The sequence below is a fragment of the Ovis aries genome, chromosome 1, assembly GCF_016772045.2.
Source record: "Ovis aries strain OAR_USU_Benz2616 breed Rambouillet chromosome 1, ARS-UI_Ramb_v3.0, whole genome shotgun sequence".
In the NCBI taxonomy this organism is placed as follows: domain Eukaryota; kingdom Metazoa; phylum Chordata; class Mammalia; order Artiodactyla; family Bovidae; genus Ovis; species Ovis aries.
In genome coordinates, this window is record NC_056054.1 from 140,038,836 (window position 1) to 140,110,924 (window position 72,089).

At 39.1% G+C, this 72,089-nt stretch overlaps 1 protein-coding gene across 6 annotated transcripts; it reads left to right on the top strand.

Moving 5' to 3' along the window:
- Positions 1 to 11,465: 11,465 nt before the first annotated feature.
- C1H21orf91 (chromosome 1 C21orf91 homolog) lies at positions 11,466 to 43,409 on the top strand. 6 transcript variants are annotated; one of them, XM_042230049.1, is made up of 5 exons: positions 11,466 to 12,110; positions 12,463 to 12,596; positions 35,603 to 36,139; positions 37,325 to 37,387; positions 38,804 to 43,409. In XM_042230049.1, exons 2-5 carry the CDS (start codon positions 12,470 to 12,472, stop codon positions 38,968 to 38,970), a joined length of 894 nt encoding a protein of 297 aa, XP_042085983.1. In that variant the 5' UTR covers positions 11,466 to 12,110; positions 12,463 to 12,469; the 3' UTR covers positions 38,971 to 43,409. The 6 variants fall into 6 exon arrangements, with proteins under 6 accessions (XP_042085983.1, XP_042085972.1, XP_004002866.1 ...); XM_042230038.1 differs by having other exon boundaries at positions 11,466 to 12,056; XM_004002817.5 differs by having other exon boundaries at positions 11,466 to 11,524.
- Positions 43,410 to 72,089: the final 28,680 nt, after the last annotated feature.

Here is a 72,089-nt window from a genome sequence, read left to right on the forward strand (position 1 = left end):
TGTCACAGGAAGAACAAGAAAGCAAAAACTGAAGTACTGTGTAGAATATATCCAGAAAACAACTGGGGTTGTGCTTACAGACATATTGAAAGCAAGCAAACTGCAGGCTTACTAAGACTGAGGAAACTGTTGGTAAAGAATTGATGAGCCTGAGAACCAAAGAGCTGTGTGTCTCTCTGAGTCTTAAACAACCTATAGGTCTACAAACAGCTGCAAAATACATACAGCCCCTCAGGGGAACATTTTCCCACAACCCACTTCAGATGTGGCCAAGAAGATTAATAGATGAGGAAGATTCTTCCAGAGAGTGGAGCAGGAGACCACAGAAAGCAATGAGTAACAATTCCCTCCCAAAGAGCAGAAACAAGGTCCAATCGAGGAACCTCCTCCACTGCCAGAGCAGAGGGCTTTGAGACCCCGGCCCAGCTGGTCTCCATCAGTGCTGTGGACCAATGACTGCTGTGTCTCTCATTCTTCTCTTATTTGAACAGGGGTTTTAATTTCCTGGCCCACTCTGATCTACCTAAGTTATATTTGGACCTGAGTGGAATGACTGAATGTCACTCAGAAATCTTTGGATTTAAGCTGGGTATAGTAACTGGATGGAACTTTGGGTCATCTGCCTTGGGACAGAGGTGAGTGCACTCTATGTTTCTTGCATGGAAAAAGGATAAATGTGAGAAGGATACATGCAAAAACTGGGCAGTCAGAGTTGCAGGCTATGAGAGAGAGAGCTGCCCACCAATATTCATCCACTCCTTACTCCTGCCACATAATTAGGGGACATTCTCAGTTTCCCTTGCAGACTGATGTAACCACGTGACTAAAATCTCAGCTATGATACGTGTTACTGTTGAGTCACTAAGTCATGTCTGACTCTTTTGTGACCCCATGGACTATAGCCCACTAGGCTCCTCTATCCATGGGTTTTCCCAGGCAACAATACTGGAGTGGATTCCCTTCTCCAGCGAATCTTCCTGACCAGGATTGAACCTGAGTCTCCTGCACTGGCAAGTGGGTACCGCTGAGCTGCCAGGGAAGCCCTACGATACATGAGCAGCTGTGGTATGTGCCTGACTCTTCGAACCTCCAGCCTTTAAGAGCCGTGTGCCTTGTCCACATGTTGCTCTCTCCATTGGTTGAAACCTCAACAAGCCTTGACCTGATGACAAGGTTCTAGAGGATAAAAGCATCACAAGATGACAAGATGGGAGAATCTGGATCCCTGAATTGCCATGTGGAACAGAGTTACTACCAGCCAGGTGTGTGTTAGTCACTCAGTCATGTCCAACTCTTTTTCAAGTCCATGGACTGCAGCGCTCCAGGCTCCTCTGTCCATGGTATTTTCCACGCAAGAACACTGGAATGGGTTGCCATTTCCTTCTCTAAGGGATCTTCCTGAATAAGGGATCAAACCTGGATCTCTAGCATTGCAGGCACATTCTTTGCCATCTGAGCCACCAGGAAAGCCCAACCTGGTATACCCTCAGTTATTCTGTTAAGAAGAAATAACCGTCTTGTTCACGAAGTCACTGATTTTCTAAGTCTATTTTCACAGCAACTCAGTCTAACACAGAAACATAACTCCCTAGCTAGTGTAGCAATTATCTTTTATCTATATCTATATCTATATCTATCTATACATATATATATATATCTTCTACATAGCCAAAAAGCACATAATACATTTTAGAAAACTTTTGTCTTAATCTGTTTGGCTATTACAGAATGCCTTAGACTAAGGGGCTTATAAACAGCATAAATTTATTTCTCATAGTTATGGAGGCTGGAAGTCCAGCTGGCAGATTCAGTGTCCAGGTGAGATGCTACTTCCTGGTTCATAGAGAGCCACCTTGTCACTGAGTTCTCATGATGCAGGAGAGGAAGGGAGTCCTCTTTTATTTATAAGAATACTAATCCTATTCATGAGGGTTCCACCGTCCAAATCCCATCACATTGGTGGTTAGAATTTCAACATAAGAATTTGGGGAGAACATTCAGTCTATTGCAGCTTTCTTTCAAAACAGCTAAAAATTTTTAAAGCTTTAAAAACTATTATTTTCCAGTTTTTTTTTTTAAAAAAAAAACTATGGTAGAACCACTAATTTCCTACAGATTATAGATAAGTGAATCATTACTATACTTAGCATGTAAAATTTAGCAGAATAATGAAGAAAAAAAGCACAGAAAAATATAGGCCAATGTGGTACTTAGACATTTTTATAGTGCTACAGCAATTAAAATGAAAATATATTCCAATGCCATTAAAAAGTCTATTCCAAAAGCAATTACTTAATGCCTTTCTCTTACATCAGGTAGGAAATTTCTCAAGAGTAGGGACTCTGTTGCTTCCTACTATATAACTAATACCCAGAACAGTTTCAAAAAATATAATGAACATCTAATAAGAAATTGTTAAATGAATGAATGAATGAATGAATGAATGAAAAAAAGTATTTTAAATATTGAATCAGTTTTCACTTTTGTGGAAAAGTACCGTGTTTAGTAGAAACTCAAAACCCAAAAAAGTTGTATTCTTTTTCACCATTAATGCTATCATCTCCCATCAACAAATCTCTCTGAATTAAAGAAAATCCTAAAAATTTAAAATTCTGAAATTTAAAATACCCTATCTAGCTTGACAGGCACACTAATAGTTAACTCAGAAATATATCAGGATTTCAATTTCTAGCCTGAGTATTCCACACTCAGACATCTGATATTTATAAAATGAAACATAAGGATAAACCTTTGGTAAAATATTATGAAATAGACTTCTAACTTTGACATCAACTCCAAACTTTCCTTTTATCACTCTGAACTTAACAGCAGGAATTGTACATATTACTAAAAACTGGATTTGATCCACAGTGGAAAAAAAAAAAATCGATTGCTTAGTAGTTAGCTCCCAATCTCCTCCCAGCAACATCAATGTTGAATTTATCCACAGACGGGAAATAGGTTTGGTTTGTCTGCTTGCACAATAGGACAATGGATCAGCAGACAGCTTACCCATAATGTCAGCATTACTGAAACTATAGGTGGTAAATCCATTTAATCCAAGTATTTGTAGCCCAAACTTTCAAAGGGATGCTGGTCTAAGCTTAAGAGGACCCATAATTTTAAGAGAGACATTTTCTTCAGAGTTAAGAATTCCAGTGGAGAAGCACTAAACTCTGTTGAGAATTCTATAAAAATTAGACTTTTAGAAAATGGACCAACAATACTGAAATAAGCCTACCACACTATCCAATTTGAGCGTAAAGCAAAAAGAATTCTAAAGCAAATAGTCATTTTTTTCTTTTTTTGCTTACTAAAAATGAGAAATAGTTTAAATAGGTCTCAGATTATTTAAGCCAGCATTGAATCTAAGACTGAAAACTTAGTTTTCAGTGTTTACAAATCAATTTAATTTTTAATACATGATTCATTCAATCAACAGATCTATTCAAGAAATATGTATTGAGTACTAGGACAGAGATTGTTTATTGCCTAGTGTAATATCCATTGTCCCTACTTGAAAAATGATAAAGTGTTAGTCTCTCAGTCGTATCCAACTATTTGCAACCCCATGGACCGTGGCCCACCAGGCTCCTCTGTCCTTGGCATCTTCCAGGCCAAAATACTAGTCATTCCCTTCTCCAGGGGATCTTCCCAACCCAGGGACCAGACCTGGGTCTCCTGCATTAGCAGGCAGATTCTTTACCACCTGAGCCACCAGGGAAGCCCACTGTCCCTACTTAGAAGTCCTGATTTTTAGCTGGGTGTTTGGATGTTGGAATAAAGATCTGATCCCAAGTCTCCCTTTTATCCTGGCTCTTACCACTGGAAGGGTGAGAGGTAACCAGAAATGTTATGTAGCAGCTTCTGAGAAATATCCTTGAAAAGCAGCCGGTATATATTCTTTGCTCTGTCTTCTCGTCTTTCTCCACCTTGCTGTTTAAAATGTGTCTCTAATGAAAGAGGCTCTCTCTTGCACAAAACAATGAGCACACACCCTAGGGATGACAGACTAGAAAGCTAGAACCCACATTCATTCCTGAGGACTTTGTAGGTCAGAGCTACCACATCTGTCCTAGACTGTCCATCTTCAGACTTCAACGCAAGAGAAAAAAATAAAGTCCTGTATTTTAAAGTCACTTGTATTGGGGGGTTTTATATTACTGCAGTGAACCTAATCCTAACTGACACAAGCACAACCTGTAAGGTAGGTACTGAAATACAAGATGACTGAAGCAGATTTCCTTACACACAGCCAGCTAAAGTTCTAGCAATCAGTACTGAAGTATAAAGAACGCTGAAGTGAATTACGACTGTTTTTGCCTGTTTGTTCTATTTTCAAACCAACTCCCTTCTTCTGGTAACAACAACCACTTTTCTTTAGAAGTTTCTCTCCCATATTATGAGATCAGATTTTCATCCCTGTAGCCTCATTCCTCAGCCAATCTATTTTGGGGGGAGGGGTGAAGGGGAAAGGTGGGAATGTAATCCAAGCCTGGCCAATTAAAGTATCAGTCAGTAAAATTAATTCAGAAATGAGCCAATTAAACTTGGCCATTTAGAATCCTGCTGTGTCACTACAAGATGTCACATAACAAAACAACTCAGGACTCAGTGCTTACAATAACAAGCATTCATCACAGATCTGTAGGTCTTCTGGGCCTCCCTAGCTTTAGGCTGCTGACTGGACGAAGGTCTGCTCCACGTCTCTCATCCTCCTTGGACTGGCAACAACCTGAGTGAAATTCTCTTAGTGATATATGGCTGAGGCACAGTCAAGCTAACTCACACAAGCAATTTAAGGTCTCTACTCATGTCATTCAGTTTAATATTCCATTGGGGTGGGGAAATATATTCTGCCCCCTATAGTGAACTATAAGGTCACATAGAGGATATGAAGAAGTGGAATTAATAAGGCACACAATCGATGTGTCAATTATGCACACATCTGGAGTTGCTGACACCTCTAGGGTCACAGTGGTCTTAAAAGGCTCTAAGCCTTGGGTTGCATGTGCCAATCTTCCAGGCTAAAAGGATGAAGCATGTCTCCAATGGCAGAGAATGACTTAACACACGGAGAGAAACAAAGATAGCCAAAGTAAGGATGGGTGGATAGATACATAAAGCATACTGAATCCTTTACTTTAAAAGAGGACCATGCCAGAAAAAATACCAAGAATAGCAATAACAAGTGTTGTGTTGTGAGGATTCAGAAAAGTGAGAAGACCAGAGAAATTTTTGTAGCAGACATTCATTGGAATGACAAGTAAGGGTCATTTTCACCAGAGTAGACATAAAAATGATTTTCAGAAAAGCAAATTATGCATTCTCTAGCAGTCATTGTTGGCTACACACCTAATTTCCTTGCCCTGCCTTCTGTTACAGAGGTTGATAAAACTATCCACTTCCCTAGAATCCATTGCTGCAATATAAGTTCTGCTGGGATCTCTCAGGAAAACTGTTTCTTCCTTACAAAAATGAAAAGGCAGATTTCCCTCCTACTACTCCCTACATCTTCCATTTCTATCTTTTTGCCTGGAAGACAATATGTTGCCTAACTGCAGGGGAGTCATTCTGCTCTTAAGCGGGAAAGCCAGAACAGACTTCTGAGGGGTTGGTCCTGAAATAATGAGCCAACAGTTGGTTCTTTTGATATTGTTTGGCTAAACAGATAAAACCTTACCCTGATTCAGATATTGTTAATCAGGTTTTCTGTTACTTACATCTGAAAAGATTTCTAAACTGATTTAAGCCTAAAATCAAGGTAATATCTGTTTTAGGTCAAGAACCAGTTATACAACTGATCTTTGTATTGCTATGTCCCCTTACAGTTTATAACACATTTTTGTACTCTTTACTCAGTTACTAAATTATTAAGGATTGCAGTTAAAGATAAAATCCTTGACTATTCAAGTTAATAAGTTAGATTTTATTAAATGAGGCAGTAAACTGGAAAGCCTGATGTAACTGTCTAAACATTAAATAGATTTATGTATTACTATTATAAGAAAGGCAAGAAGCCATAACAAGTTTTTGAGAATGGGAATTCATCTGTGTTTATTTAATAATCGACTGTAAAAGATGGGTTGGAAAAACTAGACTGGAAGCAAAGAGACCTGGGAAGAAGCTCTGATAAATGAAGGATCCACTGACAAAATAACAAGGGATTCTAGCCAGGATGGAGTAAGGAGTACCAGAATAGCTCTGCAAAGTTAGAAAACAGGACAAAATATATGAAATACCTATTTCAGATGCTGAAACACAGGCAGAGCAAAATGTGATCTCAGAAAAAAAGGCAACAACTGAGGTAAGCCTAACAACTGCCCTGGTTTTATGCCTGGAGACACTTTCAGACCAAAGTGCACATAAGGATATCCTAGCAAAGTTGGTATGAAGAGACAAAAATTGAGTTTGGGGAGTATGAGATGTCTGGAATTTGCAATTAGGAGTGCAAAAAGGAAGAATTACTTGGAAAAGTTTCAGAATATGCTTTAAGACTTCACTTGAATACACTGTGCATGTACAGAGTAGAAGCTCTGAAAGGCTGGGCAAAAATTAATCACCAGGGAAAAAAGAATCACTGGGGAACTACAATCTGAACAAATAGATTCAAGAGAAACAGATTCAAGGGATTAGATCTGACAGACAGAGTGCCTGATGAACTGTGGACAGAGGTTCGCGGCATTCTACAGGAGGCAGGGATCAAGACCATCCCCAATAAAAAGAAATGTAAAAAAGCAAAATGGCTGTCTGAGAAGGCCTTATAAATAGCTGTGAAAAGAAGAGAAGTGAAAGCAAAGGAGAAAAGGAAAGATATATCCATTTGAATGCAGAGTTCCAAATAATAGCAAGAGAGATAAGAAAGCCTTCCTCATGGATCAGTGCAAAGAAATAGAGGATCAATGCAAAGATGTACTCAGTAAAGGACAGAAATGGTATGGCCCTAACAGAAGCAGAAGATATTAAGAAGAGGTGGAAGAACTATACAAAAAAGATCTTCATGACTCAGATAATCACGATCATATGATCACTCACCTAGAGCCAAGATATCCTGGAATGCAAAGCCAAGTCGACCTCAGGAAGCATCACCATGAACAAAGCTAGTGGATGGAGGTGATGGAATTCCAGTTGAGTTATTTCAAAATCCTAAAAGATGATGCTGTGAAAGTGCTGCACTCAATATGCCAGCAAATTTGGAAAACTCAGCAGTGGCCACAGGACTGGAAAAGGTCAGTTTTCATTCCAATCCCAAAGAAAGGCAATGAAAAAGAATGCTCAAACTACCACGCAATTGCTCTATCTCACACGTTAATAAAGTAATGCTCAAAATTCTCCAAGCCAGACTTCAACAATACATGAACTGAGAACTTCCAGATGTTCAAGCTGGTTTTAGGAAAGAGAGAGGAACCAGAGATCAAATTGCCAACATCCACTGGATTATCGAAAAAGCAAAAGAGTTCCAGAAAAACATCTACTTCTGCTTTATTGACTATGCCAAAGCCTCCGACTGTGTTTCGTTCAGCTCAGTTCAGTCGCTCAGTCCTGTCCCACTCTTTGCGACCCCATTGAACGCAGCACACCAGGCCTCCCTGTCCATCACCAACTGCCAGAGTTTACCCAAACTCATGTCCATTGAGTCAGTGATGCCATCCAACCATCTCATCCTCTGTAATCCCCATCTTCTCCTGCCTTCAATCTTTCCCAGCATCAGGGTCTTTTCAAATGAGTCAGCTCTTCACCTCAGGTGGCCAAAGTACTGGAGTTTCAGCTTCAACATCAGTCCTTCCAATGAACACCCAGGACTGATCTTCTTTAGGATGAACTGGTTGGATCTCCTTGCAGTCCAAGGGACTCTCAAGAGTCTTCTCCCACACAGTTGAAAATCATTAATTCTGCGGCACTCAGCTTTCTTTATAATCCAACTCTCACATCCACACACAACTACTGGTGGGTCACCACAAACTATGGAAAATTCTTAAAGAGACAGGAATACCAGACCACCTGACCTGCCTCTTGAGAAATCTATATGCAAGTCAGGAAGCAACAATTAGAACCAGACATGGAACAACAGACTGGTTCTAAATAGGAAAAGGAGTATGTCAAGGCTGTATATTGTCACCCTGCTTATTTAACTTATACGCAGAGTACATCATGAGAAATGCTGGGCTGGATGAAGCACAAGTTAGAATCAAGATTGCTGGGAGAATTATCAATAACCTCAGATATGCAGATGACACCACCCTTACGGCAGAAAGCAAAGAAGAACTAAAGAGCCTCTTGATGAAAGTGAAAGAGGAGAGTGAAAAAGTTGGCTTAAAGCTCAACATTCAGAAAACGAAGATCATGGCATCTGGTCCCATCACTTCATGGCAAATAGATGGGGAAACAGTGGAAACAGTGACAGGCTTTATTTTGGGGGGTTCCATCACTGTAGATGGTGATTGCAGCCATGAAATTAAAAGACACTTACTCCTTGGAAGAAAAGTTATGACCAACCTAGACAGCATATTCAAAAGGAGAGGCATTACTTTGCCAACAAAGATCCATCTGGTCAAGGCTATGGTTTTTCCAGTGGTCATGTATGGATGTGAGAGTTGACTATAAAGAAAGCTGAGTGCCAAAGAATTAATGCTTTGGCACTCAGCATAAATGTGGTGTTGGAGAAGACTCTTGAGAGTCCCTTGGACTCTAGTTACAAAAGGATAGTCTAGACGCTCACAAATTTTAATAAGCTACTAGAGTAACAGCCTCCCAAAATAAAGCCCAATACTCTTTTAAAATCTGGATATTCAAATGTATTCATTTTATAATGCTGTCATAACAAGTTGACACAAATTTAATGGATTACAATAATACAATTTACTATCTCTAAATTCCATAGGTAAGAAGTCTAGGTACAATGGAATTGTAACCTTCCATTTAGAACCTCACAAGGCTAAAATCAAGACATCAGACAGGTATTGAATTGAACATCCAAATCCATTCAGTTTTTTGGCTGAATTCAGTTCCCTGAAGTTTTAAGACTGAAGTTCCATTTCCTAGCTGGCTTGTCTGCTTGGGTCCGGTCTTTTTTCTTTTTTTAATTGGAGGAGAATTACTTTACAATGTCTTTAATTTCTGCCATTCAATAATGTGAATCAGCCAGAAATATACATTTATTCCTCTCCTGCTTGAACCTCCCTCCCATCCCCATCCCACCCTGTATCCCAACCCCCTAGGTCATCATAGAGCACAGGGCAGAATGGATGAACAAATTGTGGAATATTATTCAGCAACAAAAAGGAACTCCTATTACAAAACAGCACCATGAATCTCAAAAATATGCTGAATAAGGCAATCACAAAAGAATACACACCATTTAAGGCAATCACAAAAGAATACACACCATTTATTTTCACGCATATAAAGTTCTAGAGCAGGCAAACCATATCTTTAGAGATATAAATTAGATCAGATGGGGGTAGGGGTTTGACTGAGAAGGGGCATAGAGAATTTCAAGGTTGTGGAAATGTTCTATATTTTGATTGGGGTGGTGGACATGCTATTGTATACATTTGGCAAAACTCAGGGACTGTACTTTTAAAATGGGAAAGTTTTATTTCTCTAAGTTAAACCCCAAAGTGTAGACTTTTAAAAATAATTTTTAAATAAAAAACAAGGTAAAAGTTTTAAGGAGAGGTAGATAGGCAAAATGCTACAGAGAGAGAACACTGAGAAATGAAAATAACTTCGATCCAAGAAAATCGTTACTGATTTTAGAAAATACTTCATTGAAAAAAAATGAGTAGAACCCAAGATGTAAAACATATCAGTCATATTTACATAAAATGTGAAATTCAAATAGGTAACACAAAGACTTTTTTATTTTAATCTGTTGTTGTTCAGTCAGCTAAGTTATGGCTCACTCACTTGAGAACCCATGGACTTCAGCCCACTGGGCTCCTCTGTCCATGGGATTTCCCAGGCAAGAATACCAGAGTGGGTTGCCAGGGATCCAACCCAGGGATCCAGCTGCTGCATAGGCAGGCAGATTCTTTACCACTGAACCACCTGGGAGGCCCTTCTGTTTATATTAGTGCTTCTCAAATTCTCATGTGTACATTAATCACCTCGAGGTTTTGTGAAAAGCAGGTTCAGATTCAGGATGTCTTGGGTGAGACTTTATATTCTACATTTCTAACAAGATCAGTCAGTTCAGTTGCTCAGTCGTGTCTGACTCTCTGCGACTCCATGGACTGCAGCATGCCAGGCTTACCTGTCCATCACCAACTCTCCGAGCTTGCTCAAACTCATGTCCATCCAGTCGGTGATGTCATCCAACCATCTCATCCACTGTAGTCCCCTTCTTCTTCTAACAAGATATCAGGCCAATATTGCTGACTCACCTCCTATACTTCAAGTAGCAAAAATACAGATCACTTTTCTGGGGCACTGATAGTTTAAGTTAAGCGCCAGTTTGGTCTAGAAGTTCGCAAGTTCTACGGAATCCATTCCTACCCCCAGTCACCTGTGGACTGACAACCTAGTCCTGTCTGTGTAAACAGTACAGGTGTTTATGATGTTCTGGAAAATAACAGCTAACCCCTGTGATCAAGTCCCCACCTCTGTTTCTAACCAACAGATAATCTGGGTTAGTCATTTTTAGGAGGCAAAATAAGAACTCTTCTGGTTTCTCTTCTCTAAACGGTTGCTTGAGTCTTACAATAGAAAATGTAAGTCAAAGTGTTATATGAATCATAACCTTAAAAGAAAGAATGTCAAACAGAAACCAAAGAGGGGCAAAAGAGATCTTGAGTACCTCGGTTTTCTAAAGGGGCGGAACCTAAAATAAGAGGTGGGGCTCCGGGATTATCCTCGTGGGCGTGTTAGGAATGCGCCATATTACAGGGGAGGGGAGCCCCATTTCTACAACAATCTTAAAAATAAAGCTTCTGGAGTTGAAATTACCCCTAAATGACGAAAACTTGAAACACAAACTTTTCTCCCATTAAACTCGTCAACCGGCACCTAACTCAAAAGTTCAGCGATACTATTTTGCCTCGGTCTAGCGATTTCACCCAAAGTTCTCCCCGCGTATCTCTGGCCGTGTCCCCCAGCCCCGTCACTTTGCGGCCCCCGCGGCCCCCGCCCGGAGGCAGTAGTTTCCCCTACGCTAAAGGGGGAGGTGATAACGGACTCCTGTATCTACTTGCCTCGAGGAGGGGCGTGTGAGACACCGAACGGTGAGACATCCGGGCCAGGAGACGCGGGATCAGGAGGAAATCCGAGCCGAGGCCACGGCGTCGATGCAGCCCGGGAGCTGCCGGGGTTGGCGGCCGCCGAGCGAGCGCGCGGCTTCGCCCTCCGCGCCGCCCCACCGTTCTCCCCCAGAGCCTCGGAAGGATGGCACCGGCGGGAGGGGGCGGGGCCCCCGGGAGGGGGCGGGGCCCGGGCGGGCTGGCTGCTCGGCTGCGGCCGGAAACAATAGTGAGGAGCCCGAGCCGCGCGGATCGGCGGTGGCTTCGGTGGCGCGCGAACCCGGACGGTAAAGCTCCCGCTCCCCCAGCCCGCGCCCTGGTTCCCGACCCCGCGGTCCCGCCGCCTTTGCCCTCTGAGCCCCGCGGCCCCCGTCTTTGTTGCGCGCGGGGCGCCCCGACGGACGGGCGGGGAGAAGGACGCGGCACCCTGAGGGGCGGGCGCGCGCCCCCAAACGCCGGAGGCCGGGCGGGAAGCGCTGAGTCCGTACGGACCGGTTGCTGGAGCTCTCGAACGCCTTCTCCCCGGGTGGGAGGAAGCCGCGGGGCGAGAGGACGCGACGCTCCCGCCGGCCGGGCTCTCTGGGATCCAGCACCGCCCGCCCCCAATCCCCGGCCGGGCTTGGCCATCCCGGCTCCTCCGGCCGTGCCCGAGCCGCTCCGCTGAGCCGCTGCCCGACCTTCCGTGCGGATGCCGGGGACACGGCTGGACCCCCTCCCTAGCGTTCACTTTTTCCACGTGCATTTTGCCTGCCGCGGACCTGGAATAGCAGACCTCGCCGCGCCGAGCTAGCGAGACGCATCTAAGGTTCCCACAATGAAGTAAGGAGAGCGGTGTCCCGAGCGCGTCGCTCGTCCTCCCTTCGACAGCGTTAAGTAGGTTGACAGACCCCGGTAGCTGAACAGGCCGCGCTGCTAAGCTCTTTCCGCGCCTGGTCGGGGATGGAAGCGGTCTAGAATACCCGAAAATTGTTCTTCATCAGCTCCCCTCAACTAAATACAACACAGGACCAAAAAAGGCGCTTGGGCATAGTGTCACTTGCGGCTGGACTTTTTTACTAGCTTTGTGTCCTTGGACAGTAAAAGTATTAGTGTAGCGATGCTTGTTTCGTGCGGCTGTTGCCTTAGATAAACTGAAAAGCATCCTTCTCTTTCCTAGAAGTTCCTATTATTGCCGTGATGACAAGTACTTTAAATTGTGTAACTTTGTTTTTCTGTTTCTTAATAGGGGCATTATGAACGAAGAGGAGCAGTTTGTAAGCATTGATTTGAATGATGACAACATCTGCAGTGTTTGTAAACTGGGAACAGACAAAGAAACACTCTCCTTCTGCCACGTTTGTTTTGAGCTAAATATTGACGGTAAGGACACAGGATAAATTCATTTTATGCCCGGAACTTTACAGAACTACTTCATGCTGAACTCTGGTTATAAGGTAAAACTAAAGTTTCTTAAATGATTGTAAATTGTGCCAAGCGGAAATCTGTTAAAGGTTTCTGGAAATGAAACTGAAGGTAGCACAGCTATGAATTTAAGAGCAACTATTTTTTTCACTCCCACAGTATTAACTCAGTTTTACTAATATAAAAATGAGTATTGACTGCTAAACTTTTCTGTTTTGAGAGCTTATTGAGTTGTCAGATTTCAACAGATCTGTATGTTTTGTTTTGGTTTGATATTAAGAACTAACATAACCAAACATTTACATTGATAGGCAAATATAATTTTGTTGTTTTGGCCGTACCATGCTAGTACATAATTGAGGTGAGCTGTAATTTTTTCTCCAGTGCTCTTATTATCTGAAGCACATTTTTAAATTTTTACATAACTTTTCAATGATCATATACACCTTTAATAATTTTTAAACTAAAAAAAGCTTTTAAAATGTCTCAGTAATATCTCTAACAGTACACAAATGAGTTCTCCGAATACTTTTTTTTTTAATCTCTATTATTAAAGTTTTTAGGTTGATGCACAGCTAATGTGCACAGCAAATGTGTCTGTGGATATCAGTAGTTTGCCTCCAAGAAACATGTGGGGTACGTTTCCTTAATCTTGATGTTACCTTGATAAGTTCTGATTTCTTTTAAATATTTATGTCACACAAAAAAGGATCTTAATATTTCTGATAATAAGTTTGCCTTCCATTTGAATTTTGAATTGTAATATACCAGTAGAGAGATTTTGTTAGACCTTTAGATTAATTTTTATTCTTTACTGGTTCTGTTTATTAAGTAGGAGATAACAAATGTTCTTTCCATTTGAAAAAAATAGGATTATCTACCTTGAGATTCCTCTAAGACTTGTTTTTCAGAAATTGTTGTAGGCACCAAATTAATATATTTAGATACTCTAGTAAAAGTCAAAATTATAACTATAAATAGACTATTAAAAATATGTAGAGTTAATTATATGACATTCATTTTCCATTTAAGATATTGGTTATGACAGTTTTGCCATTGTACTCTCAGAAGTGTAGTTGCTAAACATGACAGTCTATGGAAGAACCTGGATTTTCTGTGGCTTCCATAAAACAATATTGGCCCTGTATATTCTTTTCCACTGAAAATGTGGGTTCTAGATGGACAGAGACAGTGGAAATGACTCAGCCCAAAGCTGTGTTTACATTGAGGAGAACTGACAGCCAGGTGGTGGGACTGTTCAGGGCTGCTCTGGTGGTGAGGGCAAGCTGTTGTTTTGTGCCAGGCCCTGCACTAAGCACCTTACGTGGATTATGTTATTCCACTCAAAATAGCTCTGTGATGGCTAATGTTATCCATTTTAAAGTTGATGGAGCCTAACCTTTAAGACCTAGAAACTGCACTTTGAAGTTGCTCAGCAAAGAATGACAGTGCTCAACTACGGAAGCCTGGCAATCTAGTTCTAGTATATGTCCTTTTAATTCCATTGATCTACTGTCAATAGTTATTTTAGTTGATGGGGTAATATTAGAAACCTATTTTCCTGAATCCTAATTGCTGTCCTTGATATTCGGCCAGCCAACTTTTAAAATGTTTTTGAACATTTTTGTCCCCTACCAAATTCTAAGCACAGTACCAATCAATAAATGTTTGATAAGTAAGTGGGGCTTTAAAAAGTGTGACATTTAACTTTCCTACTTTTGGTATAACCTTTCTGTAGTGTGGTAATGTTGCTCTCACTTGGTTTCTTAACTTTCTAACTGCCAAGTTTCCTCTAAAGCCTTCTATTCATCTTTCACCTAAGAGGCTAGTTAAAAATTTTCTTGGAATTTTTTGAGTCCACAGATTCATAGTAAACAGAAATATTAATATCTTACACCTTCTGGATTATAGCTTATGTCAAATCAAAACTAGCCTAATCAAATGTTGCTTGCATAAAATTAAAATTAAGCTAGTCAGATTTTTAAAACTGTGCATACATATATTTATAAAATGAAGAAAGAAATAAACTAATCTTGTAGGAAAGATTTCATATTCTGAGCATGGCTCTAAGTTGCCTTTTTTCTATGTCTTTGCAGTACTCAGAAAGAATTGAGTTACCTACATTTTATATACTTTGAAACCAGAGGTGATATACTTCAAGAACCTAAGAAATACACTTTAAGAAAATTGATTTGGGCAAGGGGTGGGGAGGGACACATAATTCACCATTGGAATTACTTGTCTACTTCTAGAAGTAGGACACAGATGCATAAACTTCTTAATACTTATGACCTGTCCTTGGCACCAAGACACTATAAACATTTTATGCATGTATAATCAAATACATTAATGTGCATCATAGTTCATGGTACTCAAATATTTCTAAAGTTCTTTACTGACTACCATTCCCTAGGCTATTAAGGCTGGGAAGAAGGTAGCCCAGGGCAGTCAGGAGCCAGTCATGAAACTCAGCTGTAATATAGCACAGTCAGAAATGAAACTAAAGATGGGGGGTGGGGGAGATCCAGGGCTACAGTCTGTTACTTCATAGTATCAGTTTTCATTTTGTGCCAAAATACTGTGCGAGTAATTAGTATTTTTGTGTATGTATGTGTTAGTCATTCAGTGGTGTCTGACTCTGTGCGACCCCGTGGACTAGCCTGCCAGGCTCCTCTGTCCATGGGATTCTCCAGGCAAGAATACTGGAGTGGGCAGACATTCCCTTCTCCAGGTGTTCACCCTGACCGAGGCTCGAACCCAGGTCTCCTGCATTGCAGGCAGATATTTTACTGTCTGAGCCTCTAGGGAAACCCTTAATATTTTTACCTTCCTCCTCTAATAATTGACTTCCTTTTCATTCAGTAAAGAGGAGCTTTTTATAAGACAGTGATCAATTCCTCTTATGCCAAAGTTTTCAGTGTGAGTTGATCTTGCTAGTTGATTAAGTAAGCATTTCAAATAATTACTAGTCCATCCTAGACTGTAAAATCCATCTCAGACTTCATTCTCCCCTAATTGGTTGAACCTTCTGGAAACTTTTTTTAAAAACAGGCCCAAATTGAGATCCTTAGTAATCTTTCCAGCAAGAAGTCTGTAGATGTTTTCTCTTAGTTAAGGCACTGGTGAACCCAGTGCTTACTTTTAATCTCATTTTTCCTTGATTCTCTGAGTCTTTGACCAAAACATTGTTCCCATGGCCAATAGTCATGGAGCATTTTGAATCTCATATTAAATCCCTGATTTAGCTTGGAAGTCAGGACTGATTATTAACTACTCAAAGCCTGTCAACAGCTCTTCGCTTTGTCTTGGTTTTAACACATCAGCATCTTTCCACTTGAGTAAAGGCCCACCACTTTACTTGTGATAGGGAGGCTGTATGTTGCTAACTCCATCTGGCATTAACCTCTTTCTCTTGCTTTGCATAATGACAAACATCATGCCTTGCTATTAGCTAAAAGAGCACTTTTAAATATAAAGCCTGATGTGACTTTTGAATTTAGCTTAGCTGTCTTTATACTTAGAAGTACAGATGAAGAATTAATTTTTTAACTGCCTTTTAACGTCACTTTGAATAAATTTGAGCAGTTTTAAAATGGCTCTAACGATAGAACCTCTTTATTTGGACAGGAGTTAGGAGGGATGGAAGTGAAATTATAGGTTTAATTGGTGATAACTTTATGGAATATTTCTTTAAAAAGATAAAGCTAGGCTAAGCCACATCTAGTAAGCTAACAAGCCATATCTGAGGAGCCAGGTTCCAGATTCTTTTCCCTGTCCTAATTTTATGATGGCCTCATTTTAGTTACTTCCAATTTTTTCTCTTTTTAACTTCAAACTTTCTAATTTTAAAGTTTAGGATGAATTTAAAATTGAGATCATATATGAATTTTGGTTGGAAAGATATACCCATTAGAAATTAAGTCTGGCTATATGTAATAGAAAATCAAAATAATAATGATGAAATAATATAGAATGGATATTTACATATCTCATAGTAAAAGAAGTTGAATCTGGAGTCTGGAGTCTGTGTGGTAGCTCCATGATCAGAAAGACTCAAGCTGCTTCTGTTTTACTAATCCACTTTCTTTAACACATATTTGCCATCATCAGTCATCTCATGAGCCAGGATGGCTGCTGGAACTCCAGCCATTGCTTCCTTATTCTCAGACAGAATAGAAGGGGCATCTGACAAAAGGTACATAGTAGCCTTCTCTCCTGAATCTATAAAGGAGCTTTTCCTAAAGTCCTCCTTAACAATTTGTTATACATTCCACTGCCCTTTCAAGAGAAGCCACTCCAAATAAAATCAGTATTTTACAAAGAAAGGGGCAAAAGACATTGATTGTTCACCTAACAAGATCAGCCATAGAGAGGCCTTCTAGTAATTGAAGGTTACCATGTTGAAAGCAAACTATTTGAGCTACAACTAAGACCAACAAGTAAAGCTCCAGTGATTCTTCCAACCCAGGAGTTTGAAATGGAATGGATTTTTACAAAGGAAGCATTGTATTCTGAGGATAGGCATACAGCCAGATCTCATATGAACTTGTTGCACAAAAGCTATGAGAATTTTCAAGTTTCTGACCCATCTCACTACATTAAAATATAATGGTTAATGCTACTGCTTATTATGCATATGTTAGATACTATAAATTTAGGAAAACTCCCTGCTTTCTCCCAGCCTCTCTTCTTGGTACACTAACATGGTAATTCCATCTTCCTCACACCTTTCCAGTTCAGTTCAGTTCAGTTCCTTAGTCATGTCCAACTCTGCGACCCCATAGACCATAGCACACCAGTCCTCCTTGTCCATCACCAACTCCCAGAGTTTACTCAAACTTGAATCGGTGATGCCATCCAACCATCTCACCCTCTGTCGTCCCCTTCTCCTCCCACATTCAGTCTTTCCCAGCATCAGGGTCTTTTCAAATGAGTCAGCTCTTCCCATCAGATGCCAAAAATATTGGGAGTTTCAACATCAGTCCTTCCAATGAATATTCAGGACTGATTTCCTTTCAGGTGGACTGGTTGGATCTCCTTGCAGTCCAAGGGACTCTCAAGAGTCTTCTTCAACACCACAGTTCAAAAGCATCAATTCTTCAGCACTCAGTTTTCTTTATAGTCCAACTCTCACATCCATACATGAGTGAAAAACCATAGTCTTGACTAGACGGACCTTTGTTGGCAAAGTAATGTCTTGGCTTTTTACTATGGTATCTAGGTTGGTCATAACTCTTCTCCCAAGGAATGGTGTCTTTTAATTTCATAGCTGCAGTCACCATCTGCAGTGATTTTGGAGACCAAAAAAATAAAATCAGTCACTGTTTCCATTGTTTCCCCATCTATTTGCCATGAAGTAATGGGACCAAATGCCATGATCTTAGTTTTCTGAATGTTGAGTTTTAAGCCAGCTTTTTCACTCTCCTCTTTCACTTTCATCAAGAGGCTCTTTAGTTCTTCTTTGCTGTCTGTCATAAGAGTGGTGTCATCTGCATATCTGAGGTTATTGATATTTCTCCTGGCAATCTTGATTCCATCTTGTGCTTCCTCCAGCCCAGTGTTTCTCCTGATGTACTGTGCATATAAGTTAAATAAGCAGGGTGACAGTATACAGCCTTGACATACTCCTTTCCCGATTTGGAACCAGTGTGTCATTCCATGTCCAGTTCTAACTGTTGCTTACTGACCTGCATACAGATTTCTCAAGAGGCAGGTCAGCTGATCTGGTATTCCCATCTCTTTCAGAAATTTTCAGAGTTTGTTGTGGTTCACACAGTCAAAGGCTTTGGCATAGTCAATAAAGCAGAAATAGATGTTTTTCTGGAACTCTCTTGGTTTTTCGATAATCCAGCGGATGTCGGCAATTGGATCTCTGCTTCCTCTGCCTTTTCTAAATCCAGCTTGAACATCTGGAAGTTCTCGGTTTACATACTGTTGAAGCCTGGCTTGGAGAATTTTGAGCATTACTTTACTAGTGTGTGAGATGAGTGCAGTTGTGCAGTAGTTTGAGTATTCTTTGGCATTGCCTTTCTTTGGGATTGGAGTAAAAACTGATCTTTTCCAGTCCTGTCAGTTCTGAATTTTCCAAATTTGCTGGTATATTGAGTGCAGCACTTTCACAGCATCATCATTTAGCATTTGAAATAGCTCAACTGGAATTCCATCACCTCCACTAGCTTTGTTCATAGTGATGCTTCCTAAGGCCCACTTGACTTTGCATTCCAGGATGTCTGGCTCTAGGTGAGTGATCACACCATTGTGATTATCTGGGTTGTGAAGATCTTTTTTGTATAGTTCTTCTGTGTATTCTTGCCACGTCTTCTTAATATCTTCTGCTTCTGTTAGGTCCATGCCATTTCTTTCCTTTATTGAGCCCACATTTGCATGAAATGTTCCCTTGGTGTCTCTAATTTTCTTTCACCTTTCCAGGGAAGATTGCTTTTCTACAGCTGGGTACATCTACCACTGCTCCCCTTTTGCTCCTTTTGGGCCCTGGACTCAGACCTGGCCTTGACTCTTGACTCTGCCACTTACTAGTTGGGTTTTCTTGGCAAGATACCTAAGTTCATTGTGTCATACTGGTTCTCAATGTTACCAGTAAGAGCAATTTTGTGTTTTCATTTCTTAATCTTGAAATTATTGTGCCAGAATCTAATTCAGAAGGCTGAACTCCAGTTGTTGCCGTTTGTTCCAAGAATACTTGGCAGTGTAAGCAGTGGTGCTTAGATTTATTTATTTGCTCTTGATACTCAGAACGAAGCTTCAGAGTGTTTCTCCCCACTCCTAAACTACACATCTGTATATGCAGCTAATCAGTAGACATCCTCACTTGTATAGCCCATAAGTACTTCACACTGCATGTCTAAAGGTAAAGTATTATCCTAAATACTGCGTATATTTCTTTTCAAAATGAATGAATAAATAAATAAGCAAATTCCCCCTCCATCCCTGCAACAAAAAATGTTGGGGTTGGAAGTGAACTATGGAAAAGGTGAAGACATACATGCCTGGCTAAAATACTTGAGAGATGGTGCCACAGCAAGAACCTGCCTGCCCTAATTTTTAAAAAGTTATTAATACTTCTCAAAGCAGCCTTCCCTGCCCCCAAGCCCCACTGTCAACCCCCGTGTTCTTTTCCTCCTAGCACCCTTTTCTTCATGGCCCTTGCTATAATTTGTTGCTGTAACTATTGGTTTATTTCTTTGTTTCTTTGTGTTCCCCCTCCTCCATTTCTAGCTCCATCAGGACTTGAGTTTGAGCCTCCTTTATTTACTAGTATATAATTAGCAGTACCATGGGGATTGGCCAGAAGTTATGAATGAGTATTTGAAATCTTTGATTGATGAGTGAATTAGCCTAAAGGAGACTATAGAGGACTTTTTTTTTTCTGTTTTTCCCTTAATCTTGCCCACAGTCAAATTCTTCTGCTATTTTTCTGCCCTTCCACAGAATTGTCTGAGATCTTTCTAGAGTCTCCTAAAAGCTTTGTGACTCTTACTAATAGAACTTTGTATTATATTCAAAAGAAAAATGTAGAAAATAATATTAACAGTGATATCTGGTAATTTTTTTGCCATCAGGAGGATAGAAAACAGATAGTATTTTTTTCTCCACAGAGCAATAAGTCTTAAACAGGACTGTGCTTAGAGTGGGAGTGTCTACATTCATTTACATGCTGCAAATCTTATTATTCTGAACACCTCAGCAGAGTGGTGTTTGCTCATGATGATGACTCCTTCAAGGTGTTTGATGATCTGGAGTGCTTGTTAAGTCTGTGATAAAAGTATGCTCTTTAAATCAGTGATTTAAAGTTGAAAACAAACAGTATACTACCCTGCATATCTTATTAATAGAAGCATCTTGATTATAAATAAAGCATTTGTTACAATAGATAAAAATGACATTCTGATTCAAATTCATTATTCATTTCCACCCAGTGTGTTGGCAGAGATGAAGAGAAATGTTTTATGAGTTATCCAGAAACAAATTAAATCGAGATTGGAAATCTTTTAATTGTTAGGTCAAAATTATCTATCCTCAGTAAAGGGATATACTTTTCATGATTGAAATAATTTTATAATAACTGTTACTAGAAAGCTGATAAAGAGAAATCAGCTGCCCAGAAATAATTTTTCTGTTGCATACAAAATAATACTGCCTGTGAAGAAAGAAGACAAAGGTAAATTTCTCTACTTAGGAAGAAATAATGACTCTCTGGTTGGAGAAGCTAGTCCAACTGTCAAATACTTAAGGGATTTATGCTTTTAGGTAAGTGACTTATCTAAATAATAGGTATTTATCAGCTATTCTGTGTTCCACATGCATTATTTCATTCTTAATACAGCTATATGAGATAGGTGGTAGGTTATCCCAATTTGATAAATGAGGGAAGTAAGGAGAGAGTCTGGGAGGCTAATCTAGAATCACACCGCTTGGAAGTTCAAACCTGATCCCAAAAGTCCAAGTGCCTAAATCATTTCTGCTTCCAACGAAAATTACATGAACTCTTAAGAAATCTCAGATGGGGAGGGAGGTGGGAGGGGGGTTCATGTTTGGGAATGCATGTAAGAATTAAAGATTTTAAAATTTAAAAAATTAAAAAAAAAAAAAGAAATCTCAGAGATACTAACTAACTTGTAGGCAAAGTTACAGATGAATTACACCAATGTTAATGTTCAAGCAAGGAACAAAATTTGGGTCCCGAGAAGTGCTTGCTTTTTAAAAGCTATTTCTACTTGTGATGCTGTTTAATTAATACACATTTGGTGGAATATCCAAAAGGAGACATTTTTCATGACCTAAGAGAGTAGGATGATACAGTCTCCATATAGGTTGTAATCTAAGTAGTCTGTCAAGAAAATGTAGTCTTCACAGCACGTAGATTAGATCATCAGAGAAGAGGGAAGGACTGGGAAGAAGACACACACACGACAGTCTTGCTGCCCGGAAGACACGAGGAGGCTGAGCTGTAGACTGACCTTTGCTCCGGAATCGTACAGGTGTCAGCTCATCATGAGGCATGTTCTGACACTCCTCTCCATCCTTCCAGCCATTCAAGTAACAGAGGCTAACATGCTTAGCCTGATTAGCATTCCTCTCGAGAGGGAATAAGTTCTGAGTAAGTGGAGGCAGACAGTACGAACTAAAGTAAAATTATCAACACCAATCCTGGAATTGCACTCTATCTCCTTCAGTAGGTGAGCCCAAAATACTTCCTAGAAAGAGAAGAAGCAGGTGGTAAGACAGCATAACTTCATATAGCACTTTAGATGTTCAAAGGTACTTTTGCAGCATCTTAAATTTAATTTCTACCTTTTAAAGAATACTAACACTAATCATGAATTTCAAATAAGGTGTTAACATGGAAAATGTAACAAGTAATTGAAATCCAAGTGCCTAAGTAACATTGCAGAATTATCAAAATGCTGTCACTTAAGAGTTCTAGTTAGAATGAATTTAAATCATTCTAATCCAGTTTGGCACACCATCAATTAGGATTTTGATAAGGGGAATAAGCCCATTAAACACCGAGCCTTGGATTTATAGTTTGTAATATGGGAAGACAGTGTCTGTTTACAAATAATTTTAAACTAGTGTATCTATTTCAGTTAGCTTTTTGGCATTACTGTCTCAACTGTATAACAGCAAGGCAAAATAATGGTTTGTGGCACCCATGAAAATCTGAATCTCAGAGTCAAAGCTATGTTCATAGAGATTTTTATACACATTCATTCAGTAAATATTAATTAAGCAACTGCTATGTGCCAGCAATTGTTTGGTAGCTAAGGATAATACAGTTAACAAGAATAAGTTATATGGTGTATTAGAAGGCAATATAGAGTCATTTGCCTTTTATGAAGAATAAATTTAGTCACCGTTATATTTTTCCATGTATTACCTTATTTAAAATTCACACTTAGTGTTCATTTTCTACATGAAATGGAGAGTAAATTTAATAGTAAAAGCACCTTCCAACCACCAGAGTGTTATTCAGATATACTTGAATGACATCCTCAATGTCTAAAACTCATGATAACTGGTTAAATAATATTGCCATGAATTTAGTGAGTGATAATTGCTAGTCTGTTGTGAAAACAGTTCACACATAGAGGAAGTCTGGTGGTATTAAAGTATCCTTCATAACCTTGACCATGTTACTTTGACTCACTGGAATAATTTCAGCATGCCAACAATCAAGTTCAGTTCAATGTCAGTCAACATTTTGGCTGTATTTATACTACAAAGTAGAACAAATACGGTATAATAATTCCTATGTAATGTATAAGACAGTTCTTAAGAAAACTTAGTTTTTGATTACCAATGTATTTACTAACCAAATGAAATAGCAGTCATAAGTATCTGAGGAAAGAAATTAAAATATCACAATTCTCAGTCGAGACTAATTAAAGCAGACTTTAATTTCATGTTTCTTACACCCTGTCTCTCTTTTCTACCACCCACTGTTCATTTATTCTTGCCTTCATTTGTTTTATCGTGTACTGACACATCATCTTGAATACTTACACTTATCTGCTCCGTAACCTGACAGATTGACCAAAAAGATTATTAGAATGGCAGAAATGCTCCTGTCTCCCATATTTATAAGAAAAAAAATCAAGGGAGAAATCTTTCCTTTCTGTCGCTTACGCTATAGTTCTCACAAGAGCAGTGTCCATTCAGTGTCTCCTCTGTCCCTCCTCCCCACTTCCTCTTCAGTGCCCCTGTAATTGGCCTCCTCTTTTACTTTCACCAGTGACTTCCTAGCTGTCAACACAATAAAGAGTTTCATGTCCTTGCCATTTTCAAAATCTGACATTTAACATTTCCCTCTTTTTTGAAACACTCAGCTCCCTGGATTCTCTCTTAAAATAGCTCTGGCCTCTTATTTCTGCCCTCTTTTCTTCTTCTTCAGTTCATTAGCTATTGCAGATCCCTGAAATACTACTGTTTCGTTGAATTCTGTCCTTGTTTTTCTTTTCTTCTCATATTTCGCTATTTCTTTCACTGCATGAGCTTCAGCTATACCTTTATAAGCTAACAGAACTCCATAAACATATCATAGGCCAATTTTCTTTTAAATTCCAGACCTATTTATCCAACCACCTTCTAGACCTCTCCATTTAGATATTCTACAGGTGTTTTAGATGCTAAAAGACACTTGCTCCTTGGCAGAAAAGCAGTGACAGACCTAGACAGCATATTAAAAAGCAGAGACGTTACTTTGCCTACAAAGGTCCATATAGTCAAAGCTATGGTTTTTCCAGTAGTCATGTATGAATGTGAGAGTTGAACCATAAAGAAAGCTGAGTGCCGAAGAACTGATGCTCTTGAACCGTGGTGTTGGAGAAGATTCTTGAGAGTCCCTTGTTCAGCAAGGAGATCAAACCAGTCAATCCTAAAAGAAATCAACCCTGAATATTCATTGGAAGGACTGATGAATCTAAAGCTCCAATGCTTTGGCCTGATGTGAAGAGCCAACTCATTGGTAAAGAGCCTGATGCTGGAAAAGACTGAAGGCAGGTAGAGAAGGGGGCGACAGAGGATGAGATGGTTGGATGGCATCACCGACTCAGTGGACATGAGTTTGAGCAAACTCCGGGAGACAGTGAAGGACAGGGAAGCCTGGCATGTTGCAGTCCATGGGATAGCAAAGAGTCGGACACAACTGAGTGAATGACAGCACAGGTATCTTGAATTTAAGTTTCTCAGACTAAATTTATCTCCTTATTTCCATATACACATGTGTTTTTATTTCCTTCATCTTTAGTTCACATGGAATTCCAGGTCCAATACCCCAGAGATTGTGTTTCAATAGATCTACAGTTGAGTCCCAGAATTTGCATTTTAACAGGAATCCCAGCTGACGCTTAAGCAGGTGGTCTCGGGACCAAACTTTGAAAAACCTGTGAATGAATGGTTCCAGTTTCTTCAGGACTTTCCATGTGAAGTTGTGCAGTTGAGGTGATGGGTTGTGGATGAAGTCTTACCTAAGCTCTGCATTTCGAGCTGTATGCCTTTATTCCGTCTTACACTACCACCTCAAGACCCGCTTAGGTTTATAGACTTGATCCCCCTTCCCCGTCACTACCCTACACCCCTAATTCTCTCGGTATCACCAGAAGGGTCTTTAAAGTGCTAATCTGATATGCCATGAATTTTCTTAGAACTCTTCACTGATTCCTTACCATTTTCTTCTGGTTAGACTGTTAACTCCCTAACATGACACATGAGACATTTCATGACCAGGTATCTACTTAACTGGCTACCTTCATTACCTCTTCAAAGGCACTCTACAAGCCAGTTATCCATGCCCACTGTCTCTCCCTTCCTCTAGTTTCCTCCATTTCTTTCTTACTTCCATACTTTGTTTATTTAGTTCCCTGTGTCTTAAACACAATTGACTTCGCCTTCCTCCTAGTATGCAACTGCCTAAAGTGTATTGATATTAAATAGAGGTGATAAATTATAGTTGCCAGTGTTCACAGGGCCGCTTCAAGGATCACAAAAAGATAATAAGTATAGGAGCTCTTTGGTAAATATATCAGCAGCATGTGGTGCAGCTGTTCATGTTGATTTAAATTGAAATATAGAAGTGTTTTGTTTTCATCTCATCTGAAAAGATGAAGGTCTTCTGAAAAGATAATTCTGACTCATTTGTGTATTGAACAACTCTTCCACTGCCAAAATAATTCAGTGTTTTACATACATTGAAGTCTGACTTTATCCTCAGTTTTGGCCGCACTGGGTCTTAGTTCCTTCATGCAGACTCTTAGTTTCAACATGTGGGATCAAGTTTCCTGACCAGGGGTAGAACCTGGGCTCCCTGCATTGGGAGGGCAGAGTCTTAGTCCCTGGACCACTGGAGAAGTCCCTTGAGTTTACCTTTTTTATGATTTGGTTTTCAGTAGATTTTTCTGCTCTAGCCCCCATAATTTTCCTCATGTAGCAGCTGCCCTAGTGGCTCAGTGGTAAAAGAATCTGCCTGCCAAGCAGAAGACGTGGGTGCAGTCCCTGGGAAGATCCCCTGGAGAAGGAAATGGCAACCCACTCCAGTATTCTTGCCTGGGAAATGCCCTGGACAGAGGAGCCTGGCCAGCTACTGTCCATAGCGTCACAAAGACTTGGACAAGACTGAGCAATTAAACAGCAACAACCAAAGCTAATCCTTTCCCCAGTTTCTTTCAGCAATACGAATTGTGTTCACATGTCAGTGTCTTTTTCCCTCAGTGCCTTTGAAGTCTTTGGGTCTCCAACAAGGATTTCCAGATAAAACTATGCAGTGGTTATAATCTGACTTCGGAGGAGGGGAATCTTTGATTTGAAAGTTATCCTTTGCTAGATACATTGTAGCCTAAGGAAATTTTCAACCTTAAAAATATTCAGAATAATGGGATATTTTAAGACTGTGTATCTTTTATCATTCCAGTATTATAATTTTTTTTTTTTTACTTAGTTCATTGGAACATACAGTATATAACTTAAAACCTAATTTGTCTTGCACTAAGACACACTGCCAAACCAAAATATTTCTTTATAGGCTTTTTAAAAAATGTTTTAAATTTTCACTATTTAAATGGTGAAAGATTTTCTTTCTCCCATTGAAATGAAATTTCTCTCTTTTCATCTCTTTTTAATTTCATCGAAAAAGCAAACTATTACAGAAAAATCAAAATACAGGAAGCAAAAAGAATTTTAAGATTTATAATCCCACATATCTACCAATAATCTCTTAATATTTTTGGTGTTTTATAAGTTGTTTTCTGCAGTAGAATATGCATGTATACATAGTAAATTGTGTTTTAAAATGAAATCAGGCTATATATACCATTTATAACTGGTTTTTAATTTATCAGAAACATCTTTTTCATATCAATGGATAAAAAAGGTTGCACTGCATTGGACTGTAATTTTTATAACTCTATTTCATCATGGAACGATTTTATTGGACACTAGCTCTCCAAACCCTTTCTGTAAATCACAGTTCCTTTCACTCTAGAAATGCTGTAATTCAATTATAGTACCTAATCACAATCTTTCTTTTTTAGCATTTTTCAGTATGATTCATCAATTATTGCCTTTTTGAAAAATCTTTAGTTTGTTTAATCAAATGGCTTTCCCATCAGCTTTAATTTTTACCATTTACTACCTATAGTAGTAATTGAATTATAAATGACTTCAAATTCACTTGCTAGTAAATCTCTATTAGATGCTGCTTAGTATTATTTAAGGAATAGTCAACTAAAATTTCAGGAACAGTGATTCAGATATATGCAAAGAAGTTGAGATACAAAACAGACATTTTATAAATAACTGCAGGACAGCTTTTATTTTGTTTTTCTTATTTGTAAGAAAATAAATCAGGCAAAACCTTAACTAGGCAGACGGCAATTTAGGAGATAAAGGGCAGAGTTCACATAGCTATCACATTTCTTACTTTTGAACTCATAAATTTCGTCATAATGGTTTATCCTCGTTCATCCGTGTTATTATGAATGCCTTTTTTCTAGACTTACCTTTTGTTTAAGTAATGTGTATCTTTTTAACTTTGCCTATTTGGGGGAAGGTTTTACTTAGAAAAATGGAATAAGTAGAGGGTTATTACTTAGGTCAGCTGGGTTATTTACTACAAGTTTTTATAACTTTTAATTCTTTGTGCCACTTAACAGTTATAGTCTAAACATAGTATTTTTAATGTGCTAGAAAAGCAGTTTTAGCTTTTTATATTCTGTGCTACTATGAGCTTAATATCCTAAAGATGGATAACTTCCATTCGTATTCTTTTTCCAAATACCCTTGTGCTTCATCAGTTATCTATAGACAAGCTCCCCTGTCCAATTTGGTAACCTTGCCACAATGTAGTGATTTAAATTTAAGTTAATTAAAGTTAAAATTAAAACCTTAGTTCCTTGGTCATACTCGCTACATTTCACATGCTTGGTAGCCACATGAGGCTAGTGGCTATCGTATTGTTTATAGCACAGAATGAGACCACGTCCACTATCACAGAGAGTCCTATTGGACCTTTCTCATTAAAATAGGTAACTAAATTTAAGAGCAGGATTGAATGTAGATTGTTATTTTTTGTACCCAGTTAGTAATAAACAGTTGTTATGTAGGTGTGTTTCTCCAGTTTCCCAACTGTTATGATGAAAAAGTAAAATTCACTGAGAAAGGTTTTCTTTTTGATAAATTATTTGCAGTTTATACATCCATCATTACAAGAATTCAGTTCTACTGTGGCTTCGTTGGTTATTTGAGGTTGAGGTTTATCTTTTAACGTCAACCTTCTGAACTCTTTGCTGATTGAAATTTGCCCTTATAATTCGTTTATTGTATTAAGCTGCTTTGACTAACTGCTTAATCCTTCTCTTTGCACACACAAAAACCTTTGGCATAAACATCTCCTAAACTGAAATATGCTGTCCACAGACCACCTGTTGGTATATCTTTCTTTAAGGCAATGATTCTCAAAATTTGGAAAAGCAAGTTGCTGAGCCCATCTGTGTATTGGCTTAGTGCAGTTTCCAATAATTCCATCTGTTTCCAATGCAGAGATAAGCAATTCCCTGTTCCTTTCAACAGTATGTTGGGTATTTGAACATGACAGGCTCTTAAGTGATGTGAGGGGGAGGGAATGGAGCACTGTTAACCACAGAGCCCCCTGAGGCACGGAGGACAACTGATAAAATTTTCCAAGAGGTAGAAGGCTGTCCTGTTGCGGATTTAAGGAAGTAGGTGCCCCAACTATTCCTCCTCACCTTCCCACCTGCAGGCTAACCTGCAGTAAGAACGTAGACAGTCTGAGCATCCTCCCACTGCATTCCTGTGACTGGCAGTAGATCTAAAGGTGATCACTCTTGAATCATGGCTTGGCTGCTGCTTGATCATCAAATGCAGAGGAGCCTGGTCACTTGGGGTGTCCAGCCATTAGTGGGACAGCCATTACCTGCACAGAAGCAATCCAGACCTATGTCATTACAGAGTCTTGGTGTAGTGTGAGAGTCACTAACCAGCATGGCTGTGCTTGCCGCTGGATAAGTCACAAGCACCTGCACACTCCCAAAGGGAAAGGTAAGGACTGTTGAAGAGCAGTTGCCCAATTTTCAGGCAGTAGCTGCTTCTCATTATTAGCCATTTGCTGTCAGATCTTCTGATTTTGTTTTTAAGGGAAACCAAGAAATTGAAAACTGTAAGTGAATCTAAATTTTTTAAAAACATTTATAGGCTAAACAGAACTTGCTACAGTATGGATCCAGACTTCAGGCTGTGGGCATGCCACCTCTACTTCCAGAAAAGTGAAGAGTGTTAGTCACTCAGTCATATCTGACTCTCTACGACCCCATGGACTGTAGCCCACCAGGTTCCTCTGTCCATGGAATTCTCCAGACAAGAATACTGGAGTGGGTAGCCATTCCCTTTTCCAGGGCGTCTTCGTGACCCAAGGATCAAACCTGGGTCTCCTGCATTGCAGGTGGATTCTTTACCATCTAAGTCATCAGGGAAGCCCCAACTTTTTGTCTATTCTTTTTTTCAGAAATGGGAACTTGGTCCTCAGAAACAAAGGCATAACAGCTCCTTCCTTTCCTTCTTAGTTCAGTAGAGTTTAGCTGTTTGCTCCCATCTTTACAATTAACACTTACTGAAAAAGTGAAAACAGCGATACATACACTTTATTTTTTTGGGCTCCACAATCACTGCAGACAGTGACTGCCACCGTGAATTAAAGACACTTGCTCCTTGAAAGAAAAGCTATGACAAACCTAGACAGCATATCAAAAAATAAAAACCAGAGACATCACTTTGCTGACAAATGTCTATATAGTTAAAGCTATGATTTTTCCAGTAGCCACGTATGGATGTGAGAGTTGAACCATAAAGAAAGCTGAGCGCGGAAGAATTGATGCTTTTGAATTGCGGTGCTGGAGAACACTCTCGAGAGTCCCTTGGACTGCAAAGTGATCAAAGCAGTCAATCCTAAAGGGAAAGAAGTCCTGAATATTCATTGGAAGAATGAAGCTCCAAAACTTTAGCCACCTGATTCGAAGAGCTGACTCATTGGAAAAGACCTTGATGCTGGAAAAGATTTGAGGGCAAGAGGAGAGATGGTTGGATGGCATCATTGACTTAATGGACATGAGTTTGAGCAAGGAGATAGTGAAGGACAAGGAAGCCTGGCATGCTGCAGTTCATGGGGTCGCAAATAGTTGGTCATGACTGAACAACAGAGATGTACATAAACATGTAGGTGCTTGTTCTCCCATTCCTAGCAACCAGGATAAGATCATCATGAAAAGAAAACACCTTAACTCTTGGAAAATTCTTTATGCTGGGCAAATGTGAGCCTCCATAAAAAAAGATTTTGAAGCAGTACTGTGAATTGTTGCACAAATGTTGGTTATGTCTGGAGGCAGTGTGCTTAAAATTTCTTCACAGCCTGTTAACCTGAAACTTGAATCATAACTAAATTATCTTGCCTTACTTTAAAATTAAGAAAGAACACACAAACCGACCATTTGGAAAACCAGTACTGCCGGTTCTCTAATTTTTTATTTATTTTTATTTTTTAAGGCTGTAGTAAAATTTGAAATGCTTACTCCCTTAGAGCTTTCCAGTCTCCTGCTGATATAACAGGTATTACAGCATCCAACAGTTGGTTGTATTATATTTGCTCAACCTATAGAATACCAAATTATATGAAGCCAGTCCTTTGACTGAGAAATGAAATATAACAGTCACATTTAGAAGGAAGACTAATTGACAGAGTAAATATGCATATGGCAGTCAGATGATGAGTCGAGAACCTGTGAAAATAAGTGTAGTCAGCTGAGAGATGGTACTGTTTGATAGGACCAGCTGGGGAACCAGCAGGAAAAGATTGCTTTGCTTATCTAATTACCACCAACTCATAAATAAGATCTTCAAGAGGCTAAAAGGGAAAAGCAGAAGGTGATGGGACATGTCGTAGAACTTAAGTGTTTGGGGTTCTGTGGCTGTTTTTTAGTGCCATTTGGAGTATCATCTTGTGAGAGGACAAACTGTTACTACAATAAGCATATTAAATATATGCATGGAAACATCTTTATTTTAAAAGGGTGACAATGATAGGCAAAGGAGAAGATCTACATTTGAGTGGCTTTTGCCCTTTTATGGCTTTAACCAAGTTTTCTTAAAACAAATTGATCCTAGAAAAGAATTTAAAGAATAGAAATGGAGATAGCATGGCAGATGGGTTAGTGGGAGGGTTTTCAAAGTATGTGAGAATGGTATAACACAATCAGAAATGAAAGTGGGGAAAGACGTTATAAAGAAAACTATTGAATAGAAACAGCTTTAATTTTTTAAAATACCACTGTTCATACAGAAATGTCCACCTAAATAAATTTCCAAAATATTGTCAATTATGGTTGCCAAGTAAGGTCTTGGTTCTCTACTAATCAGGAACTCAAGACCCAAAGTTACATAGCCATCTGTGTGATATGTTTTAAAGTTTTCCTAATACTTAGGATGTCAATTATATTGGTCCTCAGAAGTTTTATTAGGAAGCTGTAGTACAGTTTTTGTGGAACTGGTTTGGAAATTACTTGTAAGTCAGTTTCTGAAAAGTACCAACTCATTAATTGCACTTAGATTCATTTCCTTTAAAAACCTGCTGAAGAAACAAATTAGTGCTCAGAGCTGTTAACACTTGTAAATGCAATTAAAATTCATAAAGTCAATTGGAAAACTCACTGGGATCTCTGATAATAGCAGTGGTTATATTAATTCTAACTGATTAGGTAAAAAAAATCACTTCAGGAATTTATAAAATGACACATATATTGTTGATACAAATTGAGTGGGCTACTCACATTCTTTTCTAGTAAAAAATTATATGAAGTGTCAGTATATTAAATTTCCTGAATTGGGTATTTTAAACTATCTTTACAAGACAAGTATTTTCAAATTAAACTTTAAAACTGATTCAGGTTTTAATTTTTTTTTTTAATTGAGCTAAAGTAGGTATAGATACAGATCTGGATGAATGAGCTACAGTTTACATAAAACAGCCTTGTATATTCACAGTATGTATATATATAATAAGTAATTGAGTAGAAGTTCCTGATTTTATTTGGCAGATTGAATGATGCCACTGGAATGCATCTCTATATATCAGTGCCACTCATCAGTTCTTGGGATTAATGTCATATTAAACCAAACATAGGAGTAACTTCACTGGAAGATGTCTTTAACTTCTGTGTGTGTGTGTGTGTGTGTGTGTGTGTGTGTGTTCACTCAGTCATATCCAACTGTTTGTAACCCCATGGACTATAACTCACGAGGCTTCTCTATCCATGGGATTTCCCAGGCAAGAATACTGGAGCGGGTTGCCATTTCCTCCTCCAGGGGATCTTCCCAACCCAGGAATTGAACTTGGGTCTCCTGCATTGGCAGGCGAATTCTTTACCACTATGCCACCTGGGAAGCCCAGTTAACTTCTGAGAGCCTGCAAAGGTGCACAGCCTAGTTACCTTGCAGATGGGCAAAACTTCATTGCAGTAGACCTCAAATAATAATTGGTAATAAATTTTAGGTTTGCTTTTTAAATACAATTTTAATTTTCCTTTATTCATGTAATGACTTTTTCTTGAGTACTTGCTATGTGCCAGGCACTGTGATAATAAGGATGTACATAAAACAGATGGTGCTCTTTCTCACAGAATTTACCTCTAGCAGGAGATAAAGGCCAGTGAAGAAGCAATTTTAAAATCTGGTGCCATTAGCTGAGATGTAACTGGTTAGAAAAGGCTTCTTAGAGGAAGGAAGAACTAGAGAGGGGACGGTGATGAAGACCCAAATAACATAGTGGGAGTGGTAATGGGGTGAAGGAATATTTAATATGCTAGATTTTAGGGGGAAGAAGTCTATTAAGATGGACAGTAAAACATCTAGGATGGGGCACATAGAGGAACGGTCAAAGAGGACACCCAGGTTTCTTCCTTGAGCAGTTGGGTGTGCCAGACTCAGGAGGAGGATTGGGTGTGGGTTTAAGAATGGAGGAAGAGGCAGGGTGAATGTAAAGAGCAGTTGGGACCTCTAGGGGCATGGCAACCCCCTCCAGTATTCTTGCCTGGAGAATTCCATGGACAGAGGAGCCTGGCGGGCTCCAGTCCCTGAGATCACAGAGTTGGACATGACTGAGTGAATAAGCACATGAGACATCTAAGTAGAAATATTCCCACATTCAAAACACTTCCTGTCATGACACTTTTTTGTCTTTTATAGGGGATTTTTCACCTGAGTGTCTGACTCTGAAATTTACATTTACATATTTTCACAGTAAATTGAATATTGTTGTTCTCTGACTTGCTTTTCATCTCAGCTGATTACCAGTACACATGTAATTGTGTGTTTACTGGGCTCCAAACATTCATTTGGGTGGGGATTTAAGTAAAAGTTAAAAAATTATTTCTGAAGAACAAAAAGTTATATTACATAAATCACTAAGAAGAAAGACTGGATTCAAAAAATCATTAAAAGCCCACATTATTCTTCAAATAAACATTTATTATGTTGACTTATTAAAGCTCTGGGGCACATTGGAAAATTTGTTGTTTCATAGTTTTGTCTTTTTTTTAATACAACTTCTGAACATTCCAAATAAATTTTTAAAACTCAAAAAAAAAAACTAGCAGCAAAGAATAATGACTTTCTTTTGGCTTCCCAGGTGGCACCAGTGGTAAAGAACCCACCTGCCAGTGCAGGAGACGTAAGAGACATGGGTTCGATCTCTGGGTCAGGAAGATCCCCAGGAGGAGAGCCTGGCAACCCACTCTTGTATTCTTGCCTGAAGAATCCCATGGACAGAGTAGCCTGACAGGCTATGGTCCTTGGAGTCACAAAGAGGCAGGCACGACTGAAGCAACTTAGCGCAAACGCACATGGCCTAGTTTAGAATCCTTTTATACACAGAAGGATTTCCTCTAATATATAGTAAAGGAGAAATACAATTTACAACGTTTCGATTCAGCTAAACCATTGCTACATAGATTAGTGCTGTGCCAGTGGACCGAGAATGAGACCATTTACGGTTTCAGGGATTGGCCAGCTCTCTGTTGGCAGTGAGCCCTAAAAGAGTAAGAAAGCTCCTTAAAGAATTTCCCAAAGTTAGTAAAATAAGCGAGCTTCAGGTTCTCTCTGCCTAGCAATCAGTACTAGAATCAAACAGCAGAATGGAGGTATTTCTTATTTTATCTGTAATTGATACTAACTACCTTTTTGTCTTATTTATGATATTAAAACATACATAATATTATAAAGTACTTTTAATATTTTCATTTTAATCAAGATTTGTGCACTTGCTTTCTATATTAAGGTTTCAAAGGCATACACACTGTTGTCAAATAGAGCTTTGAAGTTTTGTACTTGAATATTTTAATTTTGCAGGAAATTTGACCTAACCAGACAATAACTGGTAAAAAGTATATACACACACACTTGGAGCACAGGCACCAAAGGGGTAAATAAAATGTGTATGCAGTTGTTTTAAGTTTGGTTTTTGCACTCAGTGAAAGAAACAAGACTGAGATAGTTGAGTTTACCTGGTGAGGCACGTCTGCTTAATTAGACTGTTAGTATTTAAGAGCGGTACCCCCATAGCTTACTTGTGAGGGAACTGACAGCCCAGTTAGTACTGGTTTTGGCAGGACCCACCATTGGCTGATGTGATGTTGTTTTAGAACAAGTTAGTATTTGTGAGTATTTTGCACCTGATTTAATACTGTTAAAATATAAATACATCACTATCTTAGTATTAGCCAGGGTTTGCAAGTCAGTGAATAAAATTATTACAACTTCAGCTTTTAAAACAATGGATGAATACAGAATGTAATTTTTTCTGATGACTCAGTTAAAACTTTTTTAAGCTAACACCTGAGTGGCTCTCAACTTCCTGTTTTCAAAGCTAAGCAGTTTAGACTGCTTAATTCTTGCAGGCATTAATTTTCCATTCCACATCCCATGTTCACCTTCAATATGAAAGCACTGCTGTTTTATTTTAAATGGTTTGAACTTACAAAAATGTTATCAATGTTTTCTATATTTCAAAGTATGTTGTATATTTGAAAATGTATTCTCTCTTTTAAAAAACAATAGAGATAGCATACTTGAGCTTCTACTAAAAAGCTGGAAATGTAAATGTGTAAGATTTTCCATGATTTGTGTTATATAATGAACATTTGTGAGTTGAAGAATTATATTGGCTATTGTATCTTGGTAGATTGAACTTGTTGCTCTGTGAATAAGAATTGTGTGTAGTGCATTTCTTGATAAAGTTTTAGTAAGTATTTAAACATGTGAAAACATTTTAGATGTTTTTATTTTCTTACTTGAAAAAATCAAAACAGTTCTTTGACTTTTTGAGGCTTTTATTAATGCATATTTTTCTGATTCTGGTTTATGTTTCCCCAGTAAAAATATAACTGTTAATTTTAAATCATGATTTACTATGTTTTTTTGTTAGGGAAAAAATTGTGAAGCATTTCTCTTATTAAACCTATAACAAAAATTTTTACAAATGTGTAACTTCAGGAGAGCTAATAAAGAAAGCTTTATAATGTACAGGTCAAGATTCTGTAAGTATAAATTGCTGGTTCAGTGATATTTTTTAATATTATGCAATAACATGCCTCTGGACTGAGATTGAAATTGAATCATTAAGTCCTTAAGAAAGGCTTTGCTATTCATAAGAATTTAATATTTCTGCTATTCAGAATTTATTGAATATATAGTTAAACTGAAGCATAAATTATTAGGCTATATCATTATTGTAATATATACATGTATATTATTAATACTAATATTCTTTAGCATTTTTCCACTAATTTGCAAATTAATCAGTGACTCGGTATTTTACTAAGATTTGTATTTTTTAATGCAGCTTATAAAAAACAAAATTGTGTCAAGTCTTACTTCTTTTTTTTCTTTAGGAATACCAAAATCTGATCTCTTACACACCAAATCGTTAAGGGGCCATAAAGACTGCTTTGAAAAATATCATTTGATTGCAAACCAGGATTGTCCTCGATCTAAGCTTTCAAAAAGTACTTATGAAGAAGTTAAAACTATTTTGAGTAAGAAGATAAATTGGATTGTACAATATGCACAAAATAGGGATCTGGATTCAGACTCCGAATGTTCTAAAAACCCCCAGCATCACCTGTTTAACTTCAGGCATAAGCCAGATAAAAAGTTACTCCCACAGTTTGACTCTCAAGTACCAAAGTATTCTGCAAAGTGGATAGAAGGAAATGCAGGTGGCCTCTCAAACTGTACGCAACGAATGTTGGAACAGAGGGAGAACACAGGCTTCGGGCTTGCTGTGTTACAAGATTCGGGTACCACGTTATGCCACAACAGTGTACTGTGGCCTCATAGTCACAACCGGGAACAGAAAAAGGAAAAGACAATCTCTGGTCCAGAGGCTCATGTCCAGACCCAGCATCCACATTACAGCAGAGAGGAATGTAAGTATAAGGAAAAGGGGTAAAGATTGGAGTTTTGTTGGTTCTTTATTATTTTTTTAATGTTTTATATATGTGATATGTCAAGAATTTTGCTGTGGAAGTACAGATTTGGTTAATTTAGCATTTAAATGACAGGTTCACTGTAGCAAAAATGCCATCATTTCTTTGGAATATTCCTTAGTATGTCCTAAAACTACTGGAATTCTAGAGTCCCATCATTTGTTTTGCCATTTTAAATTATTAACAGAATGGAATCAACAGATTGGGAATTAGAAAGTTCAGGGTTCATATAGTTTAGAAGTAGAGCCTCCACCATTGACAAACACACACTGTCATGTTGCTAATCCCTACAAGACTAATTGGGGCTGCTATTTCAAAAGCAGAAATCTGACATTTTACCAAAGGCTAAAGGTAACGTGTGCACCTGGAAAAAGTGACTCATTCAGTCTGCATGTATTTCTTCAAAAACACACAGGAGCGGAGTTAATTTTAGTTAACTTAGAATCAAGTGATTTTAGGGCTAGAAAGGCCCTTGGATATATTTTTATATAACTCCTTGATTCTACATCTGAGTTATCTCCAGTTGTATATGTAGACGGAGACGAAGTTAGTTCCTGGGGTGGGAAGATCCCCTAGAGCAGGAAATGGCAAACTACTTCAGTATTCTTGGCTGGAGAATTCCATGGACAGAGGAACTTGGTGGGTTGCAGTCTTATCGGGTCGCAAAAGAGTCAGACACAACTTGGCGACTTAACAACAACATATAGCTAGATAAATTGATTTTCAAACTGTTTCCATAGTACATTAGTCTTTTTCAAGCTACGCATCATGAAGCATGTGGCACTTTAGCAAAGTCAACTCAATGGGTAGTAACTAACCCTTTTTAAAAACTGAAACAGCATGAGAAATATCAGAACCCATTGGACCTAATGCTAAGAATTTCTCAGTGAACCTTTTATTTCAGGTGGAGATAGACCGGTTGTGAAATAGACTGGTTGTGGATTGTGGGCAGAATTTGAAAACCCAGCCCTTTAGGAGTTAATGAATGAATCCTAAGGTCCTGTTAAATGTCATGTTCAGAAATAAGTGCAGATACTTTTTTAGAATAGGATGTTGTGTTGATGGTGTAGATAACTTATTTTCCCAGGTTGTCATGGTAGTAATGAATGTATTTTCATGTTTCAGTGAATTCGATGACTCTTGGTGAGGTAAAGCAACTGAATGCAGAGCTCCAACAGCAAATACAGGGTAAAGACTCATGTCAGTACTTTTTACATGTGCCAGGTTTGATACAGAAAATCCCTTATTAGCATTATTTGCGTTTAAATTTAGAAACGATCCTCTTAGAGTTTCCAGAGCAAAAAGAATTTTTCTTAGTCTTCTCTGTGACCAGCTGGTGAAGTAGATTCTTTTTCTGGTGAAAACAGAGACTACAACTTAATCTCTTACTAACATGTTTTTTTACTGCCCACTATTGTGCGAGGCACTGCACAGGTGTGCTCCTTAGCAGATTTTTAAGGCAGGAAGTATTGGCCCCGTTTTTTTTGTTTGTTTGTTTTGTTTTTAATTATTATTAACTCTTCCAAACACAAAAGTAGTCAGAATAATGTAGTGAAACCCTCTTTCCCAATTTCAGCTAGCTAATTTTCCTTCTTCTCTACTTATACCCATTTTCCTTCCCCTACCCCGACCTCTAGCATGGATTAGTTTGGAACAAATTCCAGACAATATTTTGTTTTGTTGTCCATAAATGTAATAGTTTAGAATTTCTCTAAAAGATAACATTCTTTTTTAGGCAGTCACAACCCCATCTCTTTAAAAAAAGAACAGTAGTTTGTTAACATCGTTCAAATATGATGCTAATACAGTTAACAGTGTTCAAATTCCCCAATTGTCTTTTTTTTCTTTTTCCCCTACAATTAATTCCCATTTAGGTGAGGAAACTGCACTTCAGAAACCTTAAGTTGCTTACAGTTGCTTACAGAGATCTTACATAAGCAACAGATTAAGGATTCTAATTCCTGTCCTTTTAACTCCAAAGGTAGTGGTCTTTCTTGACCACACAGCCTCTCAGGATAATAACATAATAATAGCAATTTACATTTATCAAGTACTTATCCTGTGACAAGTACTTTACAACTATGATCTTATTTAATCCTCACAGTGACTTACTTTCATTATTGAGGTTATTCCATAAGAGGAAATTAAAACATAGTTTAAGTTACTTGCCTGAGAAGCATAAGAGTCAGAACAAAAATTCAAAAATTCAGGTAGTCTGATTCCAGAACCTCTTAGAGGAGGTTCCAGACCTGGGTACTAACAGGCACTTTACTATCCATAAATCATATTAGAAATTCATTGAACCTGCTTATTCCGTGTGAGGAAAGGATCTCAGAGGTGATTGTAACTGTCATCTCTGCTGTGCATCTGGGTCATTGCTTAGGACTCGCAAGTTTCATTTGATGGAGAACACCATATTCCAGTTGGCTATGCAAAGTGTACAACTTCCTAGGATGATCAAAACTCAGCTGTTTTCTTGGTTTCAAACTACTTTTGTTACAAACACTTGCCCAATGCGTTCATTTCAGCTTAAGTACATGAAATATAAATCATAGATTAGCTTTCTGTGTATTAAAAATAGAATTACTTTTTAAATTTTTACAGAAGTTTTTGAAGAGTTAACCCACCAAGTGCAAGAGAAAGATTCTTTAGCCTCAGAACTCCATGTCCGCCACGTTGCCATCGAACAGCTTCTCAAGAACTATTCCAAGTTACCATGTCTGCAGATGGGCCGAACAGGATTGAAGTCACACCTGCCCATAAACAACTGAACTCAACTTACACTTACTTCCCATGCTCTGCCATTTTTTGGTCTGCTGGGCATGTTGACTTTGAAGAAGTTGAAGAAAGTTATGGTCAATTATTTTATGGTCATTAAATTTGCAAAGATTAAGGCAGTATTCAACATGTTTGCCAAATAAAGCAGACCGTTACACTCTAGTCTTCTAGGGTTAATCGTTTTGATTCATTTGGGGAATCTGTTTTCCCATAATTACAAAACAGCCCTCCCTAATTTATACCACATGTGACTACTTAAATATACTGTTACAGTGTGATTTTATTAAACATGTTTTAATGTAATTCACCTGTCAAAACAACAGAAGGTTAACAAAGTTCTTATATTAGTCTAAATTACTAAAGATAACATTTAAGAGGGAAATGGAATTCATAATATCACCTCTTATTTATTGAGCAATATTTTAATATGAAAATTTTATATATAAAAATGCTATTTTAGGTACCTTTTCATTCTCTTTATAATGTGTATTTGAATGGCTCTGTATATTATAGTTACACTTCGTGTGTGAATATGTTACCCATATTTCACATCACTGCATTTTATTCTCTTAATAATGTTTTTACAGCTGTTATCTTGTTTTCCAAAGATAAATGTATTTTGGAATAGAAATCTATCTAGTTAACTGTTTTGACTTCTGATAACTCTTATGAAAGAGGAGTTAATAACTTTTTAAAGCAAGTATACAGGAAAATAAAAGACATTATTTTTTTCTAACAAAAGCAATTATGAGTTCAGGAAGAAAATACTAATCTAGTTTTTGTATGTCAGCTCATCTCTATAGAAGTAAAAGCCTATTCTAGTCAGTATTACTTTCAGTAATGACTTTGATGTGTTAGAATTTGGACAAAAAGTCAAGCCTCACTTTCAAGTCAAATGTAGTATCTATCTTCAAATTTAATATGCCATGAAACTGTTGTCCTGCCTTTGAAAAAAATTAAAATCATTTTGTGTGCTCGATAAAAATTCAAGAATTCAACTGTCCAAATTCTGTTAACATCATTGATAGTCGTGCCCAAAGAAAGCAATTTCTAAATTTTAGAATCTAAAGGAAAAGAGAAGATTGCTTATAACCGAAAAGTAAAACTCTAATTCAAAACATTAAGCTCCTTTTTAAGAAGATATTCTTGTTAGTCGCTTCTCATGTTTCCAAGAGTTCTGAACAAATAGGTTTTCTCAAACAAATAAGTTTTCAAACCATATAGTTTAGTAAATGCTATAACCAATGCAGATTTAAAATGGGCTCTAAATTCTGTTTTCTGCTGGTACTTAGAATGTATTTATAAGACAGGATTCTTTGCATGAAAGCATCAACAGAAAAGCCCATTAACTTGGCAATTTCATACATAAAGATATGAATAACTTCTGCCTTAAATTTGGCAGCCTGCCCTGGCTTGGGTCACTCAGATTTTAGTCTTGAACACAAAGAGTATTTGACCAAGCAAAGAAACGCCTCCATCTAGTAGAAAACAAGTTTTTGTCATGCTAAAATGTAAAATGTGTTAAATTTGCCTGAGGATACTAAATGATATGTTACTGATTTTTGTCTTGTTTTCTTTGAAATGTGACATAACTGCTTTTTGGAGGGAGCTTTTGAAAGACACTTTGCATTTCTCTCAATTCTTTGAGTCATCCAAAATGAATTTAAAATCCAAGGAGTGGGGAATGAATTCATTGCCTTAGTTTTGATAAGCTTTAAATTGAATGTGTGCAATATCAAAAATCCCTACAAATTGTAAGTTGAATAGAGATCTTTCCTGATGCCAGTGTCTCAGTCCTTCGTTGTTATGGACAGATGTTCAAATTTGACTTCACTCTCTTTTTTTGGCATAATTCATTAAGGATGTTACCAGCCAGTGTGCTGCTTGCACACATTTGAGCTTCTATTTAGATCACTTAGGGACAGTGGTAAAAACTGGGGATGTGTTGCCTTTGATAGAAGCAGTAGCTTGTTTCCAGAACAGCAGGCATATGGTACAGTCCTGAATACAACAGTGTTATCCAAAGAAAGTGTTTGCTTATTTCCGGCAAATATGTAGCTTTACTACTGAGTTTGGCACAATTCATACAGGTAACAAGGTCCTATTTGGAGACTCTGATTTACTCCATTTAGATATTTATACGTAAGCTCTTCAAAGGCACGGTGCTCTTAAAAAATATCTGTGGTGCTGGTACTCACACTAGTACTTGATTTGGATGGATATTCTAGTTTTAAAAATTTTTTGACAAAAGTATTTTGCAGAGCAGTTTATCCAAATATTTGGTAAACTTATTTTATATTCCTGTTAGTTTTCTTGAATATGCAGTTATTCTATATGCTAAAGTAAGGATAAGGGATAGAGTTGAGTTCTACCTTCAGAGAACATGAAATACTGCAGATATTGGTTACCATACTTGGCCATTTTTCGGCAGAGTTGTTAGTACTTTTTGAGGATGTTTAGAAGAAAATCAGTTTCAAAAATGGCAAAAAGGAGATTGCCAGTCAGCCATTAGTGACATTTTAATAGCTTATATGATTAAGGAGAGTGAAATAAGACTAAAATTTTTTCACTTTAGATTCATAATTAGGCAAGTTGAATTAAGTTTAAACAATTGGTTTGAAGTTGAAAGTGATTTTGACAACACAAGATTTTTCTCTTTAAAGATTTAAAATGCTGTCAGCCTTTTAATTAAGCTAAAAATCTGTTTACTTGGCGATTATTACCGTTTGATCCTAGTATTTAGTGTCTAAATTAGTCTTTTGAAAGGCATGCTCTTTCAAACCAGACCAGTAGTAGACGATGCATTCAGGCAGCCAGATAGTGTTCCATTCCATTATGTAGGTTCTTACAGTGTTGGGAGCAAAGAAATGATTTTAGTTTTCCAAATTATATGTTCATTTCACCAGAGAGTGCCCATTTTTATATACATTTGAGGATTATTTTTAAATAAGTTCATGTTGGGAAGTGATTTCAAAAATATAGTCAAAATATATTATTGGCATCTTGAGATTTCTCAGGTTTTTTATTTTACCATACTGTTTACCACTGAAAATGGTTTACAGTTCAGTCTTTCTTGTTTATATATTTTTATACCTTAGTGTTTATGCTGTTGCTTTCAGTCAGTTTTTGCTGTGTGTGTGTGTGTGTGTGTGTGTGTGTGTGTGTTTAATTTGGGGGGATAGATGTGTGTGTGTTAATGTTTACAAATTTTGGCTTTATTTTGTTTTAGAAGAAATCTGCTAGTGTTATTAATGTTGTAAAATGTAATACAAAATGGCATATGCTCAAAACTTCAGTAGGAACTTTTAAAGAATAAATTATTTGTATAGTTCAGTAAGCAGTTCAGGCTAGTGACCATAAAATTAGGTTATGTGACATAAAAACTTTCAAATGGTACAGTGTAAAGTTCTTGTAGTGTTATTTTTATGCCGAAGTAAGATGTTTGAGTACTTTTAAAGTACTTAATAAAGTTTAGTACTCAAGTATCTTTTGTTCAGATGTGGCTGTAAAACAAAGAGAATTGATTTCAGTGTTAATTGCGTTTTTAACTTTAGGTTGGTGGAAATAATTATTTGAGGACATTTGTGGTGGAACAGGAGAGAGTTCATTGACCAAATAATAAGGTAATGAAACCCTGGCACAAGTCAATGTATCTTGGAGAAGAGCTGTAATATTGTGGTTGGAATAACAGGGTTCTGTCCATCGTCTCGGTATTTTCATCCACTTCATCCTTTCATAACTGCCCTTATTAATAATGTAGCCTCACCTATTAAGCAACTTGATCCCCTTGCTATGAACCATATCATAGCAAGTCTCTAAAACTGAGAGATCTTTAACACCTAGTTTGTAACATCCACTTTTCACACTCTTTTTCAGTTTAAAAGAATCCAGATTACTAATGCATTTTAGTGATGTTGAATTAGTCCACAATTTTAACTTTACCAAATTAAAACATTCAAAAATCATGCAAGTGATTATTGCCCTCCACCCTCCCTTCACAAAGTGTTACTTGGAGCTTCCCTCAACTGCACCAAAAAAAGAATTTTAGTGAATGTGTTTCTTCTTTCAAACATATAGAATGTTTATTTCCATCCTACTGCCTCCAAAAGAGGCATTTTAGAAAGTATTCAGTAGTGACTTCTGTTAAATGCTATTCACACTTTTACAATCTGTGTGTGTTAACCTTGCTTTAAATTTGAGCAGAAATGCATACAAAATTGTCTAAGACGTTTGAGAAAAGAAAGTGAAGCTGCCGTGATGAAAACCAAGTTGGTTTCAAAAAAGTTTATTTAGACATTACTTGGCTGTTATACTTTTCTTTTAAAACTGCAATAATTTATATATTTCTATTGCTCTGCTTTGGAACAGTAACTACATATGCTTGTCTATTTTTAATTTTACAAAAATAAAATAAATATTTTATTATCTGTTAGCTTTAGTGGCTATTTTTAAGTGTCTGTATATTTTCTCTAAATTATTGACCAAGTGAAAAGTTTCATTTTCAGGTTTAAGAAGTCTATACTTAAGAATGGCTATCTAACAGTTTCTTAATTCTTTGTGAGAATCTTTCTTTGATAATATTCCCTATGCCCCAAGAGTTCAGAAGCAGAAAATAAGATTCTTGTGGCTTTCTAGATGCCTGTGCAACTTTTTAAGGTTTTAAGTGTGTTAAGTTTTAGTAAGTGCATACAACTGTATAACCATCCCCTCAGGATGCCTTTCATATCTCTTCCTTCTCCATTTCCTTTCCAGTGTTCTGATCTCTGTCACCGTACTTTGCATTTGTCTGCCTTAGAACTTCACATAAATGTTATTCTACAGGATGTACTTGTTTGCCTCTGGGTTTTTTTTTTCCCCACTCAACTGGCTGCTTTAAAACTCATCTGTATTAGTGCAAGGATCAGTAGTTCATTCCCTCTTTTTTTAGCTGACTAGTCTTCTATTGTATGTATTATAGTTTGTTTATCCATTCATCTTGTTGATGGACTTTGAGTTGTTCCAGTTTAGGGTTCTATAAATAAAGCTGTTGTGAATATTTTTAGATTGGCTTTTAAAAGGATACTAAAGTAGAAATTATTCAAGATTACTTGTGGTTAGCACTATGAATCTGAATATTTTTCAAATTACCACTTTTCCCACAAATTATTTTTAAAGTAATTTATATACCTGTGGTATTAATTTAAAATTAGGAAACAGTTGTTCAAGAGATCAGAAGTAGATTATAAAGTAACGGGTGTTTGAGAACTTAAACATTAAGTTCTCTTCAAAGTCTAAGACCACTTTGTTTTCCAGAAAAGGCAATGAAGACCAAAAGAGTCTGTTTGGAGAAAGTACTGGAAAAAGCACCAAGCCACAAGCGAAGCTGTTCTCCTATTTAGCTTTAAACTATTCTGTGACATTAAGGAAATACATCACGTAAAAGTCTGAGTTCACTGAGCTACAGCAAACAGTTGGTAAAATGTAAGCCTAATGCTGCTTAATCATTTTTGTTCCTGCCCAGGTTCTGAGCCTTAAGAATTTTCAAATTACTTGTAAAATTATTTGTTCACCCTCGTTATTAAATGTCATTATAGAACCCCGAATTTTTTTACAGGTGTTTCAGAGACTGACAGGCAGCAGTGAGTATATTGATAAAACTTCTCTCTGTCCTCCACGAATAAAACAGGGGAGCTGCCAGCAGAACAACGCCTTTTTCATCGTTATATATAGGTGTTCTAAATTATTTGTTAAAAGGCTTTTAAAAGTTTTATCTTTGGAATCTGATCTAGATGATGTCTTAGATCCCTCCTGTCTTAAGTTCCACATGACTTGCAAATAAACATCGGTGGATTTTACTTTTTCAGGGAAAGGGGGGAGGGGCATGTGCTCTGCATCTGAATTCTGGTGCTCAAATAGCACAGACCACTTTTACCTGTGGAGGCAAAATTTTCTCCCAACCTCCCTTGCATCTGGGACACTCCACCTAGTTGGTGAAGCAAAGAAATGGTAGGCGAGGATGAGAACAGCAGCGTCTAACCAGCAACAGGAGAACATCTGGTGTCTCATACCCACTGCAGGCAACACGTAAGCTCCTGGCATCTGGGCTTGAGCAGCCATTGTTCAGAGGATTTGACCTAGTAGCAGAGTAATCACCTTTGTTGCTGCCTAGTTTCCAAGCTTCCTGAGCAATCTCTGCCCATTGAATCAATTCCTTTTCAGCTTAAATCAACCAGTCGCCTTCTCTGGCTTGCAACTGAGAACCCTGTTAGGCCTCACTTCAATGCTTTCCTGCTCTGAGATCTTTCAAAATTGGTTTCTAAAGGTGAACCGCTGGGAACCACCCCTTATCTAAGCTGCCCCTCAGGACCACATGGTCTGCCTTTTGGGTTAGCTGCAACTGATGGGAAGGTTCTGAAGAGAAACCTTTTAGTAACATAGATGTCTGTTTTCCTGTTAAAAGTGTTGATTGTTCACGGGGGAGGGGGGGGTGTGACTTTGGAGCACTTCTCTTTCTCTCTCAGTAATTCTCCAGCATGAATTACTGAAAGTACTCAAACATTTGTATCTACCAGGATCTTGGAGGAAGTGATATGAGACAATGCTAATCATAACTTTAGCTCTGGGCTTCACCTGTGTTCTCTCAGGTCATAGTGAATGACCCCAGCTCAGTAAGCATATGTTGAACGAAGGACTGAATGATGAGACTCCAGAGGCACACCAAGACTGCGCATTCTCCATGTCAATTGTCATCATTGTTGCACAGTTGTGTTCAACTCTGCATGGACTGCAGCACGCCAGGCTTCCCTGCCCTTCACTGTCTCCCAGAGTTTGCTCAAACTCACGTCCATTGAGTCCGCGATGCCCTGCAACCATCTCATCTTCCGTTGCCCTCTTCTCCTGCCCTCAATCTTTCCCAGCATCAGGGTCTTTTCTAATGACAGTAGCTACAGGAAAAATAAACAAATGCTTAAGGCCGTCATCCAGTGACTCAATACTGCACATTCCACATACCCCACTCTCCACAGCATCTCTGTGACTCAAGCCTTTGATGATTCGTACTTGTTCTGTCTCTATTTCCCCTCCAAACCAGTACGTTCTCTAACTTAGAGCTTCATGAAACAGATGTCAAGCGGCTGCACCTCCAGGGTTTCTCAATAACTAGGTCAGGGGTGGAACCCCAAAATTTCATCTAATGAATTCCTAGGTGATGCTGATCCTGCTGATCTCCATGGCATTCTGCAAACCACTGCTCCAAAATCATCCACTGCCCAAGTTTACTTCACAAAAGATACATTACTACTTTCCTCCTCAGACGTTTCTTGATTACTACTGCCTAGAGAATAAAAATCAGTCCTCACATCTTGACATTAGAAGCCTTCATCACCTGGCTCCCACCTGTTTTTAATTATTTCATCAAATTGAGATCATTTTCCAGGAAATCAACAAACCCTATAGGCTAGGGTCTGAGAGATATAAAAGCCAACTATCAGCCAGGTGAAAAAGAGTCTGCCTGGAGGCTAAGGACTGAAAAAGGTTCACTGGATTTAGCCACCAGGATTTCAATGAGAACAGTTTTGCTGCACCTATGGGAGCAAAAGTAGATCATAATGAAGTGTGGGTGGGGAGGTAGGATAGTCGATTTGGGTTATGAGCTCCTAAAGAGTCTAACCATAAAGTTGAAGTTACAGTGGTGGGTCCAAAGTTTTGTTTCATGTTGGGAAGTGGTGGAGTTGGCCAAAAATTTTGTTAGAAATGTTACAGGAAAAACGAAAGAACTTTTTGGGCAACCCAATACTTAAGCATAAATACTGAGAAGACAGATCTGGAAGAGCTAAAGATAAAGAGGCAGCAGTAATCAAAGGAGTCAAGTAGTACTGAAGAGGTGAAACAGTGCGGCACACCTAGAACAAATTGTCTTCAAGGAGGTCTAGGATCATCTCAGGCTTTGACACTGGAGAGAAGTTAAAACCACAAATGAACATATCTGAGGGTGATTCATTGGAGAGTAAGTTGAAAAAGTCCCTATCTGGCTGTTCCCATTTTCTGTGAGAGAAAAGGAAAAGATGATGGGGTCAGAAGCTCGAGGGAAGTGGTGATGTGCTAAATAGCTGCTTCTGAAGGAATGAGAAATGTCTCCTACAACAGGAAGGGTTGCCACACTGTTTGGATGAAGTGGAGATTGGCACCCATGACTCACCATTGATTGAATTTCTCTAAATTTGCGTTCAGATTTTGTTACTGTAAATACAGAGGAGTATTTTTGCAATTGGAGTAAACTGAAAACACTACTGAAAATAGAAGCAGAAACTCAAATTCGTGGCTCAAAAATTCACAAAACACCACCCAACAGATAAAGTTTCAAGTGTGGGGAGAATGAGAAATTTGAAAAGCTCTTAAAAATAGTATGTAGCTTTAAGCAATAATTTTCACTTGTCCTCTCAGTAATTGGTCTTACGGGCAAGGTCCTAAGGCTGTTTTGAAGGACAAGCCCTTACAGGTCAGTTGGTATCAAGCTTGAGCAGAGGGAAGTGGGGAAATTTGAACCTAGATAAAAGGAGTTTGTTGAGAGGCCATCAACCTCCTCACAGAACGTGGAAGAAAGCCAAAGCATAGCTAAACACAGAGTTTCAGATCTGTAACTTCAAAGGAAAGGAAAGGAGATGTAAAAGGAGAAAGGCTCTTCTGGGGGAAAGAGCCAAGTGAAACGAAAGTGATGAAGGCAAAAGAGGAAGCTGAAATGAGCAAGGCCATTGCTGAACTGAAATTCGGGAACTTGGGGCCTAACCCACCGCTGCCGCTCCTGGGCTCCACTTCACCTCTCTTGGCCTCTGTTATCTTGCCTGTCAAAAGTGGGCTTGAACTTGGTGATCTTCAGGGGAACTTCCAGCTCTCACATTCTGTAAAGATAATGAGTTTTAAGAAGCCTGTGATGGACAGTTTCCTCAGCCTCTGCATGAACAGTAGAGCTGAGCTGAAAGGACATAGGAAATGTGCTTTCATTTAGAAGAAACCATGAGGTGCTTTTACAGCAAGATATTTCTATGATCATCTGTAACAAAAGAGATAGGACACAAGAATGAGTATGGCTCATAAACAACCCTACAATTCCCTACGCGCTGTTTATAGGAAGAAAAAAAAGGACTGTAAGTCCCATTTGATACCTCATTACTTTCCTACTTTCTTTTATCAGGGGAAAATATTTGGGGAGACTGTTCTCTCACACTATCAAAAGCTGGGTCACCCACAGTACAGCTCCTAAAGACTGGCTCAGACACTGGGAAACTGAAAAACTGTAAATAAAGAGGAGCTGTGCATGAAGCTGTTTGGTAGGACATGATCTTTTCAATCAATAAAACTGTCCTTTATTTTAAGATTACGTTTTTTCTATCATGAGAGTAGAAAATTTTCTTCATGAAGTGATAAAGTAGATGGTAGGTTTTCATTTTTATTTGTTCGGATTTGAGTCCTTACTTGGTAAATATTAAAACCACAGTCTTAGGTTGGTGCATGATTCGGGGTTCTCCAAATAAACAAAACCAATAAGGATAGGTAAACAGGTAGGTGGGTAGACAGACAGGTAGGTGAAACTGTTACTCAGTCATGCCCGACTCTGTGATCCCATGGACCATAGCTTCCCAGCCTCCTCTGTCCGTAGAATTTCCCAGGTAAGAACACTGGAGTGGGTAGCCATTCCCTTCTCTGGGGGATCTTCCCGACCCAGGGATTGAACCTAGATAGATACACAGATAGACAAATAAGACAGATGGGCTGAGGAAGGGGTTGAATGATTTAAAGGAACTGGCTTACACAATTGTAGGGGCTACAGGCTGGAAATTTATGTTGCAGTCTTGGACCTGAAAGCAGTCTGGAGGCAGAATCCCTTCCATCTCAGGGAAACTTAGTCTTTTCTGTTAAGGCCTTCAACTTATCAGATGGGGCCCACCCACATTACGGAGATTATCGAGCATAATCTGCTTTATACAGTCTACTGATTTAAATATTAGTCACATCGAAAAAATATTTTCACAGCAATATCTCAACTGGCATTGACCAAACAACTAGGCACCAAAGCCTAGGCCAGTTGACACATAAAATTAGCCATCACAGTTGGTTGCTAATTTTATTTTAATATTCCACGAATCTAATAAGTCTGGAAATCACAGATCTGGCATAGTCTAGTTGGGGTCTGCTGTCATAGGAGACCACAAAATACGTGGCACTAAAGGGATCTCATAGCTTTTCTTTGATTTGCCCTTGGTTTTTGTTTTTTTTTACGAGAATGTTTTCTTCAAAAAAAAAAAAAAAAATCCTTTAAGAACAACTAAGCTGCAACATATATGAAAGTTGAGCTGCTTCTACTCTGTGAAAGACCGTGGAGATTATCCAGCACAGCGTGCCTCACATCCTTCTCCACATCCTTCTCAGTTACTATACCCCCCAGTCCACCAAAACTGCCGCCACGAGCCTCCGAAGCAGTTCTGAGTGACAATCTACAAAGTACTCATTAGAAACTGATCTGGTCTCACCCACATAAAATGGCCTAAATTACTAAAGAAACTTCCAAACCATCTACAGTCCTTATTAGCCACAGATGCAGACTGGACCCCAAACCTCCTGATTCCATTTCCAGAGTTCCTGTGATATGATATCACCTCTGCCTGGGCTCCTAGCTTTTATTTCTATTACACAAGATCTTCTGTTTGAGGGAATTATAGGATATACCTCCGCACTCTGAGGGACCACAGAAACAGCCAGGAAAGGAAAACAAAGGGCAAAGAAAAGGTGGGGCAAGTTTTCCCTGCTAAGCAAAACAGGGTTTAGTCTGAACCATGACAACTGCTAGTGAATCCTGAGGGCACCTTATCTGCCCCTATTCTGGAACACAACCAGGATGGGCTACAAAGACAGTTCCCATCAGAACCTAAGACAGCGAGTGCCTTTCTTACATCAAAAAGCCAATTTTAGCAGCAGTCAGTCCTAGGAAATGTCAAAGCTTATAAATGCCCATTGCTTTTCTTAGAAAATAAAGGGAAACACTCCACTGCTTCTGACTGATTCTTCAAAGCAGAGGCAATAAAGTCACATATTATCACAGTCATACAGACAAGGGACTGTGCACAGTGTTGGGGGGATTTCCTCTGCCAACAGAAGGAAATGGTAATAGCGTGTAAAAGCCCCAAATATATTATATTATATTATGTTATATTATACCTCTTCTGCAGAAATTACATACATCTGTACCATACCCTAGAACCAATGAGAAGAAGGCTAACATAGGGGGTCCTAGCAAAAAAGGTCATTATGAAACCTAATTCCAATCTCATATGGAGGTGAATTTGAAATGGAAACCTAGTTAGCTACAAAGAAACTTTGAACAAGATCTGAAACTATTAGTTAAATAGCCGTCGTCTTAGTCATTCAGTTCAGTTCGGTTCAGTCTCTCAGTCATGTCCGACTCTGCAATCCCATGAATCGCAGCACACCAGGCCTCCCTGTCCATCACCAACTCCCGGAGATTACTCAGACTCGCGTCCATCGAGTCCGTGATGCCATTCAGCCATCTCATCCTCTGTCGTCCCCTTCTCCTCCTGCCCCCAATCCCTCCCAGCATCAGAGTCTTTTCCAATGAGTCAACTCTTCGCATGAGGTGGCCAAAGTACTGGAGTTTCAGCTTTAGCATCATTCCTTCCAAAGAAATCCCAGAGTTTATCTCCTTCAGAATGGACTGGTTGGATCTCCTTGCAGTCCATGGGACTCTCAAGAGTCTTCTCCAACACCACAGTTCAAAAGCATCAATTCTTTGGTGCTCAGCCTTCTTCACAGTCCAACTCTCACATCCATACATGACCACAGGAAAAACCATAGCCTTGCCTAGACGGACCTTAGTCGGCAAAGTAATGTCTCTGCTTTTGAATATGCTATCTAGGTTGGTCATAACTTTTCTTCCAAGGAGTAAGCGTCTTAGTCATTACCAGTAACTTAATGCTCATTAGAAGTAAAAGGAGGACCTATTCAATTACCCACTGCTTGAGACTGCTGGAAAGCAAGAATTCGTGTCTGCTGCAGCGTGCTGCTTGGCCACATGTCTCGGGGTGCTGAATTCTGATAAGTCAACTTAGGTAAAATCTCATTACTAGAGATGCTAGAAATACACCACCAAAATAACCTAAGAAAGAGCAGTAAGTTTGTGTTGTCCCTTTTACTTTCCTTCTGGAACATTTCAGTCCAAGAGCTATTAGGTGGGACAAACAAGGGTGGTATCCATGCGGGCGGCGAGGAGGCGGGGGGAGTGGAGGGAGGGGGTGCGGCACCGGGGGCATTGCTGATGGGGGGTGTTAGACTTGAAGTAGGTTCTTATGTAGGTTGTCAGACTGACAGAAGGATAAGGAGGGCACCCATGGGGGTGTTAGGAGAGATAAGGGCCTGGATACGGCGGCTCAGAGCCTCAGTGGGCTACAGAGGCCACCTGCAGAGGAAAGAGTGGCAATGGAAAATCGTGACACACACAGAGATTGATCAGATAAGTAAATATATTAAGGATAATGGGGGCCTGGTTTCTCATTCCTGAAGGAGTTAGAAAGGGAGTTTGAAATGGAAAAGACTAGAATGAACCCTGTGGATCTAAGTGAAATTGAAGATAATGAGGTAAACGCATCATTTTCAAATAGATACCTAAATACACAGATGCACACACATGGACACACCTATGTTTGTTCACTAAGAAGTTCTGAGAGAGTGGCCTCAGACAAAAGCAATGGGTACATCTAGAACTCAAGTGTTACTCTCTACAATCACTCTCCATTAAATCAGCACCCCTTTGGGGAAATGACTGATTTCGGAGCTGAGACGGGGTATAGGGAAAGAGCAAATTAGCCAAGATGGAATATTCAGGCTCTCTTGCCCCACGTTTTGTAACTGCTGCAGTCACTTACAGCACCACCCATGCGCATCAGGAGGTACTCGCTTGGTCATGGGTTTTTTGTGTGCTTTACGCATACGTGACCCCGCCCATAAAGCTGCGGGAATGACCACTGCATCATGGCTGTGTCTGCTGGGTCAGCCACAAGAGGAAAGAATATATCGTGAATACTGCTCTGGCTGCAGCATTCAGCCAGGAGAGAAGACTGTTACGGCTGCTGTGTCAGCCAGGAGAGAGGCTGTGTGCAGTTATGTTGTGTTGTTATGGCTACTGCTATGGCTGCCGTGCCAGCCAGAAGAGAATAAACATGTCTGCAGGTACCATGGCGTCTCACGTCTTCTTCCGGCCTTCCAGCCTCTTAGCTCATGCCCTGCCTACCCTGGGTTCAGCGAACAGTGCCCGCAGTATGAACAGCAAGACAACTGGCACTGTGAACAGGATGAAGAGCAAAACACAGGGAAAGAAGAAGATGGGCCTTTTTGCCCCCAAAAAGGGCTCAAAAAATGATATGGACATGTCAAAAACACAGACGCTATGTTGAAGAGGATCCACTGACCAAATAAGAGACAACTTAAGTATCAAAATAATTAGTGAATCAGTTGAGTAAAATTTAAAAATATGTGTTCATACTGTTTCTTAAAAAATGAGTGAATGGAGAGTTCGTCATGAGAGATGGGAGAGTTACCGATGCCAAAAATTTGACCTCTGTGAACCAGTGCCAAGTCAAATCTTGGAGACAGAGTTTTGAGTGACATAGAAAAAATAGCTTTATTGCTTTACCAAGAAGAAAGGGACACTGAGGGCTCATGCCTCAAAAACCATGTGTCCCGACCTGGGAGGATTTGGGGAGGAGTTTTATAGCAATGATTCAAGGGCAGGGTTGCTGATAACATTAGAGAGTGTGCAGGGCCTACACTTATTTAATCTGGTCCTGGGTAATCTCTTAATGAGCTCCTCTGGTTCCTTCTAGCCTCTTCAGAATGAACAATGCTGAGTCCATTTCCTGGGGGTTTTAGTTCTATAAACAGCTCAAATATATTATTATGTGTATCCCTTGAAGTAGAACCAGGACCCCAAGGTTGCACTATTGTTTCTTAGCTGCTCCTCCCTTGTCTGCCCTCCCTTCCCTGATTACCAACTGTTTGAATCTGCCCTTCAGGACTCAAGGAAGGTCATAGTGGCTGGAATTTGTTCCCTTGAAAAAAGGAATGGGGGATGACAGAAAGGCTACCATGCCCACGAGCCCCACAGAGTCTTGCTCAGTTTCACGACCTCATCTCAAATTTATCTCCCCCCAAATAATTATTGTTTACAAAGAAGAAAAAGAAAAGGTTTAAGTCTCTACCTTAATCAACTGATAAAGCTATATCAGGAATGAGGGTAAAAATAGGAATGAGCATGAGACTGCTATTTTTCATAAGAAAGTATAATTGATTTTTTAAATAATATAAATGTGTAACTGTGATAAAAAATATTACTTTGGAAAAATTTTAACAAAAATGCTCATCTGTTATTCTTAGGTCTTATTCTAGTGAATAAGACCTAAGAAAGCCAGAAAATAAACAACAAGTATCATAAATGAAGACCATTCAATGATAACATAGTATTTGAAACCAAAAAAACACATGAAACGGTATTTGTGAAGCAAAAAAAAAAAATATTTAATGGCTCTTAAAACTCCTGATCCTTAGAGTTTAAAATGTTATCAATTTGAATGAAGCAATTCAAAAAATTTAGTGAAAAATATTACGAGTTATTGTTGGTAATAAAATACTATCTAGTTAGCATTTGTAGAGTCTTAACATGCATTCAGGCTAATTCACTTTAGTTGTGTCCGACTCTTTGTGACCCCATGGACTGTAGCCCACCAGACTCCTCTGTCCTTGTTACCATTCCCTTCTACAGGGGATCTACCCAACCCAGGGATTGACCTGGGTCTCTTACTTCTCTTGCAATTGCAGGTAGATTCTTTACCACTAGTGCATTGTGGGAAGCCCTTGTAGAGTCTTCAGTTCAGTTCAGTCAGTCACGTCCAACTCTTTGCGACCCCACGAACCACAGCAAGCCAGACCTCCCTGTCCATCACCAACTCCCAGAGTCCACCCAAACCCATGTCCATTGAGTCGGAGATGCCATCCAATCATCTCATCCTCTGTCGTCCCCTTCTCCTCCTGCCTTCAATCTTTCCCAGAATCAAGGTCTTTTCAAATGAGTCAGCTCTTCACCTCAGGCGGCCAAAGTATTGGAGTTTCAGCTTCAACATCAGTCCTTCCAATGAACACCCAGGACTGATCTCCTTTAGGATGGACTGGTTGGATCTCCTAGCAGTCCAAGGGACTCTCAAGAGTCTTCCTCAACACCACAGTTCAAAAGCATCAATTCTTCAACACTCAGCTTTCTTTATAGTCCAACTCTCACATCCATACATGACAACTGGAAAAACCATAGTCTTGACTAGACACACCTTTGTTGACCAAGTAATGTCTCTGCTTTTTAATATGCTGTCTAGGTTGGTCATAACTTTCCTTCCAAGGAGTAAGTGTTTTTTAATTTCATGGCTGCAATCTTACTGAAGGAGAAAAACTCTTCTTAGTGTTTTATACCCATTATCATGTTTAACGCACAATCTCGCTATGAGGGGAGTACAATTATTATGCCCACTGTACAGATGAGGAAACTGAGGTAGAGACTTTAAAAATCTAGCAGTCAGACGGATGAACTCAGGGAGTTTCCCTCTTGTGCCTATGCATTTAATCATTATACTGACAGTTTTAATCCTAAACTCTAACCTTTAGTGTTTTTCCTCCTCAGGTCATCTAAGATCTAGTAATGACATCTGTAACAGCTATCTCTGCCACCATGAGTATCTCAACCTTAAATCTAACCCTGCTATTTAATGACTTAGTTATTAAGGAGACCTCTAATTCTTCTCTGTTATGCACTGAATATTTGTGTCCCCCCCCAGATTTCACATGGTGAAGCTCTAACCCTCAATGTGATAGTGTTAGGAGGTAGGGCCTTTGAGAAGTACTTAGGTTTATGTGAGCTCAAGAGGGTGGTATTAGTGTCCTTATAGGAAAAGAGACCAGAGCACTCTCCCATCTCCCTCTCCCCCTCCTTCTCTCTCTCTCTCTCTCTCTCTCTCTCTGCCTTGCAAGGACACAAGCGAGAAGGTAGTCATCTGAAGTCAGGAAGAGAGCCCTAACCAGGAATCAAATGGCCAGTAACTGATCTTGGTCCTTTCCAGGCCCCTAGAACTATGAGAAATAAATATCTGTTGTTTAAGTCACCCAGCCTATGGTATGTGCTATAACAGCCTGATTAATGTACTATCCCTAGAATTGGATACAACTAAACAACAACAACTATATATATATATATATATATATATATATATATAATGATATACAAACTCTCCCCATGTTGATACATACTCAAGGCTATCTCCCAAGTAAGTTTTCAAAGACAGATTTATCAATGTCACATTCCTACTTAAAAATATGTAAGGGTATGGTGCCTCAGGGCAGGATTCAAATCTTTCAGGAGGGTATTTGAAGCTTCATACCCTTGGACTCAATTACTTCTACTAACTTTATTTCTCACTATACTTTTCTCTGAAATGTTCCCTCCAGCCAATTTTCCAAACACCCCCAAACAAATGTTTGGAAATACATCCTCTATCTCTCTGCCCCTATGCATTCTTTCTGGCCATTTCTGGAATGCCCTGCCCCTATTCTCTCTCCAGAAACTTCCTTTTACCTGTTCAGACTCACTCTAAGTATCCAATCTTTTGAAAATATTTAGCCAGATCTCTGTGCTCCCATAAGACTTTGCTTATAGCTCTATTTTGACAAGCATTATTTAGGGTCAGTCTTCACCAAAACCAGGCTTCCCTTGCAGCTCAGCTGGTAAAGAATCTTCCTGCAATGTGAGAGACCTGGGTTTGATTCCTGGGTTGGGAAGATCCCCTGGAGAAGAGAAAGGCTATCCACTCCAGCATTCTGGCCTGGAGAATTCCAGTCCATGGAGTTGCAAAGAGTCAGACACGACTGAGCAATTTTCACTTTGTTGTACAACATAATTTTTCACTATTTGCATATACAGTAAAAGGATGACTACAGTATGTCTAGTTAACATCTGTCCCCATACATAGTTACAAAAATGTTTTTCTTGTAATGAAGACTTTAAAGGTCTTTTATTAAGTGCTACTATGTACAGATGCTCAACACCAAAATCAGATTGAATATATTCTTTGCAGCCAAAGATGAAGAAGCTCTACACAGTCAGCAAAAACAAGACCAGGAGCTGAGGGTGGCTCCCGTTGTGAACTCCTTATTGCAAAATTCAGACTTAAATTAAAGAAAGTAGAAAAACCCATTAGACCGTCCAGCTATGACCTAAGTCAAATCCGTTATGATTATACAGTAGAAGTGACAAATAGATTCAAGGGATTAGATCTGATAGACAGACTGCCTGAAGAACTATGGACAGAGGTTTGTGACATTGTACAGGAGGCAATGATCAAGACCATCCCCAACAAAAAGAAATGCAAAAAGGCAAAATGGTTGTCTGAGGAGACCTTACAAATAGATGTGAAAAGAGAAGTGAAAGGCAAAGGAGAAAAGGAAAGATATACCCATTTGAATGCAGAGTTGCAAAGAATAGCAAGGAAAGATAAGAAAGCCTTCTTCAGTGAACAATGCAAAGGAATAGAGGGAAACAATAGAATGAGAAAGACTAGAGATCTCTTCAAGAAAATTAGAGATACTAAGGGAAATTTTCATGCAAAGATGGCCACAATAAAGGACAGGATGATACGGACCTAACAGAAGCAGAAGATATTGAGAAGAGGTGGCAAGAATACACAGAAGAACTATACAAAAAGATATTCATGACCTAGATAATCACAATGGTGTGATCACTCACATAGAGTCAGACATCCTAGAATGTGAACTCAAGTGGGCCTTAGGAAGCATCACTATGAACAAAGCTAGTGGAGGTGATGGAATTCCAGTTGAACTATTTCAAATCCTAAAAGATGATGCTGTGAAAGTGTTGCACTCAATATGTTAGCAAATTTGGAAAACTCAGCAGTGGCCACAGGACTGGAAAGGGTCAGTTTTCATTCCAATCCCAAAGAAAGGCAGTGCCAAAGAATACTGAAACTACCACACAATTGCACTCATCTCACATGCTATAAAGTAATGCTCAAAATCCTCCAAGCCAGGCTTCAGCAATACGTGAACCGTGAACTCCCTGATGTTCAAGCTGGTTTTAGAAAAGGCAGAGGAACCAGAGATCAAATTGCCAACATGCGTTGGATCATTGAACAAGCAAGAGAGTTCCAAAAGAATATCTACTTCTGCTTCACTGACTACGATAAAGCCTTTGACTGTGTGGATCACCACAAACTGTGGAAAATTCTTCAAGGGATGGGAATACCACAGCACCTGACCTGCCTCTTGAGAAACCTGTATGGAGGTCAAGGAGCAATAGTTAGAACTGCACATGGAACAACAGACTGATTCCAAATCAGGAAAAGAGTATGTCAAGTCTGCATATTGTCACCCTGCTTATTTAACTTATATGCAGAGTACATCATGAGAAACACTGGGCTGGACGAAGCACAAGCTGGAATCAAGATTGCCGGGAGAAATACCAATAACCTCAGATAGGCAGATGGCACCACCCTAATGGCAGAAAGTGAAGAGGAACTAAAGAGCCTCTTGATGAAAGTGAAGGAGGAGAGTGAAAAAGTTGGCTTAAAACTCAACATTCAGAAAATGAAGATCATGGCATCTGGTCTCATCACTTCATGGCAAATAGATGGGGAAACAGGGGAAACAGTGGAAACAGTGGCTGACTTTATTTTTCTGAGCTCCAAAATCACTGCAGATGGTGACTGCAGCCATGAAATTAAAAGACACTTACTCCTTGGAAGAAAAGTTATGACCAACCTAGACAGTGTATTAAAAGGCAGAGACATTACTTTGCCTACAAAGGTCTGTATAGTCAAAGTTATGGTTTTTCCAGTGGTCATGTATGGATGTGAGAGTTGGACTATAAAGAAAACTGAGCACCGAAGAATTGATGCTTTTGAACTGTGGTGTTGGAGAAGACTCTTGAGAGTCCCTTGGACTGCAAGGAGATCCAACCTAAAGGAAATCAGTCCTGAATATTCATTGGAAGGATGGATGTTGAAGCTGAAACTCCAATACTTTGGCCACCTGATATGAAGAGCTGACTCATTGAAAAAGACCCTGATGCTGGGAAAGACTGAAGGCAGGAGAACAAGGGGACAACAGAGGATGAGATGGTTGGATGGCATCACCCACTGAATGGACATGAGCTTGAGTAAACTCCAGCAGTTGGTGATGGACAGGGAGGCCTGGAGTGGTGCAGTCCATGGGGTCACAAAGAATCAGACACGACTGAGCAACTGAACTACTGTCTAAAAGTACTGTTGTAAACATTATATACAGTCATTTATCCTTGTAACACTATGAGCTAAATATAAAGATTGGGAAAGGGGGCCCCAGAGAAGTCAAACAATGTACCCCAATGTTACAGGACTAGTAGGCGGCAGAATTAAGATCTTAACCCAGTTACCAATTTTAGCCACATAATCAGCAAAGTTTTCTTCTATTTTCTTACCTCCTTTTCCTTATAGGGATATTTGGTTGCCCAGAGGACTTGTATGATGAGTGAGATGAAATAAAATGGACAAGCAGAAACACATATGGATACTTGCTTTACAACAATATCATTGCAGAGCAGTAGGTACAGAAAATCTGCAATAAATATATATCTACATGTATTCCCCCACCACCCCCCACCCTGAGAATTAATCTAGAGGCAAAAGGCAAAACAATAGGACTTCCAGAAGATAAAATAGACAAATATTCACGAACTCAAGGTAGGAAAGACTTCTTCACGTGTCTGCCTGCAATGCAGGAGATCTGGGTTCAATCCCTGGGTCAGGAAGATCCCCTAGGGAAGGAAATGGCAACCCACTCCCATACTGTTGCCTGGAAAATTCCATGGACAGAGGTGCCTGGTAGGCTACAGTCAATGGAATCACAAAGAATCGATCAGGACTGAGCAACCTCACTTCAAAACCTGAAAATGCCCTATGGGCAAGGACTACATCTCCTTGTCTTTGTATCCTCATCCTTTACACAGATAAGACAGTTAGATAGCATCAGTGACTCAGTGGAGAGATAGTGGAGGACCAGGGAGCCTGGTATGCTGCACTACACAGGGTCTCAAAGAGTCAGACAGGACTTAGTGACTGAACAGCAACAACCCTTGCACAGGGACCTGTAGTAGACGCTCATTAAATTAATTTTGAGGGAGTGAGCAGAAGTTAAGAATATACTCTTTCCAAATTTTGATGGCCATCAACTCTGGCCAGAGTAGTAGATGATTTTAATGGGCAGAGTTTTATTTTAGTGATAATCTTGCTTATCTAATTTCCTAACCCTGCGAATTTCCTGAAGTTGCACATCCAGTTCACTGATCAACTATCAAACTGAAGGATAGCTTGTCATTACATCCGCAGTGAGTCAGTTGCCTGGGGAAAAGTACATGTCACACATTTACATTTTGGCCTCAAGGTAAAAGCACTTTTTATTTTCTGAACAGAGCAACAGTCGTGAAGTCTAAAATAGTAAATTTGATGCTGACTGTGGTCAGTGAAGAAAACCTAGCATCACTTACAAACTGTACAGTTTTTTTTGGAGGCATGTTCCCGGTCTTGGGCTGGTATATCTGACTATCATTAGTCCTGATGAACTGCCAAATCCCTAAATCCCACACAGATGACTTGTACAAACAGAGCCTGTAACAAGCTATTCAGCCAAAATGTTTCTTTGAGAATTTTAACTGCTAACTGTATCACTGGTGACCTTAAAACTTCTACTCAAAGAAAGAGCCTAATATTTATATGAAAGCTTGTTCTGCTGCAGAGGGGCAAGAGAGATGGCTAAGGAGATGGCTAAGGAGAGGTCACTTAGGAGTCTTCTATAATAGTCTAGATGAAAGGAGACAAAGTCACTTCTTTGAAGTACCCTGTTGTTCTGTTATACGAAGTCCAGCCTGCCATACCCAGAGACACATGGACACACACACACACATGCATATGCCCACACATATACACACATACACTCACTCTTTCAATGTCTGTGTTTGCCAGCACATTGGAACTTGCAGTTTATGTTCTTTTCTGGATAGTGGTAGCATAAAAGAAAGAACACTAGACTAAAAATCAGGATATATGAGCAGAGGAACTTGGAATAAATGATAATGACAAATAATAATCACAAAAAGTAATACAATAACTACTAAATATTTACATATATTAAATGAATTATTCCTCTTAATCAACCCGAGAGGAGGGGACTTTTGCTTTACAGGTGGGAAACAGACACAGCAAGGCTGAGTTGACCACAGCATACGGCTGTGCATGGTAGAGCTGGGAATTGAGATCATACATTCTGGCTATGTCTGGGCTTGTAGCCACCAGCTCCAACAGCACCCAATTCTAGTATCTATTTAGAAAACGTTTCACCTCATCACTTAACGATTTTTCCCATTTGTCTGGGTTTCTAAGCATCAGGAGATTTGTCTCCAAGCAGCCCTCATCTTAAAGAGTATCTATATGAGAGGAGAAATTATATAAATAGTTATGTAATATTAATTAAATAGACTACAACAGAGGTGACCTTTTCATTTAAAAAGTAGGAGACAACTAATAAAAGATGCTGTTTCTTCAACTATCTTTCTCATGCCTGTTTATAAACTTATCTTTAGGTCATAAAAACTCCCCATTTTGTAACAGGCGCATAAACAAAGACCTCCTGTAATTCAGTGATTTTATATCCCATCACCCCGCGCATTGGCTTTAATCCCACAAAGTGAAAGTAAGAAACATTGAAATCACCGTGGATTTAACCCTTCTGTTACCCAAAAGTGCTTTCACTGGAAAACCTCTAGAAGCACTATTCAACTCACTCATCACTCTGGTAGGATAGCATCCCCTGATATGAACAGCACCAGCAAGTGCTGTTAGTAATTAAACCACATGAGAGCATTTGAGCGTGCTAGGCGAGAGAGGTCCCTAGGAGGTCTGTAAGTGCTGAAATGTCTAGCAACCTTATCTCACAAAAATGTCTGATCAACTCTCTTTGCCTCATAATTTCCCAACTCCATTTTCACCAAGATTAAACGGTAGGATTTTATTTCTTGACCCAGAGTGGGAACGTGTCTGACTGCAGCTGTTTCTCAGTCTGCCAGTTTTATGGGACAGTGGCTGGAGTGCAGTGAGTTATAAAACCACAACCAGGCAGTAACTTACAAGGAGGAAAACAAAAACAAATTTTGCTGAGCATGGTTGGGTTTTTTGTTTGTTTGCTTGTTTTTAAAGTGGACGGATCTATTTTAACTCAGTCTGAATGAGCGAATAATAAAACATTTCTTAGAAATGTGTTACCACACTTCATCTTTATTTTGTCTTTAGCTTAGCAACAGAAGCAATCTTTGAAACAGTTTCCACATGGGTGAAGGTAAGCTGAGAAGAGGCCAGTGTGCTAGCAGTTTTGACAGTTACCAAGTAACCCTGTTTCAGGAACTCAGAATTTTGCTTTTGAAACTGTGGACAAACACACAGGGGAGAGAATCAGACTTAAATATTCCAGCCTTCTCAGCTGTCTTTGAACTGAGGAAGGTTAGCAGCAGCATCTTTTGCTCATGGAGATCAAAAGTTTTAGGAAGAGTCAATGGGGAAAGGAGACAGTGCAATGTCATAAAACAGACAAAAACCGGTCTCTGTGCCAAAGAGTGTAAAGACTATGGGGGCTTGGGCGGGGGTGTGGTGAATGGTAGTTCCTGAGGAGGCTGAGAGTATTGGCCTCCCATCAAAACTCTTTCTAATTTTTCAAACCACTTCCACCCCAAGAGCTGGAGCAAAATTGGACAAATGAAGGCCACAGCAACTTTCTACCAAAGAATAAAGCACAAAACTCGGTACTTTCTCTGCTTGTTTCAACATCCCTGCTTCCTTTAGTAATGACATAAGCAATCACCAGTTCAGTTCAGTTCAGTTGCTCAGTCGTGTCCGACTCTTTGCGACCCCATGAATCCCAGCACTAAAATGGACTGGATTGGGTGAATTTAACTCAGATGACCATTATATCTACTACTGTGGGCAGGAATCCCTCAGAAGAAATGGAGTAGCCATTATGGTCAACAAAAGAGTCCGAAATGCAATACCTGGATGCAATCTCAAAAATGACAGAATGATCTCTGTTCGTTTCCAAGGCAAACCATTCAATATCACAGTAATCCAAGTCTATGCCCCAACCAGTAACGCTGAAGAAGCTGAAGTTGAACGGTTCTATGAAGACCTACGAAAAGCAATCACCAAACGCTCCTTATTAAATACTATGTGTGTTACACTATAAAAGGAAAAAAGAAAAAAAAAACCCAAACCTCATACATGAATGCTCTCCACCTATTCACAGCAACCCCCCATTATTCAAAACAACACTGAGGGAAGAAAACTGAAGTGACATTATCATGCTTCATAGAATGGAAATTAATGGTTTTATTCGCTGGAGAATCTGGGGTTCTAAGAATTTTTTGTTTCTCCCAAGCCCACAAACTTTCAAAAGTTCTGTTGTAGCGATTTTGAGAACAGAGAGAGGTTCAAGGTCAAAACTGCCCCCAGCAGTTTGCACAGAGGAGCTCTGAATCTTTGGGAACTTTCCTTTTTAACAAGGTCTCAGATGGTAAAGAATTGGGAGGGCTAAACTTTATACCTTATTTTGTTAAGTCAAATTAAAATGTTTGTTAATATAGTTATACAATTCTTAAATCTTAGATAGTTTCTTTAGAAATAGATTCCCTTCCACCTTCTGGAGAGTTAGCAAAGTTGTTTGCATAACAAATAACCATCAGCAAAAATCTTCATCAGAAGACAACAGACTCTTCCTAGAGGTTCAAGAGGTCTGTGAGTTTTGAAGATGATTCACCTGCAATTCAGAGAAGGCAATGGCAACCCACTCCAGTGTTCTTGCCTGGAGAATCCCAGGGACGGCGGAGCCTGGTGGGCTGCCATCTATGGGGTCGCACAGAGTCAGACACGACTGAAGTGACTTAGCAGCAGCAGCAGCACCTGCAATTATGCTGGGAAAACTAATTAGCTCTTGTCTGAGAGGGTTCTGTAAAACAAGGCTTTTTCAAGGATCTTTTAAAAAAGTGGAGAAAAAAAAGAAACCAATATATGGAGATGGTGAGGACAGAAATTATGCTCTTTAATAAAAATGTTAAAGAGCAATCTGCTCACTACAACAAATAGAACCATGTAGTCAAAACAGTTACATCTTGGAATGGGAGAAAGATAGTGCCTGATAGAAAAAATAAGAGCATATAGAAACAATCACTGCTGTCAAACATTTTTTAGGCCACCTCTTAAATCCTAACACAGTAGTCCCCCCTTACACATGGTTTTGCTTTGCATGGTCTCAGTTACCCTTGGTCAACTGCAGTCCAAAAATATTAAATGGAAAATTCCAGAAATAAGTAATGTATAAGTTTTAAGTAATAGGTCCCTTCTGAGTGGCATGATGAGCTGTCATGTGGTCTTGCTCCCTTCCACCAGGGGTGTGAATCACTGGGTTATCAGATTGACTGTCGCAATATCACAGTGCTTGTATTCGAGTAACCCTTGTTTACTTAATAATGGTCCCAAAGTGAAAGAGTAATGATGCTAGGAATTTTGATATGCCAACAGGAAGCTATGAAGGCTTCCTTTAAGTGAAAAGGTGAAAGCTCTCAACTTAAAAAAAGGAAAAAATTGTATGCTGAGGTTGCCTATGGAATGAAAGAATGTATGCCTAAGGCCTATGGAAAGAAAGAATCTTCTATTCGTGAAATTATGAAGAAGGAAAAAGAAATCTGTGCTGTTGTTCTGCTGTCGTATTTCAAAGTGCAGAAGTTAGGGCCACAGTGCATGAGAAACGGTTAGCTAAGGTGGAAAAGGCATTGAATTTGTACAATAATATATTTGGAGAGAGAAGGGCCGCATTCACATAACTTTCATTATAGTGTATTATTATATAAGTTTTCTATTTTTATTATTAGTTATTATTGTTACTCCCTTACTGTGCCTAATTTATAAATTAAACTTTATCATAGATATGTATTGTTATATAGGAAAAAACATAGGTTTCCCAGGTGACATTAGTGATAAAGAATCTGCCTGCTAATGCAGGAGATGCAAGAGATGAGAATTTGATCCCTGGATCAGGAAAATCCCCTGGAGTAGGAAATGGCAACCTACTGCACTATTCTTGCCTGGAAAATTCCATGAGCAGAAAAGCCTGGTGGGCTACAACCCATGGAGCCGCAGAGAGTCGGACATGACGGAGTGATTGGGCACACGCACATATACGTAATAAAAAACATAGTACAGGAAGGGTTCTGTACCATCCATAATTTCAGGCATCCACCAGGGGTCTTGGAGTGTATCTCCCAGAGATAAGGTAGGACTACTGTATCTTAATATAGTAGCCCTGGAAAGACCTATAGAGACTCTTCCATTCTGCTTGACAAACTTAGAAGGAAAAAATTGAGGCCATTCTGAGAAGCTTAGCTACCACTTCTGGAGACAGTCCTCAGGTTCATCTCCCTGTGTGAAATCTGTCTTAACTCCCCAGGGAGGGAGAAGGACTCTTTTTCTATGTTCTCAGAACCCTTCTTTCTGTTGCTACCATTTAGCACATGTCACAACCACATCATTATTTCTTTACACGTCTATGAGCACCGGTTGATGAGAAGGGATGAACTAGTCCTCATGTCTGTTTGTGTGTTAATATCCTTTGTGCTTGCATGAAAAGATGATCAACATCACTAATTAATAGGGAAACACAAGTCAAAACCACAATGCAACATCATCTCATACATGTTAGAATAGCCGTCATCAAAATGGCAAGAAACAACAAGTGTTGTGCACTGTTGGTAGGAATGCAAACTGGTCCTGTCATTATGGAAAACAGCACAGAGGTTCCTCAAAAAATTAAAAATAGAATATGATCCATCTATTTCACTTCTGGATATTCATCCAAAGAAAACAAAAACACTAATTTGAAAAAATTTATGCACCCCTACATTCATCAGAGCATTATTTACAATAGCCAAGATATGGAAACAACATAAGTGCCCATTAATGGATGAATGAACAAAGATGTGGCATATAAATACAATAAAATATCATTCAGCCATTAAAAAGAATACAACTTGTCATTTGGGACAACCTGGATGGATTTTAAGGGTATTATGTTAAGTGAAATGTCAGATGGAGAAGGACAAACACCATATGATTTCACTCATGCATAAAATATAATCATAATAAATAAATGAACAAACCAGACAAACCAAAAACAAACATATTGATACAAAGAACTGAGCAGTGGTTACCAGAGGGGAAAGGTGGCAGAAAGGTGACAAGTAAAGGAGGTCAGCTGCAGGATGATGGATGGAAACTAAACTTTTGGCAGGGAACATGTACTGCTCATGAAATTTACATAATGCTATAAACCAATGTTACCTCAGTAAAAAGAAAATACTTTTTTAAAAAAGGATCCTCTGTGCTTAGCAATGTCTGATTCAAAAAATGGGTATTAACTAATTGATTGCTCAATTCAGTGAAAAATTAATAAATTAATGCATGAGGAAAATAAGGCCCACATTTGTTAACCAGCTACTTCATATCACACAGCTGTGTGTATGTGAATCACTCAGTGGTGTCTGCCTCTTGCGACCCCATGGACTATAGCCTGCCAGGCTCCTCTGTCCATGAAATTCTCCAGGCAAGAATACTGGAGTGGGTTGCCATTTCCTTCTCCAGAGGATCTTCCCGACCCAGGGATCAAACCAGCAACTCCTGTACTGCAGATAGATTCTTTACTATCTGAGCCACCAGAGAAGCCCCTTTGTATCAAATTACATCTCTTCAAAGGCCTTTAAAAATTTTTGGATACATAATCCAGCAAAGGCCTTTATCATAACACGAAAAGAATTCCATAATAAAGCTTGGTAAAAACCTTAGCTCATAAACCAAATGTTTGCCAAAATTAGATATTTTCTTTTTTTAATATTTAAACAATAACATCATGCTAGAAGAGAATCTGAAGCTCCAGAATCAATGCCAAAAACAATTTGGTTCAGTTTTTCAACATAATTGTTTGTCTGTTGGATCTAGAGCTGTGCTGGGAACAAGGACACCAAGATGGATGGGACAGATACTGGCTCCCGGGAAGTTTACCATTTAGTGGAAAACAGAGATTCCTTCCATTTTTTTTTTTTTAATAAATGTAATTTCCTCAAACAAATGTAGTTTAAAAAAATAAGTAAAAGGAAAAAGATGTAGTAAAGGGGGCAAACAGCATCCGCTCTAATCTCTGGTGAGCTCTCTTTCTTGGTGGAGGGCTTTGCATTCAGTCAGCAGGGTGCTTCTTTCTCAGAGCTATCCACTGCTCCGCTGCAGGTGACAGACTCATCATGGTGTTCTTAACATTCTTTCTTAGGCCGGCATAGTCCATATACACTGAAGGACAAGCCAACCCTTCACCACTCTGTTACAAGGAGATAAAAAAGCCACGCCATAACATGGAGAGAAAAAAGGGCCAGGAAAATCAGCTCTAACACCAATCTTCTGCTCCACCATCTATACCTGCATCATCGGCTCCCCGACAACACCTCACTCAGTCTTTCCTTGGCATTCTCTTCCAAAAATGGCTAGAATCTTTGCATGGCCAAGGCCAGGACCAATGTCATGGACATGTGACCTGGCCACTCAGAAGAGCCCCATATTTGCTCTCTGCTCTGCTGTTGCCACCTTGAAATTCTACGTAACTTTTTATCAAAGGATCCCTCATTTTCATTTTGCACTGGATCCCACAAATTATATTCTTGTGACCCCATTCTTTTCAAATGGTACTAGGCCTGTAACAGAGAAGAATAAACTTGACTCCCAATAGCCTAAAATAAACATGATAGCCCATTCTCAAGGCTCTGCTCCCAGGCTTGACCTTTAAGGTATAATAAAAAGGTGCAGAACAGAAAATAAGAGTTTTATAGGAACATTGTGACCAGACCTACACAAACAACTGCAATAACAAAGGATTCCAGGGCCAGGAAGTCTGCAACAACTAGCCATATACTCTCTTCCTCACCTTTTAGTATAAAAGAAGCCTGAATTCTAACTTGGGTCAGATGGTTCTTTGGGATACTAGTCTGACATATTCTCCATCTGCTGGCTCTTTGAATAAAGTCTCTGTTCTTTCCCCCAATACTTCTTCTCTCAAATTTATTGGCCTGTCATGTGGCAAGCAGCACAAGGTTGGACTCCATAACACAACCACACAGGTTCCCTGTCAGCAGAGCGCATGACCCGCGTGTGGTATATGGCCACCCACGCTGCATCACAACAAATTTTTACTGATGTCTAAACCGTGACTGGCCTTCAAGTGCTACTGTCCTTTCTCTAGTTAAGCACTAGAGTAAAAAGATTTGTTTAGATTCCTTCACAGGTTCAAGGGAGCAGTAACTCCCAAACAATGCCTATCAGGAAGGTTGGTCTTCTCATCAGTCACAGCCCACTGACACACTGGCACAGTCCAAACTGTTTCTGAGTCTCTCCACCATCCTCTTGGGTAAACAGATCAGGGCTAACTGGACAAAAGTACCAGAGGCTTAATTATGTTGCTAGCCTGCGGTTGATGCTTTTGAACTTATGTTGTTGGAGGAGACTCTTGAGAGTCCCTTGGACTGCAAGGAGATCCAACCAGTCAATCCTAAAGGAAATCAATCCTGAATATTCACTGGAAGGACTGATGCTGAAACTCCAATACTTTGGCCACCTGATGCAAAGAACTGACTCATGGGGAAAGACCCTGATGCTGGGAAAAATTGAAGGCAGGAGGAGAAGGGAACGACAGAGGATAAAGTGGTTGGATGGTATTACCGACTCAAGTGACATGAGTTTGAGCAAGCTTTGGGAGTTGGTGATAGACAGGGAAGCCTGGCGTGCTGCAGTCCATGGGGTCACAAAAACTCAGACATGACTGAGCAACTGAACTGACCCTGTGACTACACTCACACAATCACTATAGCTTATTACAATGGATCTAAAAATCTAGTGCCTGAAACTGGGGTATCAGTATCACCTGGGAATTTGTTAGAAATACACAATCTCAGACACATTGAGTCAAATCTGGGGGTGAGGGACAGGAACTTGAGTTTAAGAAATCCATGCCAGTGATCCTGACGGCATTAGGAACCACTGAGCCATTAGAAATGGAAGAAATAATATCTTTTGGTTGCAAATACACAGCATCGATATGAAAAATGTTCTCCAGCATTCCACTTAGAGGAAAGTTACACTATTTTATTCATTCATCTACTTTAATCATAATTGCTTTTATGCTTATGCTAAATATATTTGTGGATGTGTAAGCCCCTCAGATGACTCAGGCACTACATTGGATATAAAGATAATGGTTTGTGTCATGAAAGAGCTTATAATCTAATGCAGAAGAAGACAAGACACAAATTCATAAAGAGCTATTTATAAATAGCTCTGCCCAGAATGCTGGATGAGAAATTCAAGAAAGTGCAACGTGCATTTGGCTAAGGCAGAAATTACATAGTATGTTGGGGCGAGGTTAGGGAAAATTTAATGGATGCACAGTGTAGCTGACATGTAGTAAGTGGGAAAGAGAACCTTCCAGGCACATGAAGAGCAAAAAGAAAGAGGTGAAGAAGAGAGTGCATTTCAAGCATGCCTGTGTGCTTAGTTGCTCAGCTGTGACTGACTGTGACCCCACGGACTGTAGCCCACCAGGCTCCTCTGCTCATGGAATTCTCCAGACAAGAATACTGGAGTGGGTTGCCACTTCCTCTTTCAGGGGATCTTCCCGACCTAAGGACTGAAACCACATCTCTTGCCTCTCCTGCATTGGCAGGCGAATTCTTTACCACTGAGCCACCTGGGAAGTTTAGAGTTTACTTTGAGATGAGCATCTAATTCTGTTTCATTAGAGTGTAGAATCTATGAAAATGATTAATCTGAGAAAGCAAAACAAAATACTAGAGTGGGGTCAGCTTTTGGAGGGACGGTCCTGATAGCGAGGCAGAGTTCTCGCTTCTGATGAGTGAGAACAGTGTCCCGAGTCCTGTAATAGAGGCAGGTAGAACCAGCTTCTCAAGTTCTCTATCTCAGCCACATCTCCACCTGGGATGACCAGCAAAGCGCTTGACCTCCTTGAGACACTGTTTTGACAAAGAGAAAGCATACTTGTCCTATTTCACAGGAAAAAATGGGATGGGCAGAAATGAGTTGAAGTCATTTGGAGACACAGCTACGTTCCTAGACCCACTGCTGGGGAGACCAGATATTTCTTCATGGCTCTTGAGGCCAATGCACAGGATTTGTAAGTCACCTTTTTTATTCTTTCACATCAGATTCCTTCCTGGCGAACGAGGACTTTTTTTTTTTTTTTTAAGTCAAGGGTAATTTGTAGTTTGGAAAGTATCCTGGACAAGGCTATGTTTAAGCTTCCACTTTTAGACACCAGTCTTCCAGCTCATCCGTCCCCACTCCCATCTCCTGCATGGTGCTGTGGATGGACTAATGGGTAGCCATGGGCCTCTTTAAATCCAGGGACGAGAGACATCTGTGACAACATGATGGGTTCTGAGGCAAGGGAGGACTATCATTTGTTAACTACCTTGCTAGCTGTTTCTGTCTATTTCATTACACTCACTCTTTCAGACTTTTCTAAGCCTAGGCAAAGAACTGTGGGCAAATTATAAAAAGGCAAATAGTCAATTTATACATACATATATATATGTGTGTGTATATATATATATATATATATATATATATATATATACTTGAAAAATTCTCTCTTTTGAATGTTAGTTCCTGTGGGCAAAGAGCATCTATGGTTAATTTTGAATAACACTTGAATGATATAAAGTAATTTGCTGCTTTGAGGGCCTCGGGAGCAATACTAAAATAGCTGAGGGAATGTAAATTACTACTATTTCTATGAACAGCATGTTGGCAATGCCCATCAAAACTTAAGTGTACAGTTGTGTCCAACTGTCTGTGATCCCATGGACTATAGCCTGCCAGGCTCCTCTGTCCATGGAGATTCTTCAGACAAGAATACTGGACTTAGCTGCCATTCTCTTCTCCAGGGATAGAATCTGGGTCTCCTACATTGCAGGCAGAGTCTTTACCATCTGAGCCACCAGGGAAGCCCTATCAAAACTTAAAGTGCATGCAAAATGTGAGTCAAAATTCTATTTCAAGGGCTTTATCTTACAGGTATACTCAAATAGGCAAATTGGCTCTGTACAAGATTGTCCAATAAAATATTGTTTGTATTAATATTTTTTTAAAAAGCATTAGAAACAACCAAAATGACCATAAATAGGGAACTGGCTAACTAAAGTATAGCCATAAATACTTGTTAGTCAGAGCAAAGAATGGGAGAAATGCTTTACGTACTGATATGGAGAAAGCTCTAATACACACGGGTTTTGACAAATGTGGTAGTACACTGTGATCAGTATATTACTGTACAATTTTTTAAAGAATTCCTATATATTTATCTATACAAAAAATATGGGAACAAATGAAATACCATTGGCAACTATATGGAAAGAAATTTAAAGACATGAGATGGAAAAGAATTTCATTTCATAACATTTCGTTCCTTTTGAGTCTAAAGTGAAAGTCACTTAGTCATGTCCGACTCTTCATGGACTGCTCTCCAGGCCAGAATACTGGAATGGGCAGCTGTTCCCTTCTCCAGGGGATCTTCCCAACCCAGGGATCAAACCCAGGTCTCCCACATTGCAGGCAGATTCTTTACCATCTGAGCCACCAGTGAAGCTCTTTTGAGTTTAGACCTGTGTTATCAATTAAGAAAATAAGTGAAATAAAATAAGAATTCTAAACAGGTTTTAAAAAATGACTAAATTATTAGCCTGAAAAAATTCTAATTTTTCTTAAGATAATCATTCTAAAAGACTATCAATTTTGAAGCTCTTTTTATTCTAGAAACTCAATGAAACTTCTCCACGCTAAAAATAATGTATATATATCCTGCTAAGAAAAACAGGATGAACCAATTTTCCTTCTTCACCCTTACCCCAAAGAGTCAAGGCCAAAGAAATGAGCCAGTAAGGAAAAAGAGTCATTGGAATAGCTATCATGAAAAATACGTGAAAGTGTTAAAGAGGAAGATTCATTAGGCCAAGTATTTATTTTGATGTCCCTCATTTCAGAAAAAGATGTCATTGGACTTCACAAATTATAAGCCACACAAAAATGCAAGGTCCATAAGAACAAACCAGTTGTTCAATACAGATTAACTAGTCACTCACTTAATGAGCACACAGAGTTTGGTAATGAAACCAGAGAAAGCCATTGCATGTGACATCATAAAGAAAAACACCACGCCAAGTAATGAATAACTGACCCAACAGTAGCCTTTCAGCAGTCAATATAAATTCACAGTGCTGCTATTTATAATATCTTTAAAAATAGGCAGAAGCCACAATCACAAAATATAGCTGAGTATAAGCCATGGTACAAGGACCAAAACCCAGTGAAATCTAGATAAGCAACCCTGCCATAACCCATTTAACTTAAGCGTGGATTTCAGCTCATCTGACGAAAGGAGGACTGCATATTTTTAAAGCTGTCCTCCAAAAATCTCTCTCTTCAGCAGACTTTTGCATCATACTCAGTGGCTGGGAATTTAATGTTATACTGCTTGACAAGTGCCTGGGGACATTCTCAGGTGCTGCTTTAGGACAGAATGATGGGTTTTAATCATCAACAATGTAAGCACTGAATTAACATCTTTTAACAAAAGAGTGTTTCCATACCCTTTGAAAGTAGAAGATCTAGCTACTTCTGTGAGTTGATAAAAGGGTCAAGGTTTCCCTTAAGAACATTTTAGGCCCATTCCAACATATGCACGAATGGAGGACTGATGCTTAAACCTTGACTGAAGTTCAATATTTTTGCCTGAAAAAGAGAAATACATGTATAATCAAAAGTTCATCTTATAGTACTGATGAACCTATTTGCAGGGCAGCAATGGAAATGCAGACATAAAGAAGAGACTTACGGAC

What these genes read in the sequence shown, in the direction of transcription:
- C1H21orf91 (XM_042230038.1), top strand. An exon ending in TTTTGAGCTAAATATTGACG is followed by an intron (nt 12,597 to 35,602) that starts GTAAGGACACAG and finishes TTTTTTCTTTAG; the next exon opens with GAATACCAAAATCTGATCTC. An exon ending in ACATTACAGCAGAGAGGAAT is followed by an intron (nt 36,140 to 37,324) that starts GTAAGTATAAGG and finishes TTCATGTTTCAG; the next exon opens with TGAATTCGATGACTCTTGGT.